The 72089-nt window shown below is 33.2% G+C and overlaps 2 protein-coding genes across 3 annotated transcripts in view; both read left to right on the forward strand.

The window, feature by feature from the left end:
* The first annotated feature begins 9314 nt into the window (after window positions 1-9314).
* Window positions 9315-52253, forward strand: LOC100267400 (uncharacterized). 2 transcript variants are annotated; one of them, XM_002272676.5, is made up of 13 exons: window positions 9315-9515; window positions 10412-10494; window positions 23268-23325; window positions 26880-26939; window positions 37477-37606; window positions 38262-38485; window positions 38591-38683; window positions 38761-38832; window positions 46486-46518; window positions 49701-49841; window positions 50084-50140; window positions 51758-51850; window positions 51926-52253. In XM_002272676.5, the coding sequence occupies exons 1-13, from the start codon at window positions 9420-9422 to the stop codon at window positions 51968-51970; spliced, it is 1185 nt and encodes a 394-aa protein (XP_002272712.1). In that variant the 5' UTR covers window positions 9315-9419; the 3' UTR covers window positions 51971-52253. The 2 variants fall into 2 exon arrangements, with proteins under 2 accessions (XP_002272712.1, XP_059598587.1); XM_059742604.1 differs by having other exon boundaries at window positions 51758-52253.
* A 17915-nt stretch (window positions 52254-70168) lies between these two features.
* Window positions 70169-72089, forward strand: part of LOC100253581 (uncharacterized) — a 3125-nt gene continuing 1204 nt past the window's right edge. Inside the window, exons 1-2 of the mRNA XM_019225045.2 lie at window positions 70169-70371; window positions 70453-70523. Coding sequence (XP_019080590.1) covers window positions 70295-70371; window positions 70453-70523 — 148 coding nt within the window. The 5' untranslated portion in view covers window positions 70169-70294. The remainder of the gene's footprint in view (window positions 70372-70452; window positions 70524-72089) is intronic.

Genomic DNA, 72089 nt, shown 5'->3' on the forward strand with positions numbered 1-72089 from the left:
TATCATCATCTTTTTTAAGTTTCATGAAATGGTCTCAAACATTAGATTTAGACTTATATAGGTTTTTTTGTGTTTGTGGTTCCTTAATCTTCTCAATGGCACTATAACCTTATTTCTTGATCTTTTTTTTTTTTTTATCTCTTAGTATATGTGTTTTTCTCGCCAAATCAAAGACATGGACTGCTTGTTTGTCACTTACATTGTTGAAGGAAAAAGTTTAAGAGAATATGTTAAATGTTTTAGTGATGCATTTACAAGTGGAGGGCTTTACATCTATTCAACTGCTCATATTGCATTAAAAAAAAAACTTCTCATTAACTTAGATTTATACAAATCATTTCACAAGAAAAAGCCTTTTATATTGTATTAGTTTTTTTACAAGCACTTATTAGTATGCAAGACTATAGGAAGGTATAACAATAAACACCTTAAAGGTAGTGGCTACAATAAATTCAAAATGTAGATAACCACTTTATGGATAAGATACTTATCAACCTAGTAAATGATCTTAATATAATAAGTTTTCTAAAAGTTATAGAGATAAAAGGGGTTTAAGGTGTAAAGTAGAGATGCTACAATTGTTTTTTCCAAGTTAAGTGCACCTACTCTCAAGTCCAAGAGCTAATAAAGTTATAGGACTCAAAGTGGCCTCCGTAGCCCAAGGGAGATCAAACCAAGAAGGATACTAGTAGATATTGTGCTTATTATCATACTCATGTCCATAAAACAAAGGAGTATAAGAGCTTTAAGCATGTGATCAAGATGCATCTTCATAGGGGACAACTTCAACATTCTAGTTGTTAATTATAAAATTTAAAAGGACTAAAATTTTTAATAAAGCTTAGGGACATATAGTAGTGCAGCTTTGTCCAAACAAGATAGAAAGACTCAACATATCAATGCATCATTGTTGTTTAGTAGGGCCATTAGTTAGCAAAAATGCATCATACATCAAGTAGGTCTCTAGTGTCATTATAAACCTAAAATTTTGGAAGCACTAATCCAAAAAGAGCCCTCATGTCTAAGATGTATGAAGAAAATGTTGGGATAAAGCCTTTAAAAGCAAGACATGATATAACAAAATTAGATTTGACCTTCCACTTTTCACTTTTACATGGATATTGATTTTAGCATTCACACCTATATCACATGCATTGTATATGACTTAGGTGTATTAGGAGTTGCACATAGAATACAATATTATGAACCTTGGATTAATTCGTTTCTTAGCCCAAGATTTTGTAAGGTGCATGCTATGTATCCTTAGGCACTCTAGATTTAACATAACAAAAAACAATGGCTATAAAAGCCATATTAAAACCTAGATTTAGAGATATAGTTATATAACGTGATCTAAATGTTCCTAGATTAATTCAAATCTAGAAAAAATGTCGATGAAGATTCTAAAATTGTAAAAAAAAACATCGTAAAGTGCATCTACCTGGTGTTCTTCCATTGATATCTCCTCACATGGACCTACACATAAGAAAAATGTGATTTTTTTTCTCTAAAGGATGACTAGGGTTTCTATTTGGAAGATGACAAACAAAAAGTCTAAAACCTAAACTCCCTAAGGAGGTTTATATAAGGCTTCAATGGGCTTAAGTGACTTGATCCCAAATTGAGCTTAGGTCACATAATCCATCTCACTTGGGTCCTAATTAATTAATTATCCATATTAGGATCCAATTAATTAATTAACTCGATCTAGAAAGACCATTCCTAAAATCTAGTGTAAGTTAACACTTTTACCAAAATGCCCTTAGGCACACGTATGAACAAAAAACCTAAATTCCTCAAAACAAATGTGCCACCATGAATTAGAAGTTCAAGTGGAGAATCTGTAGGGAATATATGACCACTTTAGAGCCCACCCATAGGTTAAAGCCTTATGTTGATTTCAGAAGAGGCTAAATATCCTCTTAAGGTTGAGAGTTTATGCAATATAGTATGTTGGTGAATCATGACAACCTAATAGCCTTGCATCATGATTTACCATACAACTTATTCAATTAGAAATCATACACACTATTATACTCACCATGTGAACCCCATCCTGACAGGTAAGATAAGTCATCATTCCAATTTAGGAGATAGTGCACTACAATGTTTATTGGATTGCCTAAATCCATGAACCAACTATGAACAACTTATTATCTTATAAGGAACCTATGACTTGTATATTCTGTATAACTCCTAATGCACCTAAGTCATGTACAATGCAAGTAATATGGGTTTGAATGCTAAAATAAATATCAATGCAAAAGTAGATAGCAAGTAGAAGGTCTAGTTTAACTTTATCACACACCATGTCTTGCTTTTAAGGAATCTATCTTAACATACAAGTTATGGGTACCTTGCAAGATGATAAGTTATTTATAGTCCGTTCATAGATTTGGGCAATCCAATAAAGATTGTTAGTGCACTACCTCCTAATTGAATGGATGACTTGTCTTGACCGTTAAGATGAGTTCCCTATGGTGAGTGCATAGTGTGTACGATTTCACATTAGACAAGACCTATGATGGATCATGGCATAAGCCTATCAGTTGTCATAATTCAGCAAGCTACTATATTGCATAGACTCTCAACTTTGAGAGAATATCATGGCTTTAACCTATGGGTGAGGCCTTAAAGTGGTTATATATTCTATATGGATAGAGTGACTATTTGATGGAGGTCGGTGGTAAGCATTCTCAATAGAGGCATCATAATATCTCATTGGATTAAGACAGTGTGCCCCATTAGGTGATCCAAAGGACATGTGATCATTAAAATCTATGACCATAGTAATTCTTTAAGTAGAATTTGACATATGCTATTTATGAGCTAAAATATGTCAATTAATCACATAATAGGAGGATATGTAACTCAAGAATTGAAGAGGTAATCATGATGAGTTGATAGCACTATCCTGTTAGATTACAAACACAGTTCATGAAAAGTCTACATTCAATGTATAGTAGGTCACGAAATCGAGCTTTGTCTTGTTGTAATTTCATAAGATATTGGAGTGCATTTGATTCTTTTTAGTAGATTGTTGAGTCAAATTCAAATTTGGATTTTAAGGAAGCCAATATTTTCCTATATGTCATAGTGGTCCCCATTCGAGCTTCTAGTTCATCGTAACATGTGTTGTTAAGGGATTTGGGTTTATAGTTCATAAGAGTGTATAAGGGCATTTAGTAAAAATGTAAAGTTGCACTAGATCTTATGAATGATCCTTTTGGATTGGTGGATTGGGTTGATTAATTAATTAGGACCCAAATGGGCTAGATTAGGTGACCTAAGCCTAATTGGGGTTCAAGTCACTTAAGATAATAAAGAACCCTATATATACCCCCTTAGGGGTTTAGGTTTCAAGCTTTTAAAACTTTGTTCATTATCTTCCACACACACACACACAAAGAAAATCTTAGCCACCCTTGAGAAAGGAAGAGAAGTTCACCATTCTCTTATACCAACATCCATGAAAGAAGAGATCAAGTTAAAGATTGTTGGGTGAATGAGATTCAATATAAGAATATCCAAATCGCATGTATGTTTTTTTTATCTCCAGATCTAGTCTCTATTATGGTTTTTATTGCCATTTTATTTGGTTGAGTTAGATCTAGAAAGTCTAAGGATAGATAACATGCACCCTATAATATCAAGGACTAGGGGGTTCCTAATAGAAAATGGAATAATAGTCGATTTATCACCATAAGAAGATAAATTTATAGCTACAACCAATCAACTATAGTTAAATGTTAAAATTGCGTGACCATATTAATATTTGTATAATGATTCTGGTTTTTCTTTCACTATCTTATGTTTATGTATTATATATGTTGAGATTTAAGACTATCTCTTGCATTATACATTACTTGGATGCATTAAGAGTTTCATAGGCAATCCAAGTCATGGGGTCTTTACAAATAGATCATTTGTTCACAATCGATTCATGGAATTAGACAATCCATTTGAGGTTGTTGTGCATTACCTCCTAATTGGAGGGATGATTGGTGTCTCTCATCAAGATGAGGTTATTATGAAGAGTGTATTAGTGTGTATAGTTACACATTAAATAAGACTTACAATGAGTCATGACATTAGCTCTTGGGGAGTCATGATCTCACTAAGCTACTATATTGTATGGTTTCTTAAGCTTGAGAGGATACTAAACTTATGTCAAGGTTTGCAATGGCTTTGACCTATGGGGTGGGAACCTAAGATGATCATATGTTCCCTATGAATTTGGTCACTATTGATGGAAGTCAATGACAGTAAGTACTCTTAATAGAGGCACCATAATATCCTATGGGATTGACATAGTGTGTTCCCTTGGGTAATCTTAAAGACATATTATCATGAAATTTGTGGCCCTAGTATTCCTTAAGTGGAATTTGACATCTGCTCATATGAGCTAAAGAATGTCAATTGATAATATTATAGAAGGATTTGTAACATGAGGATTGAAAAGGTAATCTTAAAAGGTTGATAACACTTACCTCATTAGATTATATAGACCGATTCATAGGAAATTTGCATGTAGTGGATAGTAAGTCACATACTCGAGTTCTTGTATCTCATTGCAATATACATAGGATACTAGAGTGTAATTAACTCTCTATAGTGGGATATTCAGTCAACTTTAAAATTGGATTATGAGGTTACTAGTATTTTTTCCATGGATCCCAATGCTCCTTGCTCAAGCTCGTATTCCATGATATTATGGTTTAATAGGGTTAGTTGAACTCTCTATTCACATATTTGCATAAGTGCATTCTAGTAAAAATGTGAGGTTGCACAAGAACTTATGAATGATGTCTTTAAACTAAGCTAATTGATTAACTAGAACCTACTAAGGTTAATTAATCAATTGGGACCGAAGTGGACTAGATTAAGTAACTCAACCCTAAGATGAACTCAAGTCACTTAAGCTCACAAGAAGGCTATATAAACCCCCTTAGGTGTTAGGGCTTAGTTTAGTCTTCTTATTCACTTTATATAAAAGAAAGATTTAGCTACCAACTCTAGAGCGGATTCCCACCCCTTTAGTGCTAGGATTCAAGAAAGAGTCATTATGATAGAGGATCATTAGGTTTGTGAGATTTACGACGATTATCGCACCTTCAACACATCTCTTAATCGATAGGATCTGATATAGGAACATCTAGAGCTTAGTTATGATCTTTATTCTTTTTAGATCTATTTTATTTATGGTTTTTATTGCCATGATATTCTCTGCGATTAGATCTAGAGAGACTTAAGTCTAATAGCATGTACCCTAAGCAATCTAGGGCTAGGAATGGAGTAATCCAAGGATTCCCAACAAAACCCTTTTAAGAGTTTAGTTTAGATCCTCCTAGCCATTATCTTCTAGAGAGGCTCCATGTCTTTCTCTTTCTCTTTCTCTCTCTCATAAAGGTTGTGTAGTCATTCAACCCTAGTGCCAAAGCTCAAAGAATGAGTGACTACGTGGAAGATAACTAGATGTGATTAGATATAATGTTCTTAGATTGTTAGAGAACATGCACCCATGATCTAAGGGTATCCCAACATTGTCACCATTGTTTTTTAGCCCATACAAAATCCTATAACAAATTAGAAAAGTGGCTTATAAATTGGAGTTACCTTTAGGAACTCTAATGCATCCAATTTTCCATGTTTCTTGCTTAAAGAAATGAATAGATGAATCCGTCATTCCTCAATCAGAACTACCACCCTCTCAAGAAGATGGATGTATAAAGTTGAAGCTAACTACAATCTTGGATCATCGAGTAGTCAAAAGAAATAACTGGGTTGTGACATAAGTGCTAGTCTAATGGTCAAACTTAGTCTTGAAAGATGCCACTTGGGAGGTCTTATATGAGTTACAAAAATTTTATCCTTGGTTTCAACCTTGAGGGCAAGACCATTTTGGAGAGGGAAGAAATGTAAAAATTAGGAAATCAGGCCACTATCAGAGCATAATTGAGAAGGCTATTATGAGTGAATCACTGATCATGTCATCCTTAATTTTATTCTAATTATTGTTAAGAACAAGGTTAATAGAACAAGGTTGGACAAAACTTCTCTTCTAACACCTTTGAACATGACAAAAAATTATCATTGTGAAAAACAATTGAGAATCTAGTGTGATGAGGGGGCATCATCAAGATCGTTAAACTTGTCTAGATAAGAGAAACTTAGGGTTTTTAAATTCAAATTTCAGACTCAAAACAAAATTGTAGAGCAGTAGATACAAAACAACAAGAATCAAAACAAAAATTACCACAAAAACCTTAGAAAACTAGAGCCAAGGGAGGGAAGATGACTTATGATTAAACTTCGATGCTTTCATGTCAAACTGTATGAGTATGGGAGTTGGAGAAGAGGGGGGCACAAAAGATGTGTTCGACTATAATTTATATGGGACATATTGCAACGGTCAAGCCCATAAATCCATATGGTAGCGCTACTGAATAAAGGCCGAGACTATAGGACCATCTATGGCAGTGGCCCAAAAAATCAATGCAGCTATGGAAAAAGTTATAATTATTAGACATGGGTTTAACAATGGCCATGACTACATATTTTTTTGAGTAATTTTCCTGCCAATACCTATTCCTTTAGATACAGTTGGAATATTTATGAAGCTAATATATACCTATGCCGCTACATCCTATTTTTCTTGTACAATATGCAATATTCTACTTGCAAGTTGGTAGCCATTTCTTCATCTTTTGGAGTCGGCGTGAGCCTTTAATTACTTATTTAATTACATTTCCAAAACGCCTTTATTCTTGAAAGATCATATTGTCGCATATCTAATAGACTTGCTTTCCTCTAAAGAATGAGGCGTGTCTACAAGATGAGATCTCACCACATCACAAGAAATTTAACTGGTTAGGGGTGATGGGGAATGCCTTGATATCAATCTAGCCCTATTTATTATCTATTTGCCAAGAATTCATTTTGTTGCACGAGAGCAAGCATCTGGTAGGTGTGCTACATTCATTTATTGTTGCCTCATGTTCATGAAATTAGTAGGAAGAGTGCTCTTCCTTCATCATATACTCTTCTTCCATTGATTTTTCTATCTATTCCAACATTGGGACAGTTTTTAACAAGCGTCCACAAGACAATGCTCAAGTGTACGAGTACAAAAATTTTGCCTACTGAAAATATCTTTTTCTTTTGTAGCTTCAATAAAAATTCTCTCAAAAAATGACACGAAGAATTGCCAGTTATAACCAATGATGAAAATATCGATAATCATGGATATATCGGTACTTTGATTTTACGGATATATCGGACATATATCGGCGAATATTTTGGAAAAAAATATCGATAAGCCTAAAATTGATTAAAATTTATAAAAATATAAGAAAAACTTCATAAAAATGTAATTAGAAGTATAATATATATTTTAAAGTTGTTTTATTAAAGAATTTGATATATGTATAATATAATTTATTATATTTGATAATAATATCGTATGCATTGATAATAATATCGTATGCATTGATAAAAATATGAATTTTATAAGTATACATTTATTATTAAATTATATCAAATATTATTTTATAATAATATTATGATATTTGATTATAATATGTCTAACTAAAAAATATATATTAATATTAAAATTATGATCCATTTAATTCAATTGTATTAAATGATATAAAATAAATTATGATATATGTACAATTTTTTAATATTTAATTAATTTATTAATGATATTAAAAACACTATGAAGAAAATTATTATGATAATTTTTATATTTTTGGTAATCAATTAAAAGAAATTTTTTGTATTTAATTATAAAATAATTATAATTAATTTGCTCTCTAAAATTTTCTTTACATGATGACTTTGAATATATATTTTTAGTATAATATATTTAACAAAGGGCAAACTTGCCTTAATGGTCTGATGAGTTGAACTCCAAACCTTTTGTTTTGAGTTCGAATCCTTTCAACGGCACAAAAAATAAGCATTTTTGAGAGCTTGCTGTAGCGGGGGGATCACCAAAATATCGTTGATTTTTTTCTTTTAAGCCGTTTTTTTCCCATTAAATTGGCGATTTATTGCCTGATGCCGATATATCAATGATATATTGATGATTTTTTTTGCCAATTTTCAACCATTTTTTTCCTCTCTGATTTTTCTTCATAAAATATCGTGTTGATGTCTCCTGATACACGATATATCGTCAATATATCCCAACATTTTCCTCCTTGGTTATAACCAGACCATGTCTAGCAAAATAATCAGATAATCACATGTCCAAGTACTTTGTGATTGAATGCCAGTCAACATTGAAGACAATATTCGTCAAGTTGGATGCTCCTTTCCACCATTATGGGCACTATCAGAGGCTGGTGTAGGATGGTAAGGTGAGTATCACATAGGGACTATTTTTTTATTATGATCAATCATCATTTCCTATATCATAAGGAAATCATTTCTTTAAGAAAATGATTTTTTTTTCTTTGACATAATTTATATTTAGGACATGATTTCTTTTTTCGAAACGTAATGTTTATTTTAAAATCATTTTCTTTCAAAAATATAATTTTCATTTTGAATGTCTTTAAATAAAAGTTTCCTAAAATATGGCTTCGATCCCGCTTGGTTTTAGGCTTACTCACTTTTAGGCCTTATTTTATAACTATTTCAAAAAACAATTTTAGAAAATAGTTTTTAAAAACAATTTTTGAAACTATTCTTTAATGTTTTGTAAAAAAAAAAAATATGTTTGAGAACTTGAGATGTTTTAATATGTTTTTAATATTTTTAAATATATTTTAAGAATAATGTTTATATTTAGTGTTTTATTTGTAATAATTTTATATGTTTGTATAATTATTTTTTAAAACAATTATAAAAGAATAAGTATAAATAATTGAAAATAAAATAAATATGTTCTTTAAAAACACTAAACTTTGTTTTCCTTTTTTTTTTTTTAAACAAAAAGATAGAAAATATATATATATATATATATATATATATATTTTTGTCACATGTGTTTTTTCAATTTTTTTATTCCTAAAAGAAAAGAAAATATAATGTTTTTAGTTCTTAAAAATATATAATAGAAAACAGTTTTTTGATTGTTAAATACGTTTTTTATTTTATTTTTTATTTCTAAAGAATATAAATTATGCTTAAAAATAGTTCCAAACAAAACCTGGTTACTTGGTGACATTGTGAGTATTTTAAAAAATATTTTCTTGTGTACATTTTTGCAAAATTTTAAGGCAACTGTATAAAAAAAAAAAAAAAAAAAAGTTTTGAAGGCTTCACAGCTCCTTTATGGGCTTCTTCCGGCCCATTCCAGCCCGGCCCTTTTTCAACCCCAGAAGAAGCTCCTAGTAACGCGGCACCGCCGGCCTTCCCACCGCTCGAATAAAATCCAGAGAATTCGAAACGAAGAGTAAGCGAAACGAGAAATGGAACCAGAAACAGCGCTAGGGCTTGTACGGAATGGTGCTACCCTTCTGCTTCTCGACGTGCCTCAGTTCACCCTTATTGGCATTGATACACTGGTAATTTCAAAACGTATCATTTCACTACTCAGAAAATTTGGGAAAATAAAAATTTTCATCGTACCAGTGGACCAGTCGTTGTGTTAATTCAGTTTCATTTTAAATGAAACCAGAGGGGAAATTTTGTGTGACGCTCGATTTGGTTTATTTATTTATTTTTTAATTTATTTTAACCTTAGTTTTCTAGGCAACCAAACTGCGGCTAGTGTGTTTTCTTACTCTCAATTTTTTAATATTTGAATTAAGTCTTGCATTGATACTTAAGGGAAATTCATCTCTTTGTTTGTCTTCTGAGAAAATGTTTTGGTGGTGTGGCTGTTTAGTTCTTTCGTAGATGCCTAACTTACCTTCGTTTGGTATCTTTCCTAATGCGGTGTAGCTTTGAAGGTGTTAAAATTTGGAAATGACATATCTTAAAGTGATCAGTCCAGATACATTTACTATTGACTTATATCAAGCCACATACCAGCGGTTCAACATTTTTCTGTTTTTGAGTACCAAATTTCAATTAATAAAGTCACTCTTCAGCATCATGTGGTGCTGGGCTTAATTTCTAGTTAGGTTGGTTCTGTTTCAAAACTGATTCCAACGGCTTCTTTCTTCCTTTCTTTTTTCTTCTTACTATTATGTTTGATGTGCGCAGGTGAAGTTCTGTTTAATACCTAATTTATATTCTGTATTCATAAAAAAAAGTATTTGGGTCTTAATGGTTACTCATAAGATTGATGTTAAATCTCTTGCTGCACTTTGGACAGTTGCATGACTAAATTTGCATTTTGCAGAAATTTTGCAGAAATCCAGCTTTTCTTTTATTTATACTTGTAATCATGTCAAGGCTTACGATTTTATGTTTTTAACTTGTTAATAGTAGCTGCTGGATTAAATCTATTTTGCAGATGTTCTCTGTGGGGCCAGTTTTTAAGGGTATTAAGATGATTCCTCCTGGCCCTCATTTTGTATATTACAGTTCATCGAACAGGTGAGTTTATATTTTACTTTCATATTTATTCAACTGTTTCTTGACTTGTTTGTTGGTAGGTATTTCTTTTCATATTAATATTTCTCTTTTCTTTCTGTCTATCAATATGTTCTTATATTACTTGTTGAGAATGATTAGCAGGTTGATCAATTTTTATCTTTTCTTATGCGTCTATCTTCTCCAAAACTAGAATCCTCAACAGTGCTCCTTCCAGCACACACCTATACATGCTTTTTCACATTTTTTTGACATGTTTAGTTGGGAGTTGACTTTAAGCAAACATACATGTTCTTGTTTCTTAACTTTTTGTATGAGACAAATTCTTGCTTCTAAATTTTCAATTCAAATTTAGTTATGCTTTTGTGTTCATTTGTGCTAAGCTGTTCTAGTATCTTGGTATGCATTGTTTTTCCTAGAGACACCATGGAGATTTCACCAATAAGTTGATGGTTTTGTGCTATATGATCTTGCAATATTCTTTAATAAATCTTGTTCTAACAGCAATAGTAAAGAACTTTATGCTTGGAGTCAATGGCAAAGTGGAGGACACTCTTATGTGTATTAATTCCAAGGTTCAAAAGCTCGGTGGAGATCAATATGTCTCGGCTGATTCGCATCCGCCTCGTCCAAGACCAATATGATACCAATAAGCGAGTTCTATATTTTGTTAAATCACCAAGTGGATCAGCCAACTGGAAGATGAATCTATAGTTTCGGGATGATTCATGACCTCGGAATGTTGCAGAGGCTAGTGCTTAAGTGAGTGATGGTAATGATGCCTGTGAACCCTCTCTTTGCCTTTAGGGATTTATGCTAAGAATGAGAGAAAAGAAATGGAGTGGAGAAGAAAGGGTAAGAATATGGAGAAGATTGGAAAGACAGAGAGGAGTAGCATGCCTTCGGGATCTTCTCTGCTACTGCAACTTCATCCATGGCAACTCATGATATGGGAAATGGGTATTCATGGGGTAATGGGTAATTGCAATTTGAAGGGTTGGCTGAGCTTAAATGAGCAAATCGGTAGTTTATGGGAACCATGGGAATTTTGGTCATTGGGAATTAGGGTTAAATTGGCAGTGGGTATGGGTATTTGATAGAAATTTTGGTATCTGGTGGAAATTTGTGTTTTCATGAAGATTTGGGTTTTTTTGAAATAAATAAACCATGGATATTGATATAAGGAAAATATAAAATCAGTTATAGGTTAAAAAATTGGATATTGAAATAATATAAGAATTTATCAATTAGTTAATACTAATGTTAATTAATTTTAAAAATTATAATTAACTAAATTTAGTATAGAGTGATTAAATAAAAAAATAATTTTAGATAATATTATGAACTAATCCAAATGTCTATTTTTATACTTAAATAATATTACATTAGTAAATGTTATTTTATTATTTTTTGATGTATGTAAGTTTATTTATTTTTCTGATAATCTTCATAATTATTTTAAAATTTTTTGATTTTTAAATTATGATATTTTTCGTATTGCTTGATATTGATCCGAGACACCAAGACTGATACACCTCAAGACCTCCCGATTCAATGATTGATACCACAACTTTGAACCATGATTGATACTCATTTGCTTGTAGTCATGTGTTGTAATGGTTTGGTGGATTGTCATTTTTAACTTGTTAGACCAAAGTTTGAGGAATCTCTTTATCCGATCACTATTAGAGTGGTCTCAACAGTTTTTGGAGTTAGACAGTCCCTCTTTACTGAATTTTTTGGATGCTCTTCATTGTGGATAGCCTTCTCTCTCTCTAGGTCTTTTTTTTTTCTTTTTCTTTCTTTTCTACAGCCTAGTTGGGCTCTTGTTGTATACTGCTTGTATACGTATGGTGTTTTTGGCGTTTCTTATTTCAATTTGCCTTTGTCTATCAAAAAAAAAAAAAAACTGCAATGAGAATAATGTCAACTAAAAAATGTTTTAGTGCTTGCATATTAGACAATAAAGTATGAACAACATCCAATAAGTGACAATGCTTTCACTTAGCAACACCATTGTATTGGGAGGTGTGAGGACAACTAATTTGGTGAATGATACTATCATCCAATGCATATAAAATTGAAATTTTTTAATACATTAACAAAATTGAACAAGAGCTTCATTGTAGAATTTAGGAATGATAAAAGTAGTTTATATATGATCCATAGTTTTAAAAGGTGAGCTTTAAGGCCTAAGGCACAACCACTCCCTTGTTGTAGCACCTTGCTTGTCAATTCATGCGCTTTGTTGAAGAGGCACACCTTGTCTATTTTACTTTTCCTTTTTAAACACTTTTATTCTTGAAATTTCTAGTTGTATATTAGAATTTATATAATTTCATTACTTTTTTGTTGAATACTTCTTTCAAATGTTTGAATTCTTTAATGTTTTATTGGTTGAATTAGATTTTGAATCATACTTTATAAGATGAATATGAATCTTAGGTTATGTTTTACTTCATTCAGGCGCACACTTTGAGTTGCGTCTTGGGCCTAAGCTGTAGGAAACTTTTGAGCCTTAGTTGCACCTTGCACCCTTTAAGACTATGATATGATCATCAACAAATAGAACAATATAAAGAAATCCATTCAAACTTGTAATTTGAGAAGGATCCCAAATATCAATTTGGGTTACATTAAAGGACTGAAATTGATGACTATGACTGTGACTTGGAAAGGAGCTTCATTGATTCATGCCTAATTGACAATTTTCACATTCAAAACAGGATATACACTCAACATAGGTTTAATTAAATGCAACTTTGCCAAAGATAGATGACCTAAATGGAAATCCCACTAAAGAGATGAGACTGGCACTTGATAAAAGAAGGTTTACCAAAGTTCATCTTTCTCTTGCCCTGAACCAATCATTCTCTGTACTGAGGTCTTGAACAATTTATGAAGTGGGAGTCAAAGTTACGGAACAATTTAAGACTTCAGTAAGTTTACTTACAGAAAGCAAATTGAATAAAAAGTTTTGAACATAGAGACTAGAAGGTAATAACAACTTAGTGCAGTGTAGGACACCTGGTTCAAGAATAGACCTACAAGAGTCATCAACTAAAACAATACAATGTTTCATAGGTTTTAGATAAGAAAGGATAAAATAATTTATCAAATATGTTGGAATTAGCTCTAGAGTCAATGCCTAGCATGGAGAGGATAGGCTACAATGTAGGAATACTTGAATTGGCTAAAATAATAGTCTAAGATGATGGAAAAGCAACTTGTAATGTCTAGATGAGCTTGTTAAGTTGAGTGGTGCATCTATCAGGAGAATTGAAGTCAAGAATTGCATATCCAGGTGCATTTGAAGGTTGTGGTGCTTGTGTAGTGCCATCAGTGATTTGATGCATGCAATCTGATGTACTATATTTTACCTAACAGTAAGGATCCCTATGATTGGTGCTAATAGTCTGATAACACTTCCTATCAACATGTCCACCGGTACAACCAACCCCACGAGAACTATCATGGAAGCCCACAACCACCATGACCATCAAGGACCATTATGACCTTTAGTGTTGGAGATCAAGGCAAAAGATTTTAGAGGAGCCACAGCAGAGCCTTCTGCTAATGAGGGCCTCAATAATTGTGAATATGCAAAAATGGTATGGTTTTGCTGACAAGAGAATGATCTTTAAAACCATAAAGATTTGAGTGTAAGCCAGATAACTATGAAGCAGTCATAAACTCCTCCCAATGATACTTCCATTGTGCTAGGTCAGCAATGAAAGACAGACATTGCAATACTTGATCACACAAGTTTTTAAGAATGCTATAGTATTTGGAGAATGGTTTTCCCAACTGCTTAATGGAGAAGATTTTCTTAGGCAACTAATTATTCTTTGAAACAGTATTCTGTTGCAAAAACAACTCAACAAGTGAATCCAAATCTTCTTATGCCTTAGCCATTCCATGACAATGGAGTTGTTATGCAATCTTCAGTCCCTATCCTTTATATTTGAAGGAGGATTTTTTGTCTAAGTATTTCAAGTTCTTGTGCCTATGTAGAAAGTTCTGGAAGCATGGCCATATGCAAGGTAATTAACCCATTTAAAAATTTTCGATACAGTTTTTTGACAATCGGTATCTCATTGTCCTTGAGGCTTGTAATTTATCATACACCTTGAGAAATCTGGAAACTGCATTTGCAAGAAAAGAATAAGCTTGAATCTTGAGAACCAATGGCTCCAAAGCTTCAACACTTGAATCACCCTTGAAAATTTTCAAAAATCAAATAAATGATCTTCAAAACATCAAAATCAACCTGTCTGAATTTCACATAACACAAAAAATCATAGCATGCCTTCTTGTAAATAGAAAAATGAATCTGTCCAAACTTTCAGTAACAAATGTACCTCCAAAAACAAGCTGTCAAATCCATCCAAAGCCATAAAAACACTTTCAGATTCAACAAATTAGCAAATCAGACAATACTTAAATCATTTCCTAGCTTGGGTGCACCATATAGTGACAATCTAAGCTAACAAGAACCACAAAACAGCCCCAAATTCCAGAGAGAAACCATGAGGACTGAAATTCTTAAGATCATAGAAAAGATAGAAAATTTCAATCAAATGGCCACAAGTAAATTGGAAAGTAACACCATAATTATTAGAAAAATCAATTTGTGCAACCATAGAAATTACCTAATTCTGGGATTTTTTTTTAAAAAAAAAAATTTATTTTACTTTTATTTTGGGGTGATCTATCTAATGTTCAATAAACTCTAGGATTGATCAATATTTTAATGTAAAGTTAAAAGTAAACTTGTGAGATTAGGGTTAAGGTTTGGAAAAAGAAGAAGAAAAGGGAAAAAGAAAGTGTAGAAAGGTTTGGGTTTGTCTAAGTTGACTTTCTTTTGCCTTGTAACATATTTATATTATTAAATAACAATGTTTTTTAAAGGCTAAAGGCCTTCTTGAGGTGTTTTGCCCAAATGAGGCGAGGTGTAAGCCTTGAGGCAAAAAGAGGCATAAGCCTCAACTTAAACAAATAAATAACAAAATATTATCAAAAGGTCATAAAAATACTCATAAAGTCATAAGAAAATTGAATAATAAATAAGGCATAAACTTTGGAGTGATAAAATCAATTATTTGTTATCGTTAATAGATTCTAATTACTTTTTTTTTCTTTGTTTTAAAATTTTGCTCTCTGTCATGATTTTATCAAATAATTTTCAACATTACTATCACTGTAACTAGTAGGATCCTCCAAGGAATATAATAATATCCAATGTCTACATTATCCTCCCAATTAGTGTTAATATCCACCAATTCTTCTTCTTGATTCATCAATTCCAGTGGTACTTTTTCTTATCTATCAATAATAAGATAATGATTACATATAAAATCAGCCAATAAGAAGACAAACGATTCCCTAATCCTACCTTTTCAATCACTTTTTCCCCTTTCATTAAAGATTAATTAGAAGAAAACTATGCTCTCATTTCCTAAAAGGTTCAACTAAGTTGGGACCCAATACATAACTCATGAAATTTATATCAAAAGCCCACAAAAGCATAGATTCTAATAAAATCCAAGATATACCAAATGCTTATAAAGGTCGAAGACCCTTTATCACCATAACTGGTAGGATCTTCAGGGGAATATAATAATATCTAATGTCTACATTATCCCCCCTATTAGTGTTAATATCCACCAATTCTTCTTCTTGATCCATCAATTCCAGTGGTACTTTTTCTTATCTATCAATGATAAGATAATGATTACATATGAAATCAACCACTAAGACAACTAACAATTCCCCTATCCTTCCTTTTCAATCACTTTTTCCCCTTCCATTAAAGATTAAATAGAAGTCAACTATGCCCTGATTTCCTAAAAGGTTCAACTAAGTCGGGACCCAATACATAACTCATGAAATTTATATCAAAAGCCCACAAAATCATAGATTTTAATAAAATCCAATATATACCAAATGCTCATAAAGGTCGAAGACCCTTTGGATATTTGAGACTTAGGCCTCAATAGCCTTGAAGCTATAACCTCAAAGCTATAAGCCTTGATAGGGTGAGACGTAAGCCTCAATTACCCTAACTGAGGCTATAACCTCAAGGCATAAGCCTCAATAGCCTTTTAAAACATTGTTAAATAAGATTAGAAAAAAAAAAAAACCTAAGTAACCAATACATAAAAACTAATGTATAAATCTAAACATTAGTATAGCGTTAGCCCTAACATATGTAAGTTGTGTATGGAACAAGGAGAATCAGCAGATCATCTCTTCCTTCATTGCTCAGTTACGTTGGGGTTGTGGCACAGACTTTTTCAGCTAGCCAAGATGGATTGGGTTCCTCCGAAAAGCATTTCAGACATGATGTTCATCAATTACAAAGGTTTTGGCAAGTCCAAGAGAGGGGTAATTCTATGGCAAAACGCAAGTATAGCGTTAATCTGGGTTGTGTGGCGTGAAAGAAACGCTAGGATATTTGAGGATAAGGCTAGGAATGCAGGGAATCTTTGGGATTCCATCCATTTCCTTGCGTCTCTTTGGGCGTTTTGTTCAGCGGGTTTTAAGGGCACCCCCCTTAACGTACTACAACTTGATTGGTTATCAGTGTGTAGTTCAAATAGTTCTATTGGGACGGTCTAGTGCTTTGTTATTTTTTCTTGTTGTCTAGTTTCCATTTGGAGGGAGGATTTCTCATCCTCCTTTTGTACTTCTTTTCTATCAATATATTCTAGTGTGGTTTCCTATCAAAAAAAAAAAATGTATAAATCTAAACAAAACATAACAAATTATAGTAGACTCTTGACAACATTTTCACTACTTAATGAGATTGGAAGGCCATGTCTCTAAATGAAAATTTGGGTTGTAACAATCAAATGCTTTGATTGGTAAACTTTATGATGTGCAAAGCTTTATGATATTTGAAATGTGCACTTTCTTTTTCTTAAATTTTTTAAGACATTTATCCCAATTATTGACAAAGCAATCCCGATTGATACCCATTATCCTACAACACTTAAATACTAATGAGGGTTGAACTTGAGATCCGTTGAGCTATACCTTAGGGGGCTTGATTAATGGGCACGCTTATTTGCTTTTCCCGATTATTGAATTACTAAAACATTATCACAATTTGGATTCTTCATTTCTTGTTGGTTTGCAACATTTTAATGATTTTTTTTTTTTTTTTTTACACCTTTCATGGTAAGAAAAAAAAATTTCAAATTCAAAGATCCACATGGATTTGAACCTAAACCCACTATAAGGAAACAAATTAAGTGGATAAACATTCGGGGAGTCATGAAACTATTTCATTAACTCTTCTCTTTGTTATTTCCTTTATGGATGGTTATTTTCTTCTTATCATCAATATTAGACTCTATAAATCTATGTGTTTTAAAAGGCTATTGAGGCTTACCTTATGATGAGGCTATGCAAATTCTGTTTTGTTATTCCGTTATATATATAATCTTCTTGTTGCTTATTAAAAAATAAATAAATAAAATAAAAATGGTGAGGCTATGCAAATTAGCTTTGAGGATATAGCCTCATCCAATTGAGGTTTAAGGCTCAAGTATTCAAAGGGTTTTAATACATATAGGGATTTTTATACATATTTTATAAGATGTTTAAGCCTTAATATTCAATGGTTTTAAGGAATTGTGCTTTTGTGAGGTTTGGTATAGATTTTTAAGTTTTGTCTTGAGTTCAAGGCTAGGGTTAGAGTGTGTATATATGATCATTTGATGACCATGATAGGATTTTGTACTTGCCTTCTAGTGCGTATTCTATACATTGTGTGTGCCTTTTTCTTAAGTGTTGTTAATATAAATATATATATATATATATATATATATATATATATATATGTATGTATGTATGTATAGGGTTAAACCTTTTATAAAGTGAGGACTTGGTTAGCTACCAATTAATCCTTTAAATGGAGAGGGAATGAAGAGATTGGGATGATGAAATAAGGGAGTTGTTTTTTATTTATTTATTTATCAGAAACGAAGAAATACGTAATAATAGTAGTAAATATACAAAAGAAGCCTCTATAGTAGTAAGAAAAGGATGAGAGGTCCTTCCTTCAAAACACAGAATCTGATCAAAGAAGAATGCACCCTTCTACAGAAAACAATATACAAAGAAATCCTCAACTATCTCAAACTTTTGAATCACAAACTACAGTCCAATTGAGTTGTAAAACACTAAGAGGAACTCCTCTAAAAGCTGCAGTGCAAGAGGCCTAAAGAGAGGAATAGAATAGAAGTAAATCCCATAACATTCCTTCCGATCTTCCTTTATCCTAAAAAATCTTAGCATTTTTCTCTTGCCACACAATCCGCAACAAAGTAAGGCAAGTGGTTCGCCAAAGTGTCTTGCCTCTAAGTGAATTCCCCAAACATCTAAATGCAATAATCATCATGTCCTCAATACTCCTTGGTGGAACCCAATCCAACCCTACTAGATTGAAGAGTTTGTGCCAAGGCCTAATAGTTAAAGGGCAATGAAGAAAAAGGCGGTCAATCAATTCCCCATTTCCTTTGCATAGAATGCACCATTGAGAACAAAGGGATTTGTAAGGTCTTCTCAACTGCAGCTTGTCATTGGTGTTTAGCTTCCCATGTACTACTAACCAAGCAAGGGCCTTAACCTTTGAAGGGGCTTTTGATTTCCATAGAAACTTGGCTAGAAAGAGCAAGACAGGATTTCAGAAATTTAACTAGGCCAAAAAAAAAAAAGATTTAACAGTAAACAAGCCTAATGACGACAAAGACCAAACTCTTGAATTTGCCATAGAAGGAGAAAAATGCACTGAACTAAGGGAGGACATGAGTTTCTGAAGGTGTTCAATTTCTGTATCAGTGAGATTACAACGAAAATTAAAATTCCAAGAAAGTGGATAGGAATTACCAAGGACAATTGAGACGGTGAGGTTTTTCATAAAAATAACTCTATAAAGAACATGGAGTTGAAAACATAAAGGTTGAGTACCCCACCATAGATCTTCTCAAAAAGGGATTCTCTCCCCATTCCTCACCACTAGACAGATAAATGGGGAGAAATCTTGGAAAACTTGAGCAATGGCCTTTTAAGGACATCTGTGTGACCATCTAACCACCATGTTGGCATCCCATCCATTATGATGTGTCCCATAAATACTTGCAATAACCTTATGCCAAGGACCACTTATTTCCCTAGGGAACCTTCAAAGCCATTTCCCTAAGAGAGCAACATTTCTCAAGGAAGTCTTCCCAAAACCTAAACCTCCCAACTCATTTAGCTTACAAACAACATCCCACCTGATAAGATGATCTTTTTTCCTTTCCCCCACCCTAGACTAAAGGAAATCCCTTTGCAGCTTCTCTATTTTTGAGGCTATTGATATTGGGATTTTGAAAAGAGAGAGGAAGTAGCTTGGGATGTGAGACAGACTTGATTGAATTAAAGTAATCCTCCCCCCTAAAGACAAAAAAGCCTTTTTCCACCCATCCAACCTTCTTGATATTTTCTCAACCACTGGATCCTAAAAGCCTATTGACTTTGGGTTCCTTCCTAATGGAAGACCTAGATAAGACAAATGCCACTTTGACACTCTGCAATCAAGGATCAAAGCCAAACTAGACAACCACTCTTGGCTTGTATTAATACCTGATAGGGTGCTTTTTTTTTTTAAATTGATTTTCAATTCTGATACTTGCTTGAAAACCAAAAGGATTAGCTTGAGGTTTTGAAGGTGTTCCGGAGAGGCTTTAGAGAAAAAAATGGTGTCATCTTCAAACTGTAGTAAAGACACTTTAGTTCCATCCCTACCCACAGTGAAACCCTAAATTAACCTAGTTTCCTTTGCTCTAATCATCATCCTACTTAGAACATTTGCTACTAAGGTAAAAAGAAAGGGAAGAAAGGAGGTCTCCTTGTCTCAAAGCCTTAACCCAACCCTTTGCATTTCCATTAACTAGGATTGCAAAACTTGTTGAAGACAAACATCCTCTCATCCAAAATCTCCATTTTGGGTTAAACCCCTTCCTTTCTAGCACATGGTCCAAAAAGCCCCAATCCACATGATCATAGGCCTTCTCAAAATCAATTTTGAAGACCACCCCTTCCTCTCCTGAACTCTTTTTCTCATCCACCACTTCATTGGCTATCAACACAACATCCAAAATTTGTCTCCCTTCAACAAAGGTTTCTTTGAGAGCTAAAGATTGTTTCATGGAGGACTCGGCGTAAACGCCATGATAAGACCTTAGCAATTATCTTATATAAGCTTGTAATCTGGCTAATAGGTCTAAAATCTGATATTTTAAAGGTTTGACTTTTCTTGGGCACCAGAGCAATGAAAGTAGCATTTGTACTTTGATTTATTATCCCATTAGTGTGGAACTCTAGAAACACCCTCATAAGGTCCTCTTTGATTACATCCTAACACTCTTGATACACTGCAATAGTAAACCCATCGGGACCAGGGGCCTTTTTCTTATTCAGTTGGAAAACTGCAAAGCGTACCTCCTCCTCAAAAAAGGGTTTGTCTAGCCAAGATGCACTCTCTCTAGAAATAGGGACCCAATCTAAACCTTCAACCCTCCAAGAAGCACCTGCGGATTTGGACTAGAGCTTCCTAAAGAAATTTACAATCTCCCTTGAAATAATTTCAATGTTGCTTAGAGTCACTCCCTCCTTAGAAACCAAAGACTTAATGAACTTCTTGTTTCGCCTTCCATTGGCCACTCTATGAAAGAACTTAGAGTTGCAATCCCCTTCTTTTATCCACTTGATCCTAGATTTTTGCCTCCAGTAAACCTCTTCCTTTAACAACAATTCCTCTAGCTCCTTTCTTTTTAAAGTCCTTTCTAATAACAAATCATGATTCAAGTTCCCTTCTTGTTCAAAAAGATCAATTCTACCTAAGTCTGAAAGAATGGAATTTTTCCTCTCTCTTGAATCTCCAAAGGCCACTTTATTCCAATCTTTTAACTTTGATTTAACAAACTTTACTTTCCTCATGAACTTATGACCTTCCCAACCTTCAACTGAACACTCTTGCTACCAAGCACTAAAATTTTCCTTAAAACTCAAGATGGAGCAACTGCATATTCTCAAACCTGAAAGGAGTTGGGCCCCACTTTAAAGGATTAGTTCCAAACAAATTGGGTTGTGATCTGAGGTCCATCTAAGAAGCGCCTCTTGAAGACTTTGAGAGAAAAAAATGGTCCCATTCAGATGAGAACAAGAATCTATCCAGCCTCTTGCAAATAGGAACATCTTGCATGTTTGACTAAGTAAAAGCCGCGTTCCTAAGAGGGGGATCAAACAAACCACTCTCCCTTATAAAATCGTCAAAACACCCATGTTCAATGTTAACCTAGAAGCACCCAATTTTTCAAAGATCCTCCCTCCTACACACCATATTGGGAAGGTTAGACCATATAGGTCTTGTAGTTCCATCCAGAAATCCCTCCTCCACAAAGGCTTATTTGGACCATACACTGAAGTTAACCAAAAGGAACTTTCTTCACCAGAATTCAACTTCACAGTTACAGAGAAAGACCCTAACACCATCTCTGTACACTTGAACTTATTTGAATCCTGCAGGATCACAATACCCCCCAAAGCCCCACAAGCAAGAAGAAAAACCCACTCTTTGCTTCTTCCTTTCCAAACACTACCCACAAGCCTCCTATCCTAAATTTCTCTCTTTGTTTCCTAAAACATCACAATATCTGGATTTTGAGAACTTAAAAACTTTCTGACAATCCTCATTTTCTTTTTGGAGCCCAACCCTCTTGTATTCCAACTAATGATCTTCATGTAAATAGAAAAGGGCCTAGCAAAAACCACAACAGACCTAAGCCTCCCCCTTGGATTCCACAAACAGTCTTTCTCTTCCTTTTGAAATAGACCTTTTCTGTAGAAAGAGTACTCTTACTCTCCACCACCACACCTTAACTTTCTTTGACAATTCTAATCCTCAAACTCTCCAACACCGATTGAACCTTTACCATCTTCCTGGGCGTGAGACCCTCAATTTGAAAGCCTTCCAATGGGATAGTGGGAGGTTCTGGAGCTGGGGAGTTGTTGGCCATTGTAATGGTTGAACTTATATCTAATTAATTTTACAACATTGAAAAATAAAGGAAGAAAGACCACTATTATTTTTATTATGTTTATCATGTTTATGTTGATTATTATTATTATTATTATTATTATTGTTATTATGTTTATGCTTAATTTTATTGTGTTTATTATTATTGTTTTTGTTGTTATTATTATTATTATGTTTATATTTATATTTGTTATGTTCAGCAGAAATAGGCCCAAAAGGAAGGAAAGAAATATGAATCTACCAGTTTAGAGGGTTCAGAAAGAATCTTTCAAAGAACAAAACATTTATTAGCTTCAAACTGAAATATTTGAAGTGAAGAAAGAAACCAAAGAATTAAAAAGTGTGATGGTGTCGTTGAAAGAAAAGGTTATATAACCTTGAGATAGGAGAGCCAAAAGAACCCTATGTAAAAAAAGATACATAAATCCCCATATTAGCATCTCCAATAAAATGTTTTATGATGGAATAAATCAGAATATTTATTGTACCTTCCTCAATTTGAGGATTTTGCTCTATTTGACCATTCATATCTGCCATAAGGGAACCAAATAAACATATGAATATTTGGGGAGGTGTGGAAGTATTTCAGTAATTCTTCGCTTTGTTGTTTCCTTAAATGGGTGTTATTCTTTTTCTTCTTCTTATCACCAGTAATAGACTCTGTAAATTATTTCTTTTTCACACACAGAGATGGCAGCAAGTTCTCACCAATTGTCGGTTTCTTTATTGATACCTGTCCCTCAGAGGTTTGAGCAATAATATTTTTCAATTCTGTTCTAATTTACTATGCTATTCATTGCCTTGTATTTTGCATTGCTATGGAATTATGTAATATTTTTTTTTCCTCTATCTCAATGTGGAATTTAAACAATGACTGATCACTGTCTTACACTCTTTCTTGTTGATGCAATCTGAGTGGTTAATGACTGAATGACATAGAGAACTGCTCAATCATGAGATGGGAAGTCACTCACCCCTCTAAAATGGGAGTATCTCTCATCATCCAAGCCTTGTTCTTAGTTTTTTGGGGTATTGCTCTTCCCATATTCCAGTGTAAACAAACATGGAAGAAAATTCTGTATAAGCATATTAAGTGAAATGAAAAAATAAAAATAAATATAAAACAATCACATAAAAAGGAAGAAAATAAATAATTTCAAACTTTCAAACTTAGAACTCTCCTTGCATCTCATAACTCCCTTAGGACTTGTTAATGACTAAATTCTCTAACTAGAGAACACTAAATACTAGATGAATTAGTTTGAAGACGTCACGACTAGATAATTGAATACTCACTTGAAAATGTTGTCAAATAGATGGTGCTTTGCATGAAACTTGGATAACCAAAGTGGATGGGAGAACACACGGATGTGGGTCTATTGAACTAGATCTTACTAGTAATGTTTTGATTTATTTGGCAATTTTTTGGTATGTGACATTTGAATTAATGTCTTTGTTATTACATGATAGACATAGGTAAGTAGTGGATAATCTTTTTTTTGTTTTTTGTCTCATCGACACAACAATGATCATTTTGTCTTCAAATAAATATCTAAATTGTTAGGAGGCCCACATGATTTTTTGTTCTTTGATGGAAAATAATATATATACATATTTTTTATTTATAATTTTTATCAGGACTTTTCCCCTTCCATCTATCTTGTGGTAGGGAATGGGGAGAGAATTTGATTCTAAGAAGATTTAAGGTGGGGAGATCAACCTTTGAGCTCACATTTTGCAAGCCTTTACAAAGTTATTTCAATGAGAAATATTACCATCTCTGGGGTCCTTGGAAATTCCTACCTGTTTTCTTGGAATCTTAATTTCTAACACAATCTCATTGATTTAGAAATTGAACTCCTCGATAGACTGATGTCTTCACTTAATTTAGTGCACTTGTCTTTTTCTACCATAGATTCAAGAGTTTGGTCCTTAATCTCCACTGGGTCATTTTCGATAAAAAAAAATTCATGGTCTTGTTCGAGCCCTCTAATCCAATTCCATTCCTTCCGACTACTTGTGTTTGGAAGCCCTATCAAAGGTCAAGGCCTTTGCATGGTTAGTGGTGCATAAAAAAGTTAATACCAATGATATGCTACAAGTGAGACGACCCTACAAATTTCTTAGTTCTCATTGGTGCATTTTATGCAAAGAAAGTGGATAAATTGATCATCTTTTTCTAATTGTCCAATAACATTGGGGCTTTGACATAAGCTCTTCAGTGTAGCTAATTTGGATTGGGTTCCACCAAGGAGTATTGGAGATTTGATGATTATTTCATTTAAATGCTTGGGGAATTCAATTAGAGGCAAGACGCTTTGACATATTGCATGTATCATTGTATTGTGGGTGTGTAGTAAGAGAGAAATGTTAGGATTTTTGAGGAAAAGTGTAGAATGGAAGGGATGTTATGGGATCTTATTCATTTCCACTCCTCTTTTTGGGTTTCTTGTATTGTCACCTTTAGAGAAATTCCCCTTAATGTTATTCTACTTAGTTGACTTTTGGTTTGTAATTAGAAAGGGGTAGATAACTTTTGAGAGAATTTGGTTTTGATTTTTGAGAGATTTTGTACATGCTTTTATCAATATTTCTCCTTGTACAATGAAGGGTACACTCTTACTTTGATCAGGTTTTTTACCTTGTGGGAAGGACCTCTCATCCTTCTCTTCAACTTTATCATTATCAATATATATTTTGTTTATGATATATAGATATTTTATCATTTTGTCAATACAACCATGATTTTATGTGTTGAAATGAGTATCTGGAAAATCAGGGGACCAAGACGATTGGTGGACAGATGTTCATGTGAATTTATTAATTCAACATCATTTGTTCAATACAATCTGAAAACATTGTGAACTTGAGCACATACTCTAATTTAGATGTTATTTAATGGATATTTATACCAAAATGATTATTGACCAGTTAGGGGTGAGCAAAAAAACTTGTAAGCAATGACTGCAGAAACCGAACCAAGTCAAATCAAGTTGTTTTTTCTTTCACTTTTCTCAAATTTTTTTTAAATTTTTTTTCAAATTTTAAATATTATTAGGTTAATTTGAGGAAGTGTAAAATTTTAGTTTGCTTTACCAGGTTATTAACCTTTTTAAATTAATAAAAAAATTGAACCAACTGTACACATTGTTTGTTTTGATTTGTTGTTTATTGTGCAAGCCTTTAAAGGTAGTTGACATTTAGTATTTTGTGATGAGATTTGCCTTGGACCTTGGTTTCCATTTGTTTATTAGATTGAGTCCGATTTGTATTATCACGTGATCTTGTGATGTTTTAGATTGGATTTTATGAATATTTATGAATTTCTATGTAAAAGATTTGTATTATCATTTGAGCATGTGATATTTTAGTTTGGATTATTATGCTTGTAATGTCCTAAATTAGATTATCATACTTTTGGATTTTATATCATACAATTTATATTTGAAAACGAGTTTTTGTCATGTTATTTTTCTGAAAAAATTATTGGCTCAATTTTGGTCCAAATGAAATGAACCATATTGAACCAAACTGAACCGATGGTAAATTGGGTTCATTTTGGTTGATGAATAAATCAGTTCTAATCAGTTCCAACTTAATTAAAACTTTGGTTCTCTGGTTGCTTAAAAACTGTTCTAAACCAAACTACAGCCACCCTTGCAACAAGTATGCATATGGTATATGTGTGTGTGTGTGGTTTTATGTATGTATGTATGTATGTATGTAAATTTATAAACTAGGACCAAATTGATGATCACTATATATGTATAGTTGTATTTTATATGTGTTTATGTGCTTGTTCAATGACATTCAAATCAAAGTATGTACTTAAATTCAAATACCAATTGTTTCCTAAAGTGTATTATACATACATATGTATTCATATTTTATAGTATGTGAAAGAGTACAGAAATGATGATCACCATTTGCATATGTGTGCATGTTAGTACTTTCCAAAATGATAACCATGCCAGTTCAATGGAATATATGTAAGATAAGACATTATTATTTCACAGCACACTGTCATATTATCCATCTATGTTGAGATAATATATAGCTGATAGGCAGGCTCCTGCACTGTGTAAGCCATGAATATATTATATGAAAATATTATTTCACAAACTTTGTAGAAGATGTATTGTCCCCGCAAAAAATGGCCAGATGGATATTACCTTTGAATACTTAGTTGAGTTGATAATTATGTGAATATTTATAGAAAATGTGAAAAAAAGGTTGTTTGTGCAATGATATCAGTATGTTTGAGAAAGACTAACATTCTCATGTGTGATGGCTGCAACAGGTAATTGTTCGTAAATGGGATCAACAAGATGAACGATTAGTGAAACTTTCAGAGGAAGAGGTTTGTGTTCATCTTAAATATGCATATTCTCTCTCTCTCTCTCTCTCTGTCTCTCTCTCTCCCCCCTCTGATTTTGAAACATATGCATGCTAGTCCAGAAAGAGAATCATGCCTGATGCATTTTGCATGCCATAGATTGGCATTTTTGCATTAATAGTGAGGACCTGTGCTTGATAAGAATGAGGGGGAAGGATTCAGAAACTGCAATTGTGAAGTGCTAGCCTGAATTCTTTTTTCCATTGGCAAGAAAAAAACTATAGCTGTTGACCTATTTTCCTTTGTAAGAAAGCTTGATTGTTTTCTCTATTTTCGAATGTTGTCAAAAGCAAAAGGCGATAGGACTCTTTTTAGCCTAAGGCGAAAGGCGAAAAACAAGGCGATAACCTAACTATAGTAAAGCGATAAAAAATATACATATATTTACCCATTCGATATTCAATCAACATAAGTATTGTCTTCAACAATCAACACTATTAATCTTTCATCACTCACGATGTCTTATAAAATTAACAAAATAGTAATAATTATTGAAAGTGTTAAATATTATATCTCATATTTTAAAAAACATCATATTGTTTAAAGATATTCATTCTATCTAAATGTATATTCTAATTTTTCAAACATCCAAAAAGCAAAATAAAAACCAAAATAAGAGATTGAACATTCTAGAGAAGCTTTAGACATCATCATCATAGTCATTATTAAAATTAAAATTGTCATTACTTCCATCAAGACTGGATTGATAACCCTCCATCTTATTATCTCTATGATAGATAATATAATATTTTATCTTTTACTTTGTTTAATCCAATGTTAGATTGAATGAAATTATAATCTAAGTATGTTTAATCTTAATTCATGGTCAAAGGCGGGGCCTCTATGCCTTGTACCATATCCCAAGGCAATAGCCTAGGTGTAGCCTCTTTGAAGTTGCCTTGCCTAGGTCTTCAAAAGGTGATTTTTATCTACCCTATCTGGCCTGATGGCTTAGGCGACCCAGGTGATCGCCTTTGATAACACCGCTATTTTCCTTTTTTTTCTATATAGAAAATGAAAGTTGTCCATGTAGAAAGGAAAGGGACAGATGTAGATAAATAGGAAGAGTTTTAGTTGTTGAAAATCAATAAGCAAACATGAAGAATGTATAAATACAATGTGGTGCTGATTTCTCAGTCCTGCTCTGGAATTGAGGAAAGTGCTTGAAATTTCTGAAGAAGTTGTCTATGGTCAATGCTTTTTCTTTTTGGTAATGAATCAAACCCAAATTAGCAATATTAGCACATGCTAAATGTTGAGAATCTCAATTAGATCATAGAAATTTTGATCTGGTTGTTACTTATTTTTTTAGGGATAATATGTTGTTTTTTAGGGATAAGTTGTTTATTTTAAATTTATTTTGTTCCTAGAAATTTAAGCTATAAAAGGAAGCATGTTTCCCTTCCTTATTCAATTAATATATGACATTTTTTTATCCTATTCTAGATGGTATCAGAGTTGACTTAATTGGTTATTCCCTTTTTCTTCTCATTCTTTCCAGTTTTGTTCTTCTTCCCTCTCCGTTTCTGTTGCTACTCCTTCCATTATTATTGGTTCCAATTCCTTAAAATTATCCACATCCAATTCTCATTCCCACTTTGTCTAGATCACCACAATCTGCCTTAATGAGAACAATTTTCTCAGATGGTCACAATTTTTTTGGATGTACATTAAGGGCCGAGACAAAATTGGTTATTTGACAAGTGACACTCCCTAGCTATGCCACTTGGGATGCAGAAAACTCCATGATCATGGCATGACTGGTAAATTCCATGGCGGAGGAGATTAGCTTGAATTATATGTGTTATCCTGCTGCCAAAGCTCTTTAGGGCAACACTATTTAGATGCATTTGGACCTTGGAAATCAGTCCCAAATCTGTGAGTTACAACTCAAACTAGGCACCATTCGATTACCAAATATTTTAATGTGCTTAGGGGTTTATGGTAGGATCTTGACTTATTCAATGACTATATGAGTGGAAAAATTCGGATGATTGTAACTATTTTAAGAAGATGGTAGAAAGTTCATGGATATTCAAATTTTTAGCTGGGCTTAATGTTGAGTTTGATGAAGTTCGGGGTAGAATCATTGGTTGGAAACCTCTCACTTCTCTAGGTGAAGTGTTCTCTAAAGTGCGTTGTGAGGAAAGCCAGAGGAATGTTATGCTTGGGAAGAAGCTCTCTGGACCTATGGAAAACTTAGCCTTATTGGGCACTGCAGTAGCGACTTCTCACAATCCTAATAACCAGCATCGTCCGGATGACAAGCTAAGAGTTTGGTGTGATCATTGTAATAAACCACGCCACACTCGTGAAACCTGTTGGAAATTACATGGGAAGCCAACTTATTGGAAGCCTGTTGAATGGAAGACTAATAAGCAAGGTGACTAATTGTTTCCCTGCTAAAGCACATGCTACCAAGACACCCTCATTGAGCAAAGAACAATTAGACCAACTGCTACAGCTGCTGAAACCTGCTCCGCTGACTCCTGGTACTCCTATAGCATCTCTAGCTTAGTCAGGTAGCCTTTCATGTGAATATTCTCCTTCATTATTTGCACCTTGGATTATAGATTTAGGTGCCTCTAACCACATGACTAATTTATCTCATTTGTTTCTCTTATACACCTTGTTTTGGAAATAAAAAAGTACATATTGCAGATCGAAGCTTATATTCTATTGTTGAGCGATGATTTATTCGTTTGTCTGATAAGATTGTTTTACAATCTTTTTTACATGTCCCAAAACTCTCTTGTAATCTATTATCCGTAAGTCGTTTATCTAAGGATTCTAATTGTTATGTTGTTTGTTGTACCTCTCTTTGTGAATTCCAGGATTTGAACTCGGGGATGATGATTGGTAGTGCTAGATTAATCGACAATCTCTACTATTTTGATGACAATTGGTTTGAGAATAAACAAGTGTAGGGTTTTATTGGTAGTATTTGTTCAATCCTTGTGCATGATCAAATAATGCTATGGCATAACAGATTAGGACATCCTAATTTTTTCTACTTAAAACATTTGTTTCTAGGTTTATTTAAAGGATTGGATTGTACTTCTTTTGACTGTGAAACTTTTTTTTTGGCCAAAAGCCATCGCAATTCTTATAAAATAAAATCGTATTGTGTCTCAAAGCTTTTTTATTTGATACATAGTGATGTTTGGATCTTCTAGGATTACTGCTTTAATTGGGAAAAAATGGTTTGTGACATTTATTGATGATCACACAAGCCTATGTTGACTTTATCTAATGAACTCTAAATTTGAGGTTGCAAAACTCTTTTAGGATTTTTATTCTATGGTTGAAAACCAATTTCAAACCAAAATAAGTATTCTTCGGAGTGACAATGGAACAAAATTTTATAATGATTGTTTAGGTGATTTTTTGCTAGAAAAAGGTATTTTACATCAATCAATTTGTAGGGACATTCCTCAACAAAATGGAATTGCAGAACGTAAAAACAAACATTTACTTGAAGTAGGTAGAACTCTTATGTTTCATATGAATGTTCCTACACACCTTTGGGGGAATGCAATTTTAACAAGTTGTTATTTGATTAATAGAATGCCTACAAGGGTTTCACATTATGCAACACCTTTACAAACTCTTAAGAATACTTTTCCAAACACATGCCTCACTTAAGATTTACCTTTAAAAAATTTTTGTTGTACAGTGTTCGTCCATGTGCCAAATCGTCTCCAATCCAAATTTGATCCAAGAACCGACAAATGTATTTTTCTAGGTTATGCTCTTAATAAAAAAGGGTATAAGTGTTTTAATCCTTCCACTAGGAAAATTCATGTTAGTATGATGTCAACTTTATTGAAAATATTCCTTTTTTATAACAAAACTACTCTTCAGGGGGAGAGTTATAATGAAGATCAGTTTGGTAACAAGAACAACCAAAACCTAGTATTTTTCTTCTTGAAATAAAAAAAAAATAGATGTTTTAATTAGTGAAAAGGGAGGAAATACTAACTTTTCAATGCCAAATAAAATTGCATCACAAACAGGGGGAGAAACTTTACAACCTATGTCCACTAAGCTCCGTGTTTATACTAGACACAGGTTTAATTCTAATACTAAGAATAATCAAGTCAATCTTGAGCATGGTCAATCATCAGCTCCTAGTTCTCAAAATTTGGGTAATCTTCCTATGGACTCCACTCCTTTACCTCTTTCTGATCTTGATATCCCTATTGCAATCCGAAAAGGAGTTAGGAATTGTACCAAATATCCCATTGCCAAATATTTGTCTTATCAAAGACTCTCAAAAAAATATAGAGCTTCCACTTCAAATATTTCTCACTTATTCATTCCTAGAACTATACAGGAAGCACTAGGACACTCAAAATGGAGGTTAGTAGATCAAGAAGAAATGAATGCTCTTTTGAAAAATAGAACATGGGAAATTGTTGATTTACCTAAGGAGAAGAAGACAGTGGAATGCAAGTGGGTTTTTACAGTCAAGTGTATAAGCCCGATGGTAGCATTGAAAGATACAAAGCAAGGTTAGTAGTCAAAGGTTTTACACAAACCTATGGAATTGACTACCAAGAGACCTTTGCACCTGTTGCAAAGATCAATTCCATTTAGATTTTACTTTCTCTTGCAATACATCTTAATTAACCTTTACACCAATTAGATGTGAAGAACGCTTTCTTAAATGGTGATTTAAAGGAAGAAGTGTTTATGAATTTACCATTGGGTTTTGAAAAAAAGCTAGGAAAAGAAAAGGTTTGCAGATTAAAGAAGTCCTTGTATTGTTTTAAGCTGTCTCCTGGGGCTTGCTTTGAGAGGTTTGGAAAGGTAATTAAGCTTCAAGGATATATATATATATTTTATCAATAATCAAAAGAATTGTATTACAAAGAGGTGCTAAAATAGCGACCCATAGAATTGCAGTAAAGAGACACTCACCCCCTTACAATTGGACCCAAAACAACAAGGAAAAACAAAAAACCTTCTCCCTCATCGCAAACCCACTCAATCTACAAAATCTATTAAGGTTGAAGGACCATCTTTTATCCACAATTTGGTCTCCGACCAAAGTAAATATACACAAGAAGCTTTCAGCCTTTGGATGGACAACACGCTATCTTCAAAAGCAATTTTATTCCTTGCCTTCCAAATGACCCAAAACAAGCATAACGGTCCCACTTGCCACACCGCCTTCCTCTTCTTACTCACAAAAGAGCCCCTCCACCCTAAAAGGGTTTCCTTTACCGAAAAAGGAAACACCCGAAACACTCCAAATAAAGAAAGGAGCAACATCCACACTTCTCTTGTTTTTTCACAATGAAGAAGGAGGTGATCAATCGACTCCTCAAACATTTGGCACAGAAAGCATCTATTAGCTAAAACCCAACCCCTCTTTTGCAAACGGTCCAAGATAAGAACTCTTCCCCACAAAGCCTCCCAAGCAAAGAAACTTAATTTGGGCTGCACACAAGAGTTCCATATAATCTTCGAAGGGAAAGAAACAAGAGAAACCGGCTGCAAGGCCCTATACAAAGACTTTACCGAAAAAACCCGATCCTTTGATTCCATCCACCTCACTCTATCCTCCTCATCCACACTAACCTTCTTCCCATCCAAGCAACAAAACAACCTTTCCACCTCTTCCAACTCTCAATCATTGAAAGGTTTATTGAAACAAGGACTCCAACTTCCCCCCCTTTCCCCCGCAGCTGTCCAAACTTCATTTACCCAAGCCTCTTTGGAAGTTGCTAGAGCAAATAAAGAGGGGAAAGCCTCGCACAAAGGGGTGGTTCCACACTTGTCTTTCCAAAACCTCACCTTCTTTCCATCACGCACCACAAAATCAAAAGAAAGGGTCACTAGATGTCCCAACTTGTTTATTGTTTTCCACAACCTGACTCCATAGGCCTCCCTAGCCTCATAAGAGCTCCACCCTCCTCTTTCCTCCCCGCATTTCCTTCTAATCACTTGGTTTCAAAGGGCCTTTCTTTCAATTGCAAAGCGCCAAACCCACTTGCCAAGGAGATCCCTATTGAAAGTCCCAAGATTCTTAACCCCCAACCCTTCTTTTCTTTTTTCTACACAAACAATCGACCACCTTACTAAGTGTGGTTTTTGCTCAAGAGCCCCACCACCCCACAAAAAATCCCTTTGAATCTGCTCCAATCTTATTCTAACCACCCTAGGCAACTGGAAAATAGACATGAAATAAATCGGCAAATTGGACAAGGTACTTTGACTTAAGATAATCCTCCCCCCTCCCCCTTTGAAATGTATTGACGATTCCACATAGCCAATCTCTTGCGGAATCTTTCTTCTATTCCATTCCAGATTTAAAAGGAGCACCCAACGGCATTCCTAAGTAGGTGGAGGGCAATCTTCCCACCTTATAACCGAACTCTTCAGCCAGCTCTTCCACATTCTCAACTCTACCAACCGGTATCAACTCACTTTTTTCCAGATCACTCTTAATCCTAAAATTGCCTCAAACCACATTAATAGCCAGCACAAATACGTCAACTGCTCCTCCTTCGCCTCACAAAAAATCAATGTATCATCAACAAACAGCAAATGAGAGACCTGGACCCCTTCACCCCTTCTTCCCTAAATCGAGAAAGGCGATCTTTAGCAAACAGCTGAAAGCCTTCATCACAATTATGAACAAGGCGAAAGGAGGTTTCCTTGCCTTAAACCCCGTGAGCTCTAAAAAAAACTAGTAGGGGTTCCATTCACCATAACAGAGAATCTAGCAGTAGATAAACACCACTTTATCCATCTACGCCACTTTTCTCCAACACCGTTAAAAGAAAAGACCAGTCCACATAATCATAGGCTTTCTCAAGGATATATTCAAAGTTAAGCTGACCATACAATGTTTTATAAATACTCAAGAGAAGGAAAGATTGTTGTATTGATAGTTTATGTGAATGACATTATTCTAACTAGTGATAATAGTTTAGAACTTGAGAAATTGAAGAAAGCTTTAACTCATGAATTCGAGATAAAAGATTTGGGTCCCTTGAAATACGTTTTTGGTATGGAGTTTGCTAGATCCAAGAAAGCTATTTTCATTTCTCAAAGAAAATATATACTTGACTCATTAAGTGAAACAAGTTTACTTGGATGTAAGGCTGCAAAAACTCCTTTAGAACCAAATTTGAAACTCCAACCCGCAAGTCCAGTAGAGGTGATTGACAAAGAGAAATATCAACGCCTAGTTGGGAGACTTATTTATATCTCTCATACTCATCCCGATATTGCATTTGTGGTAAGTATGGTAAGTCAATTCATGCACTCGCTAAATTAGGGGCACTTTGATGTTGTGTACAAAATTTTAAGGTACTTAAAGGGGATTCCAGTAAAAGGACTTCTATATGAGAACCGAGGACATCTCCAAGTGGATATGTTTACTAATGCAGATTAGGCAGGAAGTGTAATGATAAGAGATCAACTTCGGGGTATTGTACTTTTGTTGGAGGCAATCTTGTGACTTGGTGGAGTAAAAAGTAGAATGTTGTGGCTAGAAGTAGTGTTGAAGCTGAGTTTAGAGCTGTAGCCCATGGCATTTGTGAAGTTTTGTGGATTAAACAATTACTTGAAGAACTTAAGGCTGCTAGCCCTTTACCTATGAAGGTCTTTTGTGATAATAAAGTTGACATTGCCATTGTACATAATCCAGTACTCCATGATAGAACTAAACATGTCGAGGTTGATAAATATTTTATCAAGGAGAAACTAGAAAATGGATTGATTGTTATGCCCTATATACCTATGGTTGAACAAGTTGCAGATATACTCACTAAGGGATTGCCGAAGAAACAGTTTGATGATTTAGTAAGCAACCTGGACATGAATGACATCTTCAAGCCAACTTGAGGTGGAGTATTGAGAATCTCAATTAGATCAGAGAAATTCTGATCTGGTTGTTACTTATTTTTTAGGGATAATTTGTTGTTGTATTTTAGGGATAAGTTGTTGCTGTTTTTTAGGGATAAGTTGTATATTTTAAATTTATTTTGTTCCTAGAAATCTGGGTGTACAGCTGTAGATTTAGTTTGATTTGTTGTAGCTTATCTATAAAAGGAAGCATGTTTCCCTTCCTTATTCAATTAATATACGACATTTTTTTATCCTATTCTAGATAAATAAAACACCCCATGTTCTAGATTAGTTCATCACTTCTTTTAGTGGAAAGTCTCTGAGGACCTTTATCAAGTTGTTTGACCCATGTAATTAAGTGATGCCTTCCAATCTCTAGAGGAGGACCCCTCAAAAGGTCTTTGGTAACAACTCCCAAAAGAAAACCAACCTCCAAGTCCTCTTAATTATGGCATGCAGATGTGGAAACTGTTATCAAAGAATTGGATATTTCTGTTCTCCAAATGAACCGCATTGAAGCAATCTTGGCATATTTCAGAACCAAGAACCTATAGAAACTCCAGAACTAGATGAAATCTGCATGGGAGTTGGCTAGTCAATACTGGCCAAATATGCAGTAGGCATAATCACAATGGTTTTACAACTGCTCTTATGGTGGGAAGCAGATGTTATAGCTATTTTGAATGATGTGGGCATTTATGTTCCTCCAAATGAACCACATTGAGGAGGTCATTTTGTATAACTATAATATTGGAAACCAGGAACTTGAAAATCATTTTCCAATCGATATCCATTAAGATGTAGGAGGCATGATCACAACTAGCTGCTATGATGAATGATCACTTGTAGATTTCCTCCATGAAATCTTTTTGTTGTTTTGACCTTCTAATGAGGTATCATCCATTTAATGTCTTGAATGTATAGTATAGTGGCTTTGGAAGTCTATATTGTCTTGGAGGAAGGGAATGAATATTGATAATTTCCACTTTGAGTAGAGCAGGTAGCTTTCTAAAAAACAAAAAGAAAAAAGAAAAAAAAAGGCTTAATGAGATATATGGTCATTCAGCTGCCTCTGGAATGTGGAGTTCTAGAAGCTCTAAAAAATGACTTGCAGTAGAAATGGTCAATAAATGTGGAACATGAAAGAAACATAAATACTTATTTTAGAATTTCAAGAAAGCCAACAGCATTCAAGGAAGTTGTCTTGCGAGGGGAGCAGAGATTGGGGGTGTGAGTTGATCTGGAAGAAGGTGATCTAATTGGAGATACTGAAACATGAAAGGGTTTTCCTTGCTGCTTGTTCACCTGAAATTTGACTCTGTCGCCTGAATGAATCTAAGCTAATGTTTGGAAACAGAGATGTTCATACATGATTAATTGTTTCCAGGAAGCTTGGTGAGTCTCCCTATGTGTTGGCTTTGAATCTTAAAAATGAAGTTGATCCATATTTTCTTTTGAATTGCCTTGTGTAACAAGCAATGAGGATTCTTTAGGAATCTCACACAACTTCAAGGTAGAGCAAGGTTCCTAAACGCCACATTACCAAAACCTAGACTGCCTAAAACTTAAAGCCACTGCATAGTTTCCCAATCGGTCAGACAATTCATTGTGCGGTTGCCACATTATAGATAGTAACTGAAAATTGTAATTGCATTTAAGATTAGCATACAGAGCACGCCCAATGATAAGATGTTTGCCATAACCTCAGGAGAATTATTACCAAGCTATTGGGTCTGAAATTTAAGTCCAAGCTGACTAATTTTTGCTGAATAAATGATAGAAAGGTTTAGTTAGTCATCAAAGGAATGAAAATTAGCAAATACCTAATCAGTTTTTCTTCATCCTGAATGGCAGTATTTGACATAAACTCTTTTCTCATTGCCACTAATAATTCAATGGAAGAATTTATTATTTTCATCTCCTTCCTTTATCCACTCAAATATTCTTGCTGCCACTGGTAGTAGGTTGTCTTCAGGTTAAGACCTAGTTAAAGATGCATTCCAGATATCCACTGAGTTTGAAATCTTAAATGAGAAATTTGAAACTTCCTCTGGCTAATCAAATAGTTGATATGTTGAGCAAGCAAGGTACCTCCTTATTTGTCATCCATTCCCTTTTTGTTATTGTATATGGCATTGAGTGGTTGGCAACTATTTGCCTATCATCCAAGATGTATCACCATTCTTGTGTATATGGGGCAGCTATTGAACTTGTTAGGTATCAGCCAATTTCCCAACTGGCAGCTGTAGTTGGCTTTCAGCAATTTATATGGTTTCACAAGGTTTAAATGCACTTTTAGTAAATTTCAATCTGTTACATATTAGTAATAACAAAAATTTAAACCCTCCAAACTTTCTAGTATCACCAAACATATTTTTGTAGAAGCATGCATATAGGATTAATGATGGTTGTATCTTTCTCACCAACGTTGAGGAAAATAAAAACAAAAAACAGATGTAGTTAAATCAAACTGCTGCCATTGTTTTTAAGGTAAGACATTCTTCTTGAACTTGAAACATTGCTTTTTGAATGAAAACTATTGTGGCATAAGGATAGATCCTGTTGAGCTAAATTTTTGGTATGGTTGTATCTTCATATGTATTCTGATTCTTCTACTTCTTACTTTTATTATTTTAAGGAAGAGAGATATTGTCAATCAGTAAAAAGTTTGGAGTTCGACAGAGAACTCGGTCCTTATACACTAAGTCAGTATGGAGATTGGAAGCGGCTATCTAACTCCATTACAAAGACTACCATTGAACGAATTGGTATGCACTGTTTAGCTACTTCAAAGGCTCTTCATATCACAGTTTGGTTGAGACTGCCTTTAGAAGTTTCTTTGGTATTGATTGCTTACATTTGTGCTTTGATTCCTTGAAAACTTGTATTTTCTGGAATTGTAGTTGCTTCATTCATTTTCTTCATTTGGTAACTCTCTGTCTCTGTCTATGAAAAACCTGTTTTATTGGGAAAAGGAAAAGGAAAAGGAAAAGGAAAAGGATATGGAAAAAGCCAACACGATTTCTCAAAAGCATCATCTGCATTGAATGGTTTGATATAATTATGTGCATTTATTAAGAGGGATATAAGGAAGAACAAGGCTAAATCAAGGAAAATATTTGGACTTGGATGTATGGAGGCAGCACAGACAGCTTCAATATTAATTATTTTTTATACATTTCAACATCATATTTTAACCTAAGATCTATTGAAGTCAGCCCACTCCTCCATCACCTGAGCTAAGGCCCAGGTGTGGATTAGGCAGACGGTTGAAACAGACGGGAAGGAATCATAAATATCTTACATATAGGAAGAATAAGGTTTTATCTACCTATTAAATTATTCAATCTGCATATTATGCCAATTCCTGAGAAGTGTATTAGACCACAGCCTTTCATTTTAAATGATTCATTCAATTTACAGAGCCCATTGGAGGAGAAATTACAGTTGCACATGAATCGGAGATGGTCGGAAACACTCCTAAAACATCAATGGAAAAAGCTCTAGATCAGCAGTTAAGGAATAGTAAATTTTCTAAGTCTGCCGACAAATCTCAAAAGAGAGGATGCTATTACACATCAATTCCCCGTGTTATAAAGCGCAAAGGAATCCATGGACAAGAATTAACGTCTTTGAATCTTGACAAGGTAATCATTAGTGTACATGATTTCTGAAGCATCATTACAACATGACAATCCTTTTACACTCTGTAGTTTTTGCTGATATGGGCAATTAATAAACTGGTCTTCCAGACACAGTTATTAGAAAGCATACTGATGAAGGATTATGGAGGTTCTGAAGACCTACTTCTTGGAGAGCTACAATTTGCTTTTATTGCATTTTTGGTATGCACAATTCAATATGATATGCTCCTGTGTTGATTAATTTTGTTGGATCTTTACACTAATCAAAACTTTGGCAGATGGGGCAATCGCTTGAAGGATTTCTTCAGTGGAAATCTTTAGTTAGCCTTTTATTTGGCTGCAATGAAGCTGTAAGTATTGTTTCATTTTCTAGTCTTCCCTTGAATTAGGAACTCTTATGCAAGATTGAATTTTTTTTGTTGCCATACACAATTATTAATATATGTCAAAGCTTCAAACCTGCTCTGTCAAAATATGGACAGCCTTTTGCATGGAACTTTGAGAGGCTAACTAGTATGCTGGGGTTTATATTTTAAGTTTTGTTACATGTACAATAATAGTTCCATGGACTGAAGTATGTTGGAGATTGCTTGAGAATTTTGTTTTTCACTTATCTCCTTCATTAAGGAGTTGACATCTTCCTCCCCCTTTCTTATCTTCTTCCTATTAATAATATCTTGACATTTACTTTTTTATAATAGCTTGTGTTTTATATCTTTTCAAATTTATTCTAGATTTTCCTGTGTGTGCCTTTGGATTTGTAATTGGGCCTTTTTGGTTAGTTGTTGGCTTTGCTTTCTTCAATTCCTTCTTTCTTTCTTTTGACTGCTGTTATCAGCCTTGAAGGATAATTCTCATCTTTTCTGTGCTTTTGATTTATGATTCACTGATTTGTTATTTCTTCTTAAAGGGACATTATTTTATAAATCTTAAATTGGCTAGTTAACCTTCTCATTTGGCTACAGTGAAGTTGTAAGTGTAATTCCATTGCTATCTTTCCCTTGATTTAGGAAGCCCTATGGAAGATTGTGATTTTTTCTTTGTAACCATACTAATATATGGTTAAAACCTTGCATCGGCTCTGACAACTATGGACAGCCTTTTCCATGGAACTTTCAGAGGCTGACAAGTTGGTTTTATATTTTATGTTTTATTGGATAGACAATAGAAAATCTTCCGAGTGTTTGGAGACTGAAAATTTTGTTTTTCACCTTTCTCTTTCATTAACTCTCTTAAGTGGATATTTTCCTCCCCCTTATATTATTTTCTTCATCCTGATAATTTTTTGACATTTACTTCTTTACATCAGCGTATTCTCAAATTTTATTAGGAGCTTCTTTGATAGGGAACTGGAGCTTGTTAGCCTTTTTATGCAGCAGTTAGAAGTTAGAAGCAGTATCGGTTTCCAGTGGTGTTGAGGATAGATCAGTGTATCTTAAGAGGGCATGTTTTCTATTTGATCCTCCTAGAAAATTTTCTTGTTTCAGTTAGGAACTTGTCATTTTCAGGGAAGCATATTTGGGACTCTAAAGTGCCTTCAACAGTTAATTTCTTTGCTTATGAGTGTGGAAAAAATCCTGATAATTGATCAGCTTAAGTGACATGGTTGGACTATATTTAATGGTCCAGTTGATGCAAACAAACCGAGAAATCTGCTCATATTCTAATTCATTGTGGTTGAGCTTCTAGCTTGTGGTCTTCAGTTTTCTCCCTGTTTGTTATGGGCTCTTCTCCTGGCTGCTAGGGATATTCTACTCGGTTGGCATGGCATATTCCTGAGTAAAAGATTCAAGGCAGTATGAAAATTAGCTCCTGTATGTTTGTTTTGGAGATACAAAAAAGAAAGGAATAGGAGAAGTTTTGATGGTTTGAAGTAGCCGATTTTGATTATGCAGAAAGCCTCAAGTAAACAATGTCTTTGTGGGCTATAGGTGCAGTACTGGATGTTGATCTGTCTTTCGTCAACTGTTGGCAAGTGTTGTATTTAACCAGCTGGGTTGTGCTTTTCTCTTGAGTTAGTATTTCATGTGCTAGGACAAAATCTCTGGTCATAAAGAAAACAGATCCAATAGCTTTGAGCAACAATGTAAAAAGTAGCTCTGGGCAACCTAACGCATCTATGACCTATCCGGATGAAGATAGCTAAGATAAGGCAACTCTGGGCAGCTAAATGAAAGGATAACTCTAATAAGGCAGCCACATGGAAAACATATTCAGTAGCTTTGAACAACTATATAAAAGGTAGCTTTGGACGAACTAAGGCATCTATGAGCTATCCAAATGAAGATAGCTATGACAAGGTAGCTCTGGGCGACAAGAAAACAACTAAATGAAAGGATGCTGTGATAAGGCGGCTTTGGGAAACCATAGGGAAAATACATGCAATAGCTCTGATCAACTATATAAAAGACTTTGGACAACCTAAGGCATCTATAGCCTATCTGAATGATGATAGTTAAGACAAGGGATGATAGATGTGTTGTAAAGGCCTAAGACTGGTGAAATGTGGTTGTCGATACCAAAGTGATAAGTGATTTGTGGAGACATAAGGCTGATGAAATATAATTGTAGAAACAAAAGAGATAGGTGGGAGGGAGACCTAAGGTTGACGAAACTGCAGTCATAGAGACAAAATAGACATAATGGATGACGTGGTCATGAGGGACCAAAGTGAGGAGGTCTAATAAAGAATATATCTTGCCTCAAGAAAGAATGCCAATAGAACTAAATATCTATATACTAAGATGCAACAAAAATTCCAATCAAAGAAAAAAAAAAGATGCAACAAAATCGAATAATGGCACAGAGAAAAAATTGACAAAAATCTGTGAAGTCAATGAGTACACCAAGCCATGATATGAGATCATTAAGAATAAAGACTTGACAATCCACAAGGCCTTGTCATCATGGAAATACTGAATCCATAAGCCTAGACATATATAAGAGCTCAACTAGTGAAGCAAATTTGGGCTATATCCATCTATTGAGTGTGTAGAAAAAGTCAACAAATAGCATGTTTAAACTAATGAGTAGGCCTCGAGGTAAGAATACAATGGTTTGGATATTCTGAAGTTGATATGAGAGTGAAGGCCACGAGAGTTGAATGCCAGGGTATGAAGCAAAGGAGAGTAGGTATTCAAATCTAATCAAGCATGATGAGGACACTAAACCCAAAATATCATCCATCCAAGCATCATCCAACACCTTAACAGCAAAGCAGTTCGTCTGAAGAATACACCCATAAGAAAATACTATGAGTTCCATCAATATCTCCCAAACAAACTCTCATCGCAAAGAGAGGACATAATACCATAAAAAACATGAACTCTCAAATACAAAGGTATGCCCTAGTATGCAAAAGAATCAAAGCAACTATGCTTAAATCACAAATGGTGAAGTTTCAAAACATTTGACGCAAGTCATTGACAGTCAAAGCTCTCAACAATAAGGCTATTCCCCAATGTGAAATCAATCCATCAAGATCTAATGTTGTAATCATGTCCTCAAACCACACATGCCCTTAAAAGGAACTCCATCACATGAACTCAATCTATGAACCAAAGCAATCAAACTTTGTAAATCCACCAAAAGATTAGAAGAAAGGCTATGCCTCTATGCCAGGCTAGTTTAGCCATCCAACATGTGGTGTATCAATGAACAAACCTCAAAACCATAAGGTCTTATTTGTGCATCAAGATGACTGAGCTCCATTAAATCAACAAACAACTCATAGAAAAGGCTATGCCTTAGTGTAAAGCTAACCTATGCGTCTAACATGAGGCATATGCATGAACAAACCTGAAAACCATTATGTCTCATGCGTATATCAAGATTATTGAGCTCCATGAAACAAACAAACAACTCATAGAAAAGGCTATGCCCCAATATAGGGCTAACCTAAACATCCAACACAAAATGAGTATTTGAAGATCCCTCTCACTCCAAGCAAAAACCAAAACAAGAAACATCCATATCTTTGTAGAGACCAAACCCCAAGACTCCCCCAAAATCTTCCCTAGGGTGAGTAAAACAACCAAGTAGGTGTTGTTGAGTAAGACACGTGATCCCATGGCCTTAGGGTGGTCTTAAGACATTGGGACAAAACCTAGGCTAAGGTAAAATGGGTAGAAGAAATGAAGGAAAACTAAGCTCTGAAAACCCCGATGTAAAAATGTCATGAGCCATGGACTAAGATAAGAATCAAAGAACGTACATAGAGAATATCGCTACACATCAATAAGAAGGATGACATAAGGATGGGCAAATATGAAACCAACAATGATTGATGGAATGACCTAACGAGCAAAAAGAAGGTTATCAAGACTCACAAAAAATGATGGGAAGGATAAAAGTTTGATCAGGAAAGACCAAGCAACCAAAGTATCTTAAAGAAAGGAGCATAATACATGATAGGCTCAACAAATGGAACAAACTCAAAAGAAGACCAAATCACTCACTAAGACACAAAAGAAACCATACTATGAATAAATACGAAGGGTAAGGATCATGAGACCCTATGGATACAAACATACTAGATGGACATAGTTGGAGGTTATCATACAAGCTCATACATGCATTTGTTTTTTCTTTTTCCATTTTTGACACTCAAAAATGGGTATCAAACTATCTCTCAAAATATACATCTCAACCACTAGGTCAAGATACTCCTTTAGGTCTTAATCAAACATTTATGCTCACAAACAACATGAAGATAGATGGCTCCTCTCAATGCAAGGGAGGATGAATAGTCTCCACTAAATGAATATCAAATGACTTAAGGCGATAATGACATGGAGTGATTTAAACAAGATATAAGCACAAAGGGATAAACTATGACAAAGCCAATGAAGAGATAATAAAGAGAATTCATACTGAAGAAGTTGGAAAGATGTGTCCACTAAACTCATGGCTCTGAAACCTCTAAACACAACACCAAACCACTAGAGAGGCCCTTATGTGGGTGATGAAAGGTAAACTGAGTGAAAAAAGAAAAAGAAAAATGTCTAATGTATGTCAAGCTTGATGGTCTACTAAGTGATCATGTGGAACCAAGGTGTATAGGGTATAAAGCTACAAAAAAATGAAGGCTACCCATCCTCTTAACCATGGTCTCAAACATAATATTTCTTCAGTTAGTCTAGATTGGTTGGCTTTGAGAATAGGTTTCCATCTGGATTCATCAATTATGCATCTCTCCCTAAGATCAACCCTTTAATGATATGTGATCCACTCTAAGCACTCCACAACAAAACAAGGATGCTCCTCATAGTCACCCAAATACTCAACCATCTCAAATGAAATCTGCTCACTCATTCCAAACTATCTCAAACCATATGAAACTCAGTCTAAATATCACGAGGAGATAAAGACCAAACGCTCAACTATACTTGAATAATAATCACTCAACTCCTCATCTTGTGGGATCCACACTGGGCTCAATCCCCCCTAGATTTACCTAATCAAATTGGAATTGGGTAAAGAATAGGGTAAGGAACAACTTTTGAAGATAAAATAAATGAGCTAAAGGATAAATATGGCGAGGTATAGGATATGAGTAATGGGATAAAATAACGTACAAGGCCATAAAACAAGCAAGACAAACATCAATGAAAAGCATGAAATGAATAGTATGCATCTGAATGAACACACACAATGTCATGTGCATGTGGATGAAATAGAGGGTGTACTCCCCCTTTTTTATAATCTATCTATCCATCCATCTATCTAATGGTCTAGCTTATTACAAAATCTCTCCAATTCTAAGTGAAATGTTATTATGCAATGGAATCCTGCTTCAAATGGCAATTTTGAGAGATGTTATGGTGAATATCATATGCTCTAGTACTTATCAAAAAATATCATATGCTCTAGTGCTTTACTTTTGATATTATACATGTCTCCCAAAAATACTTCACTTGTGTAGATAGGCCGATATTGCTACATATTGACTGAGTTGTATTCATCTTGGCGATGACTACGATGAGTTTGATACATGTGTTGATATCTAACAATTTAGCAATAACTCAATTTTTGACTCAAAAATATAAATCATTTGTCTTGACTAACTCATGAGATGACTTGAATTCACAATACCATAACTTAAATCTAATGAAAATGGGAAGAAAAAAAAATTATCTCTATATATCTCAAAGATTCCCTTCATCAATCAAGAAAAGATGCCTTAATCCATGAGTAGGAACAAGAAATTCAAATTGATTTATTTTGAAATCTTTTTTTATCAATCACCTTTTTATTATTTTCATCTTTTTATTTTCAAAATATACCAATTATCAAAAAGCGGTATTGGATGTAAAAATTAATATAGTAATGTTTTAAAGAAAATTAATTCTTAACACTATTATAAGCCAATTTTGTGATTTTATAACTATTAAAATTATGTTAAATGTGATATATGTTTATTATTAATTTGTTGAGTCATACGATATCGATTCAAGATATCGAGCTCAATGTATCTTGAAACCTATAGAGTCAACAACCAATACCATGATCAACTATGAGTCTTAGAGCAGTTACTACCTTAAAGCAACTCGAACACATATTATATATCCTTAATTTCTTGAAGCAAGGATCATTAGCAAGCAAGACATAACTCTCACCCTCTATTTTGTCCTTTGGTTCTTCATTTTCTAGTTGTTAATCTAAGACTTGAGGAAGTTTGACCTCGAATGACTTAAGCTTAATTTGAGCCTTGGCTTTGACTTTTTACTTGACTCCAAGTTTTGTCTTAATTTAGGTCTTGGTGTGATTTGGACCTTGGCATGACTATGAATAGGTGTAACTTAGGTCGTGACATCACTTCAGCTTTGGTGTGAATTGAGCTTTGACTTGATTTGAATAGATTGAAGAAATCTTTTGTAGATTTCGATCTTAAAGTTTGAAATTTGAGGCTTTATAGACCTAGAAAATTTGAAGACACTTCGAAGAAATTGAAGATTCGTTAAAGTCTACTTTGAAGATTTGAAAAATGTTTAGATCTCCCTTGAAGAGCTCCCCTCCAACTCTTGTCTTTTGTCTTGGCTTGAAAGCTTTAGAATTTGATTACTTAGAAATATTATTTCTTAATTTAAGTTAATATTTGGGGAGATTTAAAAGACCATGTTTGGTAGTCTTATCTCTTTAAAATATTAGTTTAAATTAGAAATAATATTAAGGAAATTGGAAAGATTATATTTGGTAGTCTTGAATTAACTTCTTTATAAGACTTGATAATTACTTCTGCAATTATCAAATTTACATTTTCTGTTTCTTCTAACAATTTATATTTTAATTGTCAAAATATATTTTCTCTTTGTTTAAATGAAAGACACTTTTATTCTCTTTTTGTGAGACCCATGTTGTACATGACATTATTTTATTAGTAGATAATTTATGCCATGTAGCAACTTTTAACTGGTCACAATACAGAAACACAACTTAAGTGACACTAAAACCTCATTTTGTTTGAAACATAGACTAAACTGACTAGCATGAAAGTTTTTCTAGGGTTAGTATATGCCACATCTGCATTCAATATCATCCTCTCCATAGGTTTTACTACTCATTTATAAGGAAATATGATAATTGTGAAAGGTAGAATAACCCAGTTTCAAGATCATCATCTTGATAAACTTTATTGTAAATTTTATTATTTCAAAATATAATAATTGTTGAAAGCTAGATGGCAGAACCTTTAATATCAGGGGTTATAGAAAGCTGTTTCTTGTAGGGATGATAATCTGATTTGACCATTGAAAAACTTGGGAATTTCTGGTACACCACTCCATTATAGTTTTCTTAGCATTTGAATTCTTCTATAAAAAATTCCTTCTTGACTTCTTTTTGAAACTTAAATTATCTTTCTTTATATGAGTAACTAACTGACTTGTTGGATCATGGTCAGATGGTTTTTTTGTTTCATTGTTTAAAAAAATTTTAAGATCTTCCTGTAAATTTCTTGAAGTCTGATGTATTATGTGACAATGCTTTCGTTTATGTTGATGCAGCCTTTTCATACAAGGAGTCTGCTGTTTACAAAGGTAATATTCCGAAATGTACCATTCTCTAGAATCGTCCTTGTTACTACATTGAGAATGCAAAATTATGATGAAATCTGATGAAACCTAAAAAGCAACTAAACTTATGGTATATGCTAACCATTTAGAAGCAGATACATGTTGCTCTGAAATTCCTCAGTGAAGTCTCATCTTCTCCGCCATATCTTCCCCTAATCCATCAGTCTTCATGTCTACTCCACAGCCTTGTTTCTTATTGCCCTTCACCTTGTTGTCCAAATGCCTTCAACTCGAGCCAAGTAACCTTTCATTGTCACAACCATCAGGTTCACATTGCCAAAGTATCTTATTGACTTCCTGATGCGTCCACATAGCTGGAAAAGAACTCCTTTAAGTAGAAATTCAGAAGATAATTCTAAAGAAATATTCGTTTTAATTGAATAAATAATAATCCCATAAGAAAACATTTTATGTGTGTGTGTTGGGGGGTGGGAGGACATCTACAATGAAAGCATGTCCAATGTCCAAAACCTAAGTAACAGCCTGTGCAAAGACTAAATCATAGGGAGCGAAGCAGACAGCTCCCCGTCAAACTAAGGAAAATTTTGATGAATTCACGCATCACAGAAGCAAGAAAGGTTTCAAGAAGTGATTTTACCCCTCAGCTCTGTGAGATCTGTCTATACTTAAAGAAATCCTGAGGTTCATTTTGATCCAGATTACCGAAAGGACTATGCTCCTATAACCCTTATAGAAATTCTAAGGTCATGTTTGGTTATTTGGATAAGGTAAGGTAGAATATATATATATATATATATATATATATATATGTATATACCACAGCATATTATTTCTAGTGGGTTATGATACCTTAGGATGTTATATCTAGTGAATGGTAATATCTAAGGATATTATATACAATGAGATATGCTATATTCTATCAATGCTTGGTTTGTCAAAAGAATAAAAATAAAAAGGAAAACATGTTTCATGCTAATATTTAGTATTTTCTAAATAGAATATATTACTTCCCGATGTTTGATATTAAAAAAATATAAAATATATTTCATATGTAGCATTGTTTGGAGATCTCTCAACAATTTTTTTAATTGATAATTTTATTTCTTTATAAATAATATTAATAATTAAAATGTTTAAAATTTTATAACTAAAAAATATCACATTTTTGAACCAAAAATTATATCTTTTAATTAAAATCTGATGTTTTGTAAAGTAATAGATAAAAAGAACTATATGAACCATGAGATATACATATTTCATCCCTTTAAAAAACATGGATAAATTGTCTCATCACTTATCTTATTTGATTATCAATTAAACATGGGATAAGATAAAAAGTTTGGATAATATATTTATATTGGTCAGCCAAACATAAGATAAGATATTTTATCTCACCTTTTATCATACCCCATGTAATATCTAGTCAACTAAACATGACCTAAAAAGCTATAGCCAACTTATTTGCAATTCTTCTTGCAGCCATCCTCTGAGTGTCCATCAAACTGAATATGTGTTGCCAAAATCTGTAACTGCACTGAAAATGGAGAAGCAAGTGGTATACAGATTCTTTACTCTTTCTGCAAACATGTTTCAATGCCTGACAGCTCCTAAGGATCTCCCCATATAAAATGGATCAATAGTATTCACTTTCTTATGAGCTGTTAACTAAGTGAAAGCTTTGACCTTTAGTTGGGTTTTAGAAATTCAAAGCATTTTAGCTAGCAGAAGTGAAGTTTGGTATCCTTCTAGGAAAGAAAAGAAGTGCCTGACATTTTCAAGGAGCAAATTTCTATCTGGGATGGGGGTAAGAAGATGCAATCTAAGAAAAAAAGAACTGCCAATTCTCTGTTCTCCTGCAGTCCTGCTCATTGATGTTTTCTAAGAAAGTCTAGGTGTAAAGATGGAGAGTGATTGGAAACTAAATATGATGAAGAAATTGCATAGTTTCTTCTTGAAAGAGCATATAACTGAGGGTAGGTAGATCTAAACAGAAAATTACCCTTCCAAAGATCTTCCCAGAGTCAGATTTTAGATATGTTGCAAACAAAGAACCCAGTTTGAGGAATAGCTTTCCATTAAGTAGTTTTGACTCCAAAGATAGTGTCCAACCATTAGGCTACATTTATATTTACTTTTGATAACATAGTACCAGAGATCTGCCGGTGTTGAATCTCCACTACCATTTATGCATCTCTCACCTTATGAAATGCTGTCTAGAACCTTCCCATCACATACAGAAACACTACATTACTTGAAGCAAGAAAGTTATCTACACTAGCTAAAACTCTTAATTTGACTTGAAAAGATTATGTTGTCTCCAGTCATAGGTATTAGGGGCGTTAGGGCTAAATTCAAAATGTGCTTGATATGTATTATTGGTCTACTACCTAAAAGCTTAAGCTTTTAGGAAAATTAGTAGTCTAACATCATATCAAAGCCTTGTTTAGTAGGAGATCATGTGTTCGAACCTTACTGCATGATTATTTATTGGGTTCACGTACAAACCCAAAGAAAGCTATCCATGAGGCAGGTTATTAGGGTCAAAGCCTAAATGCTTTTAATATACATTATCGACCTATAACCTTACAATCTAATCTTTTAGGATAGGCGTTGCCATCACTCATCGCACCACCAAAAATATTCATATGTTGGCCATGATAGTTCTTCCCAATAGTCTTCAAACTATATTATGCTCATCCATTGCAGTGGAGATTTATAAGTGTTCTTTCTTAACAAACAAAAGGTTGAATCAGCAATATGTTGCATGGTTTTAGATGGCTGACAGAAGTAATGCTCTGCTTTCCAAACCTCATTATTACCTTCCTTTTTACCTTCTCATTTCTTTTGTTGTTTGATCACTCTGAAAACCCTAAACAGCATCCTTATTGCATTCCAAGCACCCAGCCATAACACCCACACCATAACACCCACACCCTTTTCTTCCATAAGGCATTTTTTTGGCATCTTCTAGGTTATAGAAAGAAGCCAAACCCACTTTTCTCTATAATGGATAGATTCAAATCCTTAAAGTAACTAGATACTATTGGTTCACTTCTCCTATATAAACCAATCTGAATGAAAAGATAATCAAATTTGGAGGTGTGTTCCACATTGATGTACCTCTTAAGCCTGCTGGTAAGAATTGCTTCTGCATACTAATATCTAAGTTTTGATGTGTCTTGCAGTTTATTAGAGTTATCTACTATCAGCTGAAGTTTGGATTTCAAAAAGACCAGACTGGTTCTAGTAATGTGGAGAAGGAATCATCATTATTGTTGGATGAGTCGTGGTTATCTGCCGATAGCTTTTTGCACCACTTATGCAAGGTAGTTGCCTTGATAAAATCATTATTTATGCAAGGTGAAACCAGTATGCTGGCTTTGTTTGCACAATGTAGCTTACACTATCTCCTACTTGCTGACTTTTTATTGTTCAATTCATGCTTTCTCCCAAGAGGGTAAAAAATCAATATCCAGTCATTTTGATTCATTGAATGAATTTTGAGTTGATTGAACTACTTATTGATTTTCCATTTGCCTGGACATTGGCAACTGACTGGGAATTGCAGGATTTCTTTTCATTGGTGCAAGAAGCCTCAGTTGTTGATGGAGATCTACTGTCCTGGGTGTGTATTATCATCCTGGTTCTTGTCCTTATGCATTTGCTTGCTCTTCATACTTTTTCTCCTTCAGTAGAAACAAATCATTCTCCTGCAAACCAAAGAATATTAAGGGCTTGTTCGGTAACTATTCTTGAAAATAGTTTTCTAATTTATAAAACACATTTGACAAACTTGACTGAAAACAGTTTTTTCAGAATTTGTTCCAAAAACAGGTTTGTCTTCTAGAACCAATTTGTGTGTTTTCAGTTGTATTTTGTAAAGTGCTCCGAGCAACCATTAAAATGATAGAGAATACTTTGAAAACTTTTGCATTGTACATAAATGTACAGTACCTTCATTGATAATAAGCTGAAAAAACTATTTTTCATATTTTAGTTCCCAAAAAAAATTTTGTTCCTCAAAACAATTGAGAATTGTTTCTAAGATCAGTTCTCAAAAACTGTTTTTTGCGAATTGTTTTCGAAAGCATTCCCAAACAAGCTGTAACTTTCTTGCTATTCTCCAATGACTTCTATTATCATATTCTCATATTCAAGCTTTAATAAGATATTTGCTCTAGCTATTGTTGTAACTGGCTTCTAAAAGGACATGCATGCTTTTAAGATACACACATTTTAGGGGGGGAAATAACTTACAACAAGGGCATCTTTGTTCTTAAATAGAATCTCTTTCAATGAGCACTGAAGTACCACTTATGCTCCAATTTTTTATACAAGCATTGTTCTTTATAAATAAATCTCTAGTATTTATCATGGTAGTGGATCAGATGTGTTTTGAGATTGAGACATGGATTAATGGCCCTTTAACCATAGGTGTTGAGAAGGCCTTCTCCTTTGGATTGAGCCTGGTGGTAAATGAAGTTAATATTTATCAGCTGTCCTGTCATTCTTATTGCTGGATACTTTCAAAGAACAAACAAAATATTTTCTTATTCTCTTATTTGGTCTCCACGTTTTTTTCCTTTGTCAATTGACTACTATCTTCATTTGATCATCCTCCCTCATCTCACCTCCTTATTTTTATGAAACAAAAATCAAATCAAGATTCTTGGATATTTTGAATGTTAACCTTCAAGTTCAGGTAATAACATGTGTTGGATGTTGATAGTTTTAATCACCCTCGAGTTTTCAAACATATCTGGGCAGAAACAAACGTCACCAAATGATAATTTTCCTAAGTTCACCTTTCTAATCTAACTTTTGTATGGCATAAGCAGTGAGCTGCTTTCCAGAAATAAGTTTGTAAGCAGCCTAAAACAACAGTAGTCTATGTTTTAAATCTCTGGAGTAGAGTGTAAATATACCGTCCCTGATTTAAGTCTCTCGACTCAGAGACAACATCACATTGGATGTTTGAACGTCAAATGAACTGAACATTGAAATGGAAGTTGAAATTATAGGTGGTTCCTCCATGCTATGAAGTTTTCTGTGTTTTAAAGGACCAACTGGTTTGCTGCTTTTATTTTATTAGAACTCATCAAAGTGATGTCCCCTTAAATAATTTGGAGTTGAGAATAGAATGATGGAGATTCTAATTTCATTCTCCAAAATTCCAGTCACATTATGCTCACTAAATCATGACGATGGGAAATCCTAAGTTTGATGTTTATAAATTCTGCAGACAAGGAAACTCAGAGACTTGCTTGAGAACACACTGGGATGGGACTTTCAGCAGACCAGCACAGTGGATGGACTGTATTGTGAAGAAGATGAGGTTAGTATAACATTCCACCATAGTGGAAGTATGCCCACTTTGTATCTATCCTTATTGAATGCTCTCTCTATCCAGTTTGCTCCTGTTGTTGAGATGTTGGAGGACCCAAGTGAGCAATGAGGCTACAGCTTCTTAGACATGGACACACGAAATCCATAAATAATGAGTTCAACAAAAACCTGAGAAGACAGCATCTAGGGCATGCGAATGATATCCTGTTCTAGCGTCTTTGGGAGGTGACTGATTGATCAAACATAACATGTGACAGCTTTCTCAGTCTATACAAAATCCTCACCTCTTTCATTTTGTAAAGCCATAGATTTATTAGCAGTGCAGATAATTTTAAAATATGTCTGGATCAATAATGTGGAGTTTAAGGGAATTGAGACTTTTGCTTGTTTCATGTTTGTGCAGCAGGGTTGGGGTTGGGGGTTGTTGGCTTAGACTTCTTGCAGAGTTGCTGATTTGAGACAGCTTCCTGATATATGGTGACTAATTTCTAAAGAAGAGATTATGTTAGATTGATAAGAAAAGAAAAAATTTGTAAAGAAAAAACATAATGGGAAGTTTGAAACATGATTCTTGGAAAATTGTTTTCCAAATGGTTTTTTTTTTTTTTCACTTCGCTACCGTAATCTACAATATATACGTACACACTATTATCAACTGTAAATTTTATAAGAACATATAAGGAACATGATAAATAGGTCTTTTCAAATTTAATCTTTGAAAAAAATATTTTCTTTCACCAAATATAAAGCATATGTAAAATGATGAAAATGCCCACTTCTTTTACATATTATACATATTGGGATAGTGAGTATTGTAGTTTGTTTATTAGTAATTTTATTCTTTTTCATTCTAGCTTTTGAATTTGTTTAGATAATAACTTACTCTCCATTGAAGATTTGAGGTTGTTATTTAATCAATTGGATCATTACAGGTAAGTTTGAAGAGGGTTGAGTAAAAGTTTCTTTGATGAGGTAGGGTAGAATTGGAAGTTTTAATTGAATTAAAATGTTTTAATTAATTTGAGAAGAATTTTAAAAGATTTTTTTTTCAAAGAATAAAAATAATTTGAAAATGAATTTTAAATTAAGGATTTAAAATTAAGAATTTAAAAAAAAATCAAATCTTTTTTAATTTAAAATATGAAATCTTTACAAATCCTTTTAAATTTTCAAATTGTTTTTAACAAAATATGATTTTCAAATTGATTCCAATCTACTAAGTTGTCTCTTAAATATATCCTACCTAAATGGGTTTTAGGAGACACGGTGAGAGAGAATCAATTAACTTCCCTTATCATTCTTAATCTCTCAAGAAAGATTCAAAAATTGGATCTTGGGTTGTTAAAAGAATTTGAATCCCTTTAGTGAGATTGAGAGAAATCCACTTAAACATTGGAGGTGTTGCATCGTGGACATGGATCAAAGTATAGGTGTTGGAGAGTAAGTCTTTAGGGTAAAGCAGTTTGGTAAATCCATTTATTTTGATATCAAATAGAAGATCATAGATTAGAGGCCTTAGACCCCATAGTTTATTATCTCCACAGTTAGTGTGAGGGTTTTTCACATAAAAACTCTTATGTCCTTTGTTTATGTGTTTGATGTTTGACTATTTTATTTACCCCTAATATATCTTAGAATTAAATTGAGTTAATAATTCAACTCTTTTGTTATAATTTTTTAAAATACACTCATTCAACCTCCTCTAGGTGTTACCCTACTGGACAACCGTTTTTCAATATCCATTCATTAAACCTTAATCCTCCCTCTTTCCTTACTATTCTCCTTTTGTTCAACTTTCATGAACTTGCGGCCAAGAAGATTTGATCAGCATAAGGACGTCTAACCTTGGAGTTCCATATGCCTTTCATGTTGTTTGGTATTGAAGCTCCATTGAACAACACATTTGTGACAATGACCAACTTAAGACCCAAGTATTTCATCTGTATTAATGCTTCTCAACTAATTGGAGGGTGACCATAAATTGTAGCCATGAAGTTAATCAACTAATCGAGATGTCTTTCATGTTATTTGGTCTCAAAGAATACATTAATTTTTTATCCTTTTTTTCCCCACATGCTTTTTTATCTCTTTATATCCTCCATGTTCTTCTTTTCTTGTATTAAATATAAAACATATGTGAAGTGACAAAAATACCCTCTTCAAATGTTCTTTATCACATCCACCCATAAAATCATAACTTTTCTTCTTTTTTTTATTTCCTTTCATTGCATTGTGTTCCCTTTTCTTTTTTGTTTTTCAACTTTTTTGTATTTATTTTTATTTTTATTTTTTAGAGGGTGTATAAATTTCATGCTATATAACCACAAAAATTCGATCAACATAAAGGGTGTCCAACATTTTGTTTCTAGATGTCTTTGGCCTATGTTAGTCATCATGAAGTTCCAAATGTAATAATTTTTTCTTTTTTTTTCTTTTTTTTTCTTACTCTTTTTTTTAAAAAAAAAAATTATTATTATTTTTTAAAGAAATTTTTTAATATTATAAAAATAGGGAAAATTATATAACAACCCACATTTTTCATGTAACTTACCTTGTTTTTTCGCCTACTATATCCCAAAAAGATTGAGTCTCTAAAAGCAAGACATGATATAACAAAGTTAAACTTAACTATCCCTTTGCTATCCTTTTGGTATGTTGACATTTATTTTAGCATTCAGTCCATATTTCTTACATTGTATATGACTTGGGTGTATTAAGAGTTGCACAAGAAATATAAGTCATGGGTTCCTTGTAAGTAGATAAGTTGTCCATAGTTAGTTCATAGATTTGAGCAATCTAGTAGAGATTGTAGTGTATCACCTTCTAATTGGAAGAATGACTTGTCTTGGCAGTCGGAATAGGTTTTCCATGGTGAGTGCACTAATACATGTGATACACACTGGATGGGACCTACGGTGAATTATGAAGCAAGGCTATCAATTTTCATGAATCACCAAGCTACTATACTACATGAACTCTCAACCTTGAGAGGATATTGAGTTTGTGCCAAAATCAACAAGAGGCTTTGACTTATGGGTAAGACCCTAAAGTGGTCATATATCCCTATAGATTGGGTCGCTATTGATGGAGGTCGGTGACAACAAGTATTCCCAATATAGACACCATGATATCTCATGGGATTGAAATAATATGTCCCCTTGGGTGATACAAAGGACATATGATCATGAAATCTATGGCTACAATAAGTCCTTTAACATATGCTCCTTGGAGTTAGAGTATGTTAGTTGATCACATAACAAGTGTGATCTATAACTCAAGAATTTGAGAGGTAATCTTAATAGGTGATAGCACTACCTTGTTAGATTACAATACGAGTTCATGGAGAGTCTGCATGTAGTGAATAGTAGGTTACAAACTCAAGCACTTGGTGTCTTATTGTCAAATACATAAGCTACTAGAGTGTAGTTGACTCTCTGTAGTGAAATGTCAAGTCAATTTTAGAATTTGATTTTAAGAGAGCCAATACTCTTATGGGTCCCAATGGTCCCCGCTCTAAGCTCATATTACTTGATGACACGATTTATGAGGGTTGGATGGGTTTTTAGTTCATTTTGGTGCATAAGGGCATTTTGGTAATTACGTAAGATTGCACAGGGATAACTGAGTGGTATCTCTAGATTGGGTTAATTGATTAATTACAGCCTTGTATGATTAATTAATCAATTAGCAACCTTTTGGGCTAGATTAAGTAACATAAGTCCATAGTGAGCTTAAGTCACTTAAGCCTAATAGGAAGCTTATAAATATCCTTTTAAGGGTTAGGGTTTCGATGTTTTGTCATTCTCCATTTTCAATCCAAAGAGAAAACCCTAGCCTACACCCTTGAAATCTTCACCATATCAGTACCTAGATACAAGGAAGAGTCATCGGGTGGAAAACCTTGAGTGTGTGAGAAGCACACTAGAATTACACAAGCTGCACACACAAGAACCGCACCAGATGCGCACAGGAATCACACGAGACGCACACATGGGTAGTAGCATGAGAAGAAATTCTCTAGTTTTTCTAGGCATGTTCTTCACCACAATGAATTGATTTAAGGACATCCAAATCCAAGTATGAGAACTTTTTCTCTAGATCTTTATTTTACAAAGGTTTTTGAAGCCATTATTTTCCATTGTGTTAGATTTAAAGAGCCTTAAGGATAGATGCATGCACCCTATGAGATCCAAGGCATGGGAATAGAGTAATCCAAGGTTCCCAATAACTGGTATCAAAGCCTTAGAGTAAGTTTTAGCATGTTAGATTTGTTATAGGGCATGTTAACTCTGTTTTGCAAGGTTGTTTTATTCATCCCATGGGCCAAATGGATGAATGAATGTCATTATAGTAGTTATAATTTTCTTTTTGATTATTATAGTTACTTTTGGGTTATTATTATGTTTGGATCTGTTGATGATCTTTGATTATTGTTCTCTACATTGGGTTGTATACCCCATAAGGGATATAGATTTTTATTTGGTTGTAAAAATATTTTATTTTCAATTGATGGGTTGTAAGCTCCTTTATAGGAGCATAGGAATTTTTATTATTGTAATTATTTCAATTCTTTTGTATTCATCTATGGTGACCCAAGAAAGAAGAAAGAATCTTGGAAGTTCTTGTTTTGAGATCCATAGTTGTACAATGATGTCAAATTAAACTCAAAATTGGGACTACATGGGCATGCCACATATGAATTTGAATCTTAGGAAGTCACAAATCCAATGGTTCAAGCAGATTGCAATTGGGAGTTTAAATGATGGAGATATGGTTGACTGAAACAAGGTTGTACAAAGTGCATGGCAACATAGTGATGTCAAATTTGAGACAAAATCAAGACCACTTATACTGAGTTTCCTGGGTCAAATCACCTATGGTTTTGAATCTTAGGAAGTCGGGAATCCCATGCTTCAAACAGATCGTAATTTGGAGTTGAAACAAGGGAGATATGACCAATCAAAGCAATGTTGTGCAAAAAGCATACTATTACGAGATTGCATATGGGATCAATTCCTTTTAGTTGTTTGGGTTGAATTTTGGGTCTCTCCTTTTGGCCTCATTTTTTGTGGCAATTGGGGCATTTTGGGTTTTCCATTTTCACTAACCCTATTTTTGGTTGTAGGACTATTTTTGGTAATTTTGATTTTATCCAAATTTTAATTACCAAATATGCAACAGGATCCCTAAAGGTCATGGGAAAAGTTTCTATTTATTTATTCCCTTGTTTTTATTATATGCTCTTGATTAATTGCATATATGGCCTCAAGATATTTTGGTATGCTTAATTGGTAATAAATTTTCATGCTTTTTCAAAATTGGAAAACTTATTTAAATTAAAATGTGCATGATTAAGAAATTTTATTTTAAAGAAAAGATAAGTTGGAAAAAAGATTAAGAGTTTTCTTTCCTTTGTAAAATTAATTCTTAAAGATTTTAATTTTATTTAAAATCTTCTCAAATCTTTGAGATCTCTAAGAATAAAATCTTTCTTTTAAGAAAAAGCTCTTATTTTTCCAAATCTTTATAAAATAATATTTTTCCTATTTTGCACAGGATTTTCAATTTAAAGAAAACAACTTAATTTTAGAAATTCATGATAGATAATTTATAAATAAGAATGGTTACCAAAATAAGTATTATAACCCAAAGAAATTTTTTTTGGTATTCTTAGTAAATTTTCATGAGATGATATTTTCTAAAATTATCTATTTAAACTTATTATTACTAAGAAGATTGCTATTTCTTTAAAACTATTTGTTTATTAAACTTTAGGAGGTTCTCTTGTTCTTTCTTGGTGAGAGAAGGAAAACTATATCTATAGTTGGTCTTCCAGGCTCCTACCCAAAGAGAATGAAAAAATCATTCTGTTTAGATAGTTCAATGATAAGAAATAAGAGAGCAATTTTTTTAGCACAAGAGTCCCGATTTAAAAGTAAATAATGGATTTGGAAAATCTGATGATAGAGAATTTATGATAAAAATGGTTACCAAAATAAATTTGGAAAGTTTTAGAAATTTAATGGAGTTATAAAATATTTTGAAAATACTTTTCAAAATGGATAGTTTAATTCCTTTTTGGATTTTTGGGATTTTTTCATAGAGAATACTTTATCTATTAAAGAATTACTAAAAAGTTCTATTTTTGATAGTATTTAATGTAATAAATTATTATGAAATTTTCATGGAAATATTTATTAAGTTGGAAAAATGTAATAAATAAGGAAAGTAAATCTTATGAGGATTTTTTAATATAAGAAGCAAAAGTTCCTTTATTGGATAAGGTGCTCTCAAAATTATTCAAAATTTCATAAATTGGTAATTTTCTTATTACACAAAAGTTTCTAATTTTAAAAATAAATATTTTGGAAATTTTCATTAGAGATAATTTATCATGAAAGGATTATTACCAAAGGCTTAATAATTTGATGGAAATAAATTTCTTTGAAACATTTCCTAGATAAAATATTTATTAATTGAAATTATGTATAGAAGGAGAATTTTATGAAAATAGATTTAAAAATTTTGAGAGTGGATATTTTATCAAAATTCTTTTTGAAAATTACTCTCATGGAAATTTAAATTTTTTAATGTCGGTATTCTACCTATTATACTAGGTTTCCAATTAGGAAATAAATATTTTTGAAAATTTTCAATGTAGATAATTTATTCATCAAGGAAAGTACTAAATTTTTTAAAATGCTCTTATTTATCTCAAAAGACTAAGTGGGAAAGGCCCTTAGGCAAGCCTATGGCCTCCATTGTCAAGCCCATCTTGATTTGGGTTCATCACCACCTCCATGGTGGGTTAGCCAAAAAATCAGGAGATATGGACTCTCCACATGGACAAGGCTAGATATGTCCATAGTGGGAGCAACCACCCCTACAGTGGGGTTCTTTACTTGGTGACATTGATAGTTCAAGGACAATGGTTATACACTTAACATTGGATAAGAAGTGGTAGAATCGCCCCACGCAATCCCACTTGCATAGTCCATGGCCAAATAAAAGGTATGTTGATCTTGTTTTTAAATACTTTTATGGTTAAGGCAAGGAAATCAATCTAAAAGGGTCTCTAACTAGTAATAAGGTCATGACCTGCCCCACGTAGGCTTGATTCTTATGATATTAGGATACTTTGCAAAAGGACATGTAGTTTGAGGCGCTACATTTTTGCTTAATTAATTACCAAATGCCTTGAATGCTCAATTATGTCATATGCTTGGTTATAATCTTTGTTACAAATATCATGTCGGTCCCATTACCACTCTCTTTCTCACAATAGGCCAAGTCCAACTAATCAATTGGATTAATTTTATTTTGGATATTGTAACTAATTGCATAGAAGTTAGTTTAGGTAAAGCTAATTATTCCTTATGAACTAACCTAGCAAAAGGAAAGAGTGGTATATCAAGGTGATATTAAACAAATCAGAAGACCAAGTGTCTAATACTTGGATCTTTGGATAATGTGTTGCAATAGCAACATATATTTATTACTAAAGACTTTGATATTCTCTTTCTAGTTTGCAATGGTTATTTGGTGATAAGAGTAGGTTAGCTTTGACAAGCAACTCTTAGTACTATTATGAACACTAGTATTCATATGATCTTAGAGACCTTGCCATTTTCCTTTGGGATGGCTTAGGGGATTCTCATATTATAAAGTGTTCATATGGAAGTCAAAGGTTTTTCAAGTTCTTATCTCAAAAAGAAGAAAAATACCAAATAAGGAAAGTTCAAGAGAAGGAATAAGAGAGCAAGCTCAAGGACAAGTAATTCCTTTGTGACCTTTTAGGACACTAGAAAATGAATGCCTAATTTAGCTAAAGGAAAAAGTAAAGCATACATCATTTTCAATTGTTGAATATTTAGTGGTGGATTTCACCATTCATGATGGATAGATTCCAGGCCCACTATCTATAAGTCTATATACGATATTCAACAAGTGAGAATGTTAAATGATGAGATTACACTTACCTTAGCTTCAAATGCAAGGTTAGTTATGTAGGTTAGTGGAAGGTAATATCATTTTCTTTTATATGTATTCCATTATCTCTTTGTCAAGTGATGAGAATAGTCAGATCTCATGATTAAACCTAGCACTAATTAAACATTTGGTTTATAGACCTAGGTCATATTAATCTAAATAAGATCCAAAGACTGATAAAGTTTTGAATCTTTGGTTCTAAAAGATCTTTTAGTCTACGAATCTTATATAGATGGTAAAATGACTAAGAGGACTAGAGCCAATGAATGTTTGGAGTTAGTGCATACCAACATGTATAGAACTTTTATTGTCTATGCATGGGAAGGGTATGAGTATTTCATCACTTTTAGTGATGATTACTCTAGGTTTGGATATGTACATAGGAGATCTAATGTCGTGGATACATTCATCAAATTTAAGGCGGGATCGGATAACCTATTGGGTATACATACCAAGTCACTTCGCTTAAATCAAGGTGATGTGTCTAGTAATTTTGATTCTTTCCGTTGGAGCGCGAGATTATTTCCCGATTATGTGCACCAAGGTTTCTATTACAAAATGGAGAGATGGAAAGAAAATATCAAACTTGGATGGATATAGTAAGATCATGGATAGGTTTCTCATCTTCTTCCAGATTCTTTTGAGGATATGTCTTATAGACTGTGTAATACATCTTTTTCTTAAGAGATATATCAGTTTATATGATATCTAAGAGGATTTTTGGGTTATTACCTTTATAGTCAAGATCATAAAAAAATATTTGTTGACACAAATGTCAGATTTTTTATGAATACTATATGATAAGGAATAAGGCAAAAAATGATATAGATTGGAGGATATATTAGAAAATGTCCCACATTGCATAAGATATTATGGATCTAGAGGGTTAAAAGCATACCATTCCTATGATTTCTAGTACACTAGTGCCTCATTGTAATGGGAGGTTTATATCCCACAAATTATGATGACGCAATAAACCATGTTTCTGCTCATTTTGTAGTGGGAGGTTTATATCCCACATATTATGATGAATCAATGAGCAATGTTTATGCTCACTTAAGGTAAGGAGCTATGAAGAGGTAGTTAGAATCTTTGTATTCTAACATAGTTTGGGTTCCTATAAAAGCATCTAAAGGGATAAAACACATATGTGTAAGTTGGTCTACAAGAGGAACACATGAGTAGATGGAAAGCTTGAGTTTTATGTGACTAAGACTATAGCTAAAGGTTATAGTTTGAAACTTTGTTTCAGCTATGAAAAACCCTTTCAACAGTGGTCACAATCAAATCCATCATGTTACTCCTATCTATTGTAGTGTATCTCGTTTATAAGATATAACAACCAAACATTTTCATAGCAAAGGGTATTGTGTGTACAAGAAGGTATAGGGAAGCTTGGTGGTGATTTAAGATCTTACAGGTAGATTACAATCTACTCATTGGATATGTAAGGATATTGTCATTAGTCAAGATCAGGTAGTCTACTCTATTCTAGATGAAAATTTAGAGGAAGACGCAATATATTCTTGGGGTTAAGGTCTTTTAGGACAACAAAAATAAGAAAAGTGTGCCCTATCACCTACATTGATGAATTTTTGGTCAAGTACATGATATAAAACTCCAAGAAAGGTTTGTAACCCTTTAGGTTTAGAGTTGTCCTTTTTAGGATCAATGTCCTTGGACATTTGTGGAAAGAGATCGCATTAAGGCGGTATCCAATGCTTTTGTAATTGATAGCCTTAAGTATGTGATGTTATGTGTTAGACTAGATATTTGTTTTGTTATAGGAATAATGAGTGGATATTAGTCCATTTCCTTATTAGAGCTTTGGGCAGATGTCAAACATATACTCTAGTATATTTGGAGAATGAGAGATAATATGTTTGTGAGTCTTTATGATCGATTGGTACTCCTTTTGTACTGGGAAATTGGACTTCGGTCTAATAAGGACTCTCATAGGTCTACATCTTGGTATGTGTACACTCTAAGTGGTTTTTTCTTTTTTCAATAGCAACAAAAGAAGCCTTTTGGCTTATAAGTAGTTCATTTAGCTATATCGTCTAAGATCCTATTATGTGATAATAGTGGAATGGTGGCATGGTTTAAAGAACTAAAGTACTATTTGAAAAGGAAACATATAGAGAGTAAGTGATACCTTGTTGTGAGATAGTACAAAAAGATGATGTGATTGTGGAGTAAATTCTTTTTACAATACCTAGTCTACTTTTAAGGCTAGTAGGAGTTTGTTGGGATTGAGCCCCTAAAAGCAAGACATGATATAACAAAGTTAAACTTAACTGTCCTCTTGCTATCATTTTGGTGTGTTTACATTGATCTGAACATTCAATTCATGTCTCTTACATTGTATATGACTTTGGTGCATTAAGAGTTGTACAAAAGATACAATTCATGGGTTTCTTGTAAGTAGATAAGTTGTCCATAGTTGGTTCATGGATTTGGGAAATCTAGTAGAAATTGTAATACACCACCTCCTAATTGGAGGAATGGTTTGCCTTGACCATCGAGATAAGTTTCCCATGGTGAGTGCACTAGTGTATGTGATGCACACTAGACAGAACCTTCGGTGAATCATGATGCAAGGCTATCAATTGTCATGATTCACCAAGCTACTATACTACATGAACTCTCAATCTTGAGAGGATATTGAGTCTGTGTCAATATCAACAAGAGGCTTTGACCTATGGGTGAGACCCTAAAGTGGTCATATATCCCTATGGATTGGGTCACTGTTGATGGAGGTTGGTGGCAACATGTATTCTCAATATAGGCACCATGATATCTCATGGGATTGAGATAGTGTGTCCCCTTGGGTGATCCAAAGGATATATGATCATGAAATATGTGGCCACAATAATTCCTTTAGTGGAATTTGACATATGCTCCTTGGAACTAGAGTATGTCAATTGATCACATAATAATGTGATCTGTAACTCAAGGATTTGAGAGGTAATTTTATTTGGTAATAGCACTACCTTATTAGATTATGGATACCAATTCATGGGGGAGTCTACATGTAGTGACCGGCGAGTGGATAGTAGGTTACGGATCTAAGCACTTGGTTTCTCATTGTAATATACATAAGGTATTGGAGTGCAATTGACTCTCTGTAGTGAGATTTTGAGCCAATGTCAAAATTTGATTTTAAGGAAGCTAGTACTCCTATGGGTTTCAATGGTCCTTGCTCTAAGCTCATATTCCTTGATGACATGATTTATGAGGGTCAAATGGATTTTTAGTTCACTTTTATGCATAAGGGCATTTTGGTAACTACATAAGGTTGCACAAGAATAAGTAAGTGGTATCTCTAGATTAGGCTAATTGATTAACTATGACCTTATATGGTTAATTAATCAATTAGCAACCTTTTTGGACTAGATTAAGTGATCTAGGCCCATGGTAGGCTTAAGTCACTTAAGCCCAGTAAGAAGCCTATAAATATCCCTTTAGATGTGAGGGTTTTGATGTCTTATCATTCTTTCTTTTCAGTCCATAGAGAAAACTTTAGTCTCCACCCTTGAGATCTCCACCATCTCAATGCCTAGATACAAGAAAGAGTCATCGAGAGGAAAATCTTGGGTGTACAAGAAGTGAACTAGAATCACATAGGACGCATGCACAAGAACCTCACCGGATGAGCATAAACCACATGCATAGGAATCCCAAGCGATGTGCATAGGCCATGTGCATGGGAATAACACGCAATGTGCACAGGCCATGCACACATGAATCGAATGAGACTTGAACGTGGGTAGCAACATGAGGAGAGATTCTCCAGTTTTTCTAAGCATGTTCTTCACTGCAAAGAATTGATTTGGGAACATGCAAATCCTAGTATGAGCATTGTTTCTCTAGGTCTTCATTTTATAATGGTTTTTGAAGCTATTATTTTTTACTATGTTAGATCTAGAGAGTCCTAAGAATAGATGCATGCACCTTATGAGATCCAAGGCATGGGAATGGAGTTACCCAAGTTTCCTAACAGAATTCCCTATGAGTTGTGGCTAGATTTTCTTCTATCCAAAACTAAGAGGTATTTTTAACAAGGAATGCATTTTTTTATGGTATACATACGTACATCCATACATACATACATACATCCATACATACATACATACATATATACATGTATATCAAAACTAGAAATTCTTGATGCTCACATAGTTACAATGAATGCTTATTCTTCTAATTTGATTTATTGATAATATAATTTGATCATTGATGTGCAAAATCTTACATCAAATCCCGAGATAAGTTAGATCTTAAAAGTTGCAATGATTTGAATTAGAAAGATTGAGATCACCTTGAGGAATGAGATCTTATTCATAGTTAGGATTTGATTACATATGTATGACTTTCTCTTATTAGTTTTATTATCTTATTAGTCACTACAATATTATTGTTACATTTTCTAAAGAATTTTACATCAAACTCATTTCATCAATTAGATTTAGGAAATTCAACAATAGTAATTTTGATTTCAATATGAATCTCTTAACAAAAAGCTACTTGCAATTCCTATATTTAGAGAGGACAAAACCGTTATACAACAAATTATTTGTTTTTTTTTTTCTACTTTTTTTTTTTTTTTTTTTTTTTGGTTTGAAGGATAAATAGTTTAAAGATATTTTTGCTATTTGAATTGATAACAATAGTGAAATCATAATTGAATAATTGAGCAAAACTAGAACCAACCATCTTTCTTAATCTTTACATAGTACAAAGTCACAACAAATTGATCCACTACTAATTTAGGGCCTACCAAACTAATCTTCAAATTAATTTGATGAGTGAAGTGTTATTGCACTTCAAGTATTTCCCAAACTTATAGTTTTTCCAAAAATTGCAACTTTCTTTCCAATATAATAAGGATCTTCATCTAGCATAACTTATTTTCCTTTGGAAACCCTAAAAAGTATCTTAGCTTTGCTTTAATTCTTTTTTCAATGAATTCCAAAAGCTAAGAAAGACTCACATTTACAATCAACCAAATATGCATGGTTAATGAAGTTAGATTAGATTAGGAATCCTTTACTAACTGTTTTCAATTAAAAACCTTTCAATCTTGAAAAGTCCAAGTCAAAACATAATTCTTTCCTAAAATAATTTTCTCAACATATCTTGCCAAAATTGTTGGAATAGAGCCCTTAAAGGCATGATATTATATAACAATAAATGGAATTTGTTAATATTTATATTATGATTTAAGTTCTTGTTTTGCTATCATGTATTTATGCATTATCTATGTTGAGCATTCAAACCTACACCATTTGCATTGTACATAACTTGGGTGCATTAGGAATTGCATGGAAGATTCAAGTCATGGGTTCCTTACAAGTTGATGACTTATTCATAGTTATTTTATGGATTTAGACAATCCATTTGAGATTGTAGTGCATTACCTCCTAATTGGAGAGTGTAGACATCAAAATTTTTAGTGAAATAAACTATCATTAAATTGGTCTTCAAAATAAATATGACTCCCCAATTCAACAAAATTTGGAATCGACAAATGATAGGTCTTACACACATTTAATACATTTCATATATTAAAAAGGTTACATGTGACAAAATTTGGAAGGCTATAAAATTTTGTTTTGGAAATAAAATTAAATCTTTCAATTGCAATCAAAAGAGAATGAAAAGACTAAATAAATATTCTCTTGTTGACAAATTTCCTTAATGAAAAAGATAAGTTTTTAAAATTAAGGAACCAAATTCTTTGAATTAAGTAACTAAATCTTAAGGAATTCCAAAATTTAATTCCCTAATTTCACCTATAAATAATGGTGACTTCCTTCAATGAGGATACTTATTCGGATTGGCAAAAATGACTCTACATGGGAAAAAAAAACTTAACAAAGAAGAAAAAACTTCACAAAATCTCACTACAAGTCTAGGAAATGACAGAAGTACTACACATGCGATCTTTGTCTTTCAACGAGTTCATTCAAGAACAAACCACTTGTAGCCCTTGATTGATCTCTAAAATCAAGGAAACATTTTCATTATCATCTTCCAAATTGTGATCAAGGTGAAAGAATTAAAGAGATCTATTCTTTTGTAGAAGAATATTACCATAAGGATTGTACTCCACAATTTATCAATTTTAATGAAAAATTTGTTTCGCATTATTTTTCCTATTGTTTTGCTTATATTGTAGGACTTTTGCAAAATTTTTGTGTATAGAGGGATAACTTGTTTTGGTCATTGGGAAGGGTTTCCCATGGTGAGTACACTAGTATGTATGGTTACACATTAAATAAGACCCACGGTGAGTCATGACGTAAAGTTGTTGGGTAGTCATAATTCACCAAGCTACTATGCTACATAAGCTCTCAACCTTGAGAGAATATTCAACTAATGCTAAGATCTTTAATGGCTTTGGCTTACAAGTGATCCTAAGATGGTTGTATATTCATTATGGATTGGGTCATTATTGATTAACGCAAGTGATAATAGGTATTCTCAAGATAGACATCATGATATTTCTTAGGTTTGAAACAGTGTGTCTCCTTAAATTATCCTAAGGATATGTAATCATGAAATCTATGGTGTAATAATTCCTTTAGTTGAATTTGATATATGTTCTTAATGAGTTAGCATGTGTTAGTTGATCACATAACAAGAGAACCTGTAACTCAAGGATTAAAGAGGCAATCTTGAAAGGTTGATTGCATTCACCTCATTAGATTACGGACAACAATTCACAAGGAGCTTGCATGGATTTGGTAATAGATCATAAACACGACTATTATATCTCGATCTACTATCATAAAATACTGGAGTATAGTTTACTCTCTATAATGGAAATATTGAGTCAAATTTAGAATTTGATTATGAGAAAGTTAATATTTTCTTATGGGTCCTAGTGGTCCCTGCTCAAACTTATGCTCCATGGTAACATGGTTTTTTAGGGTTAGTTATGTTCTTTATTCACATGTGTACATAAGAGCATTTTAGTAAATGCATAAGGTTGTAGAGAAGCTTGTAAATGGTCTCTCTAAACTAGTCTAATTAGGGTCAAATAGTGCAAATTAATTAATTAGGACCTAAGTGAGATAGTTTAAGTGATCTAAGCTTAGAATGGGCTCAAGTCACTTAAGCCCACAAAAAGCCTATATAAATCCCCTCTTAGGGGTTTAAGGTGATCTTTGATATCTTTAGTCTTCCATTTTCCAGAGCGAATGGAGATTCACGTCACCATCTTTATTGAATGGAATTGATCTAACAACATTGAAATCACCGGTATAGTTTTTTTAGCTCTTTGACCATAGGTTTTATGTTTTAAAGCTTTTGTGTGCTTAAATCTAATATCCTTAGGATGGTCTTGCATGCACCCTAACAATCGGGAGCTTGGAATGACTAATCTAGATATTCCAACTAAATTACTAAGAAAACTTTATTAAAAGCCTCTAAATATGCACCATGTAACTTAAAAGATTTGAAAACTTTTCCTAATCAGAGATGAATTCATGGTCATTAAACTTGAAGCCTTAAATGTCAAATCTTAAATGTTAAAACCTTTTCCTTAAGATATCTCCCGAAATACATTTTTAAGAATTTCTAAGAATTCTTTGTGAGTTCAAAACCTTTAAAATGTGGATTAAAAAATAGTTATGATCTATTTAGGAACCTTCCTTAGTCAAAACCAATTTCAACAACCCTTTCTTTGAAGATTAGAGTCTGTGTGATACTCAAATAAGTCAAAAGTGCATTGTCAACTCTCCATGGTTGAACCTCTTTTATGAACATCCAAACTCCATTGAATAACATGGCAAAAGAGCATCATGTCATAATATAGTACAAGCTTCTTTGAAAAATGCTTAGACCAATAAGAAAAAAAAATTCATATTTTCTGTATTGGGAAAAATCGTTTGTGTAAGTAAAGATAAAGTTTGAATCATATTTACAAAAGTTTCAACTGCATTATTCAAAGCATGCAATAAGATAGATATGATTCATGAATGTTTATAAATTGAATATACCTTGTCGGGACTTTATTAGTGAATGTTTAAACCACAATAAGATTTGGAGTCTTGTTCCCTTATGTGCAAATATTATTATCTGCTTTGGGTTAATCTTAAAACACATTTACGTAGTTAAGAAGAGCATATATAAAACCTTTTTACATATCTAATGTGATATCACACTGGAGGCACATACTTTTTTTATGGCTTCTTAAATCACTTTTATTAAATTTAATCCTTCAATATGAAAAACTCTTTAGGTTAGGTTGGTTATCAGAAAGTACTAAGGAAAGAAAAAAAAAAGTACTAAGGAAAATGATTTTTGTCATATTTGGTTGTCCTATGAAAAATATCAAAGAAAATAAAATATAATCAAAATTAGTAAAAAAACTTATGCATTTTTAAACTATGTAATCTTTATATCGATAGGTTAAAATAAGCAACCGAACTTGAAATATAAAATAAAAATAACTTATTGACTTTAAATTTATTTTTTTATTTTCCTTCACTTTTTTTTTTCCTTCTACTTTTCATCTCTATTTTCTTTCCCTTACATTTTCCCTCAAATTTTCCAACAAACAAACATAACCTTAATATTCATCTCAAACTCCTGAGCAACTATCCTTAATAACTTCATCAAACATAAAATTCTTGATAAATGTACAGATTTTTTAAAATACCGTAGATTGGAAAATAATTCCAATTCTACAACACTTTCGAACATATAGGATGCAAAGGTGGAAATTTTTTTATTTATATTTTAACTTTTTTGATGCAAATCCATTTCCCATGTCTCTTGAATTTGATTTTATATTGAAAGTATCTCTTCAAGAAACACTTTCTACAATTCAAAAAAATTAGATTTATACTAAAAATGTCTCTTGAAGAGACGTTGTCCACAATTCCACAAAATCTCAACAAATACTAAAGGTATCTTTTTAAGAAACGCTTTCCACAATTTCACAAATTTTAATTTATATTACAAATGTCTCTTAAATTAGATTTTATACAGAAGGTGTCTCTTGAAAAGATATCATCTACAATTAAAAAAAAAATGGATTTATAGTAAATGTGTCTTTTCGATAGACACTTTTCATAATTCCACAAAATCCAATATATACTAAAGGTGTCTCTTGAGGAAACACCTTCCACAATTTCATAAATTTTAATTTATACTACAAGTGTTTCTTGAATTTGATTTTATATAGAAAGTGTCTCTTGAAATAACACTTTCCATCACAAATTTTAATTTATACTACAAGTGTCTTTTGAATTTGATTTTATATATAAAGTGTCAAATTAAAATTCAAGATACCATTAGTACATATTGGAATTTGTGGAAAATGTCTCTTCAAAAGACCTTTAGTATAATCCAATTTTTTGGAATTGTAAAAAGTGTCTCTTGAAGAGACACGTTCAATATAAAATCAAATTCAAGAAATATTTGTGGTATAAATTAAAATTTGTAAAATTATGAAAGACACCTTTAGTATATATTCGATTTTGTGGAATTATGGAAAATGTCTTTTGAAGAGACACCATAAATTCATTTTTTTAATCATAGAAAGTGTTGTTTGAAACTACACCTGCAATATAAAATCAAATTCAAAAAACATTTGCAATATAAATTAAAAGTTGTGAAATTGTGAGCAGGTGTATATTGAATTTTGTGGAATTGTGGAAAATATTTTTTGAAAAAGACACCTTTAGTATAGATTCCGATTTTTTGAAATTATAGAAGATGTCTTTTGAAGTGTTATCATTAGTTTAAATTCAATTTTATTTAAACGTAAATCATTTTGGAAATATTTTTTAAAGTTGTTATAAAAGTAAAAAAATCCTGAAAACACGGACCTAACTCAGGTTAAGTAATAGTGTTCTGGTTAGGGATGACAACGGGGTGAGTTTTTTCGGATACCCGCCCCGCCCCTAATGGGACGATGTTTAAATTTAATAAACATGTTTTAAACGGGTATGATATATTTTTTTTTAAACCCGGGGCGGGTTCGGGTATTGCCCCATCCCGCCCCGCCCCACCCCACCCCACCCCACCCCACCCCACCCTACCCCGTTTACATATAAAATTAAATTTAATTTAAATTTTAAAATTAATTTAATTTAAAATTTTATTTTACTATTTTTAATATATAGATAATAATAAAAAATTTAATAAAATAAGTTATAAAAAATATAATAATTTTATTATTTATAAAATATATTTTTTTAATGTAATTAAAAAAATTTAAAATTAATTCTTTTAAAAAAAATTTAAAAAAAAATAAGCTAAAATTTTAAATGGGACGGAGGTGAGAATTATTTTTAATAAACGGGCCGGGTTGGGATGGGGTGACCCGTCCCGAACCTGCCCCGTTCCCATTCCTAGTTCTAGTAGGGTTTGTAGGTTTGCCGCCATCGAGTTTGAAATTCTACCGCTATCCAACAAAATAAACGAGAGGATGGCACAAAGGCTGTTCTCACGCCTTTCGCTCCTCCAATCCCTCTGTAGAATCCCTAAACCCCGTTTGGAGCCAAGGTCTACATTCTTAACCCTTTTCTCTTCCACTAATCTCCTTTCGTGATTTTATTTTCTGAAATCCCATGTTTGGTGTTTCAGATTAGAGGCTCTTTCTGACTCAATTACTTCAAGGAATGGAGTCAATCTATGGGTTTCCCACAATTTACAAGGTCTGCCTTAATTCTTAGGTGATTTTCTATTATTCAGTCACTGGGTTTTCTTGCATGTGAAGATTGTGATTGGAGTACGTGTTGTGTAGCCCACGTGTTTGTTAAAAGTTCTCAGAGAAGAGGAGACATCTTTACTGTATATTTTAGCTTATTCTTGCCAGTATCCCACGTCTGCCTTAAATTCATCTCCAGCTTCTTCCACTTGGCTGCCCTATTTAACCGTCTGGAAGCCACGATTCTTGTGTGTAGTGCAGGGCTGCTGAACTTTTTCATGAGATTTGAGCAGTCATATAATATGTATACCTTGATTTGTTGATGAACTAAAATTATTCGGTGTAATTTTAATCATTGTAGAGTGATTCTGTGTTATATATTCTAATTTTTTACTTTTTCATAACTTTGGGTAAATAAACAGCATAATAGGTTGACTAATATTAAGTGTACAAACAAGGTTACAACAGAAGGGGAGAAGGAAGCAATCCTGAACTGATGATAAAGTACTTGTGAGGAAAAAGTGTCAAAATTTACTTGTGTTGTAGGCTTTAATGGTGTTAAGTTTAATTAGACCTTAATTTAACTTAAGTCTAAATAGTACTTAATAGTGTTAAGTATTAAGTTGTTTGTATTTTTTTTAATCACTTTGTCTAAAACAACTTTGTCCTAATGGAAAAACTAAGATGTTTTTACTTTTGTCTTAAATCTTAAAGCAACTTGCTTTAAAACTTAAGTTAAAACATTTGGAAAGAAAAAGATCATAATTGGGGTAACACAAGCTAATGTATTTGTCACTGATTTACATCTTAACAACACTCTAATCTTGACATATTTGATTAGAAATAGTTCAAAGTCTACATGATGAGGATGAATATACAAGATCTACCCAAAAAGAAAAAGACAAAGAATGTTCTAAACTTCTTAAAAAAAGTTGGTATTTCTGAAAAGTTTTAGAATTCTCCTTAAAAGAAGTTTCTATAAGGTTTCTACTACTATAAACAAATTTTCTGCTTTTATTTTATTTTTTAAATGATCTAATAGTTTTAGGAAAAGAAAGAAGAGTCTTAATAAGTTACTACATAGGTTCGGTTATTATTTTTATAGTTTTATTCAGTTTTTATGGTTTTCTAAAGCATAAAAATAAGATTGATGTAAAATAAGATTAATGATTGATGACAAATAATATTAAGTTTTTTTGCATCCTTTGGATTAAAGAGCATGATATACAATGAATCCAAATCCTACAAGCTTAAACTATTAAGAAAATTGGTGCTTCAACCTAGTATCAAAGCCTATTTTGTAAGGAGGTCATGTGTTCAAGCCCCACCGCATATTTATTTCCATTTTTTATTGTGTATCAATAGTATTTTTTTTAGTTATTATGATAAAAATAATAAAAAATAAATAAAGTTACAAAAAAAAAGACCAAAATATCACCATTCCAGGATAACTGTCTTGAGAAGATAATTTTAAAATTTTATTTTTGAATTTGTTCAGTTCCAGTAAATTATAGAAGCTTTCTACTAGTTGGACCTAAAATGACTTTTGATCACTGTTATCAGCTAGAACCAA

This window comes from Vitis vinifera, chromosome 14 (genome assembly GCF_030704535.1).
Source record: "Vitis vinifera cultivar Pinot Noir 40024 chromosome 14, ASM3070453v1".
Taxonomy (NCBI): domain Eukaryota; kingdom Viridiplantae; phylum Streptophyta; class Magnoliopsida; order Vitales; family Vitaceae; genus Vitis; species Vitis vinifera.

Excerpts from the sequence above, each read along its gene's own strand:
- LOC100267400 (XM_059742604.1), top strand. The coding sequence starts at position 9,420 with ATGGAACCAGAAACAGCGCTAGGGCTTGTACGGAATGGTGCTACCCTT. Across the intron at positions 46,519-49,700 it reads GGAGTCTGCTGTTTACAAAG|TTTATTAGAGTTATCTACTA; the intron begins GTAATATTCCGA and ends TGTGTCTTGCAG. Across the intron at positions 49,842-50,083 it reads TTTTGCACCACTTATGCAAG|GATTTCTTTTCATTGGTGCA; the intron begins GTAGTTGCCTTG and ends TGGGAATTGCAG.